The sequence below is a fragment of the Haematobia irritans genome, chromosome 4, assembly GCF_050003625.1.
Source record: "Haematobia irritans isolate KBUSLIRL chromosome 4, ASM5000362v1, whole genome shotgun sequence".
Classification (NCBI taxonomy): domain Eukaryota; kingdom Metazoa; phylum Arthropoda; class Insecta; order Diptera; family Muscidae; genus Haematobia; species Haematobia irritans.
The window spans coordinates 33322204-33394292 of record NC_134400.1 but is presented as its reverse complement, the minus strand read 5'-3'; the positions used below and the strand labels follow the sequence as shown (position 1 = coordinate 33394292).

Genomic DNA, 72089 nt, shown 5'->3' with positions numbered 1-72089 from the left:
ATTACTGAAGTAAAACTATATATTAAAAAAAAATTATATTATTTTTGGATTTGCATAGCATAGCATTGCATAAAAATGTTTTTTTTTTTTTTTAATTTTTATAGGAGACTGAATTCATTATGATTTTGTTGTTGAAATGCATAGTTGTGTTAATTTTCTGTTCTTAATGTGAAATAAATATTTTTGTTTTTAACCAAAAATTTAGTTTGGTTTAATATTATTAACATTGCAGAGTTTTTGACGATTTTTAAAATGGAAGTGACGATTATGACGATTTTTTCGGCAAAAAAAAGTGACGATTATTATTGAAATTGTGTTGGCAACCCTGCCCATGTTCACTCATTCATTGCTCTCTTCCTCTTTGTAGATATTTATTTAAACAAATTACTTTCTCGTCATTGTGCCAACGTTTACACACAGCAATGATTCACATTATTCCCTGTGGGAGCTTTTCATCATCACTTGTAGCGATGGCAGCCTTCTTGTGGGGAGATGGTGGGAAATTGAAATCCCATCGTTAGTAGGATATGTTTTGTAATTCAATTAAAGACTATATCCTTCAAGGGATTATTTGAAGTAATCTTGCGGTGGTGGTGGCAGAGGGTCGTTTCATCAACCACACACTCATACGCGTACTTCCTGCTACTTGGGCAAAAGTTTTTCGAACATCTTTTACGTTTTTTTGACGTTGCTTTGCTACAGAAAAACTGTCCACACGGTAACCGCCACCTAGGCCGATGACTGTTGTAACTGTCAAAATGACATGTCACGAAGTTTTTTCATTTGTTTATGTTAATTTTCTGTGGTCTTATGACATATTCTTCATTTAGTTTGTAAAAAAAAAACAAGCAAAACAAGGAGAAAAAAAGGACAAATAAGAAAAGCTAAAGTCGGGGGAGGTCGACAACATTAGAAATAACATTTTGAGAAAATTTTCTGTAGAAATAAAATTTTGACTAGTTCTACTATAGAAATAAAATTTTAACAAAATTTTCTATAGAAATAAAATTTTGACTAAATTTCCGATAAACAAATTTTTGACAAAATTTCCTATAGAAGTAAAATTTTAAAAAATTTTTCTATAGAAATAAAATTTTAAAAATAATTTGTATAAAAATTAAATTTTAATAAAATTTTCTATAGAAATAAAATTTTGACCAAATTTCAGATAGAAATAAATTTTTGACAAAACTTTCTATAGAAATAAAATTTTAACAAAATTTTCAATAGAAATAAAATTATAACAAAATTTTCAATAGAAATAAAATTATAACAAAATTTTCAATAGAAATAAAATTTTAACAAAATTTTCAATAGAAATAAAATTTTAACAAAATTTGCTAAAGAAATAAAATTTTTACTAAATTTTCTATAGAAATAAAATTTTGAAATTTTCTAAAATACCATACATCAAAATTTATTATGGTGGGCTCATTTTTTTTGGGTTTAATAGTTTCCTCTGAAAATACCTCGTCGTTATTTTAAAATATCTCGAATTTCAAGTGGATTTTAAAAAACATGTTACCTTCAGAAGATCGAAGATATATGGAGCTCAATTCCCGTAGATTTGACTAAAACTCTAACCCATTCCATTCCAAATAGACTCCAGGCAGTAGAAAACACTAAGGGCTACCATACAAACTATTAAAAAAAATTAATATTTAGTGTTTAAACCAATCATTTTTATTTATTTTTAGTGTACAAGTTTTTATACCCTCCATCATAGGATGGGGGTATATTAACTTTGTCATTCCGTTTATAACACATGGAAATATTGCTCTAAGACCCCATAAAGTATATATATTCTGGGTCGTGGTGAAATTCTGAGTCGATCTAAGCATGTCCGTCCGTCCGTCTGTTGAAATCACGCTAACTTTCGAACGAAACAAGCTATCGACTTGAAACTTGGCACAAGTAGTTGTTATCGATGTAGGTCGGATGGTATTGAAACTGGGCCATATCGGTCCACTTTTACGTATAGCCCCCATATAAAGGGACCCTCAGATTTGGCTTGTGGAGCCTCTAACAGAAGTATATTTCATCCGATCCGGCTGAAATTTGGTATATGATGTTGGTATATGGTCTCTAACAACCATGCAAAAATTGGTCCACATCGGTCCATAATTATATATAGCCCCCATATAAAACGATTCCCATATTTGGCTTGCGAAGCCTAAAAGAGAAGCAAATTTCATCCGATCCGGCTGAAATTTGGTACATGGTGTTGGTATATGGTCTCTAACAACCATGCAAAAATTGGTCCATATCGGTCCATAATTATATATAGCCCCCATATAAACCGATCTCCAGATTTGGCTTGTGGAGCCTCTAAGAGAAACATATTTCATCCGATCCGGCTGAAATTCGGTACATGATGTTGGTATATGGTCTCTAACAACCATGCAAAAATTGGTCCACATCGGTTCATAATTATATATAGCCCCATATAAACCGATCCCCAGATTTGGCTTGCGAAGTCTCCAAGAGAAGCAAATTTCATCCAATCCGCCTGAAATTTGGTACATGATATTGGTATATGGTCTCTAATAACCATGCAAAAATTGGTCCATATCGGTCCATAATTATATATAGCCCCCATATAAAACGTTCTCCAGATTTGGCCTCCGGATACTCTTGGAGGAGCAAAATTCATCCGATCCGGTTCAAATTAGGAACGTGGTGTTAGTATATGGTCGCTAACAACCATACCAATTACACAAAAATTGGTCCATATCGGTTCATAATCATGGTTGCCACTAGAGCCAAAAATAATCTACCAAAGTTTTATTTGTATAAAAAATTTTGTCAATATTTTATTTCTATAGAAAGTTTTGTCAAAATGTTATTTCTAGAGAAAATTTTGTTCAAATGTTATTCGGTTCATAATCATGGTTGCCACTCGAGCCACAAATAATCTACCAAGATTTTATTGCTATAGAAAATTAAGTCAAAAGTTTATTTCTATAGAAAATTTTGTTAAAATTTTATTACTGTAGAAATTTTTGTCAAAATTGTCTTTCTATAGAATATTTGTCAAAATTTTTATTTCTATAGAAAATTTTGTGAAAATTTTATTTCTATAGAAAATTTTGTTAAAATTTTATTTCTGTAGAAAATGTTGTCAAAATTTTATGTCTACTTTGCCAAACTGAATTATATACGTATTGGATCGATCTTTTTTGATTTAATATATACCACGTATGGACTTACATACAATTTAGAATATGGTATTAGGAGGTTTTAAGATACCTTGCCATCGGCAAGCGTTACCGCAACTTAAGTAATTCGATTGTGGATGGCAGATGAAGTTTTTACGCAATCCATGATGGAGGGTATATAAGCTTCGGCCTGGCCGAACTTACGGCCGTATATACTTGTTTTTATTTATTTTTAGTGTACAAGTTTTTTTTTTGGCCAAGTAAAATTAACTATTTTTATACCCTCCATCATAGGATGGGGGTATATTAACTTTGTCATTCCGTTTGTAACACATGGAAATATTGCTCTAAGACCCCATAAAGTATATATATTCTGGGTCGTGGTGAAATTCTGAGTCGATCTAAGCATGTCCGTCCGTCTGTTGAAATCACGCTAACTTCCGAACGAAACAAGCTATCGACTTGAAACTTGGCACAAGTAGTTGTTATCGATGTAGGTCGGATGGTATTGAAACTGGGCCATATTGGTCCACTTTTACGTATAGCCCCCATATAAAGGGACCCTCAGATTTGGCTTGCGGAGCCTCTAACAGAAGTATATTTCATCCGATCCGGCTGAAATTCGGTACATGGTGTTGGTATATGGTCTCTAACAACCATGCAAAAATTGGTTCACATCGGTCCATAATTATATATAGCCCCATATAAACCGATCCCCAGATTTGGCTTGCGAAGTCTCCAAGAGAAGCAAATTTCATCCAATCCGGTTGTAATTTGGAACATGGTGTTAGTATATGATCTTTAACAACCGTGCCAGAATTGGTCCATATCGGTCCATAATTATATATAGCCCCCATATAAAACGTTCTCCAGATTTGACCTCCGGATACTCTTGGAGGAGCAAAATTCATCCGATCCGGTTCAAATTAGGAACGTGGTGTTAGTATACGGTTGCTAACAACCATACCAAAATTGGTCCAATTACACAAAAATTGGTCCATATCGGTTCATAATCATGGTTGCCACTAGAGCCAAAAATAATCTACCAAAGTTTTATTTGTATAAAAAATTTTGTCAATATTTTATTTCTATAGAAAGTTTTGTCAAAATGTTATTTCTAGAGAAAATTTTGTTCAAATTTTATTCGGTTCATAATCATGGTTGCCACTCGAGCCACAAATAATCTACCAAGATTTTATTGCTATAGAAAATTAAGTCAAAAGTTTATTTCTATAGAAAATTTTGTTAAAATTTTATTACTGTAGAAATTTTTGTCAAAATTGTCTTTCTATAGAATATTTGTCAAAATTTTTATTTCTATAGAAAATTTTGTGAAAATTTTATTTCTATAGAAAATTTTGTTAAAATTTTATTTCTGTAGAAAATGTTGTCAAAATTTTATGTCTACTTTGCCAAACTGAATTATATACGTATTGGATCGATCTTTTTTGATTTAATATATACCACGTATGGACTTACATACAATTTAGAAGATGGTGTTAGGAGGTTTTAAGATACCTTGCCATCGGCAAGCGTTACCGCAACTTAAGTAATTCGATTGTGGATGGCAGTGTTTAGATGAAGTTTCTACGCAATCCATGATGGAGGGTACATAAGCTTCGGCCTGGCCGAACTTACGGCCGTATATACTTGTTTGTTTTTGTTTTTTATTTCCCTAGACAGAACAACTAAGGAAAGTCTAAAGTCGGGCGGGGCCGACTATATTATACCCTGCACCACTTTGTAGATCTAAATTTTGATACCATATCACATCCGTCAAATGTGTTGGGTGCTATATATAAAGGTTTGTCGCAAACATTTAAATATCACTCGATCTGGACAGAATTCGATAGACTTCTACAAAATCTATAGACTCAAAATTTAAGTTGGCTAATGCACTAGGGTGGAACACAATGTTAGTAAAAAAATATGGGAAACATTTAAATCTGAAGCAATTTTTAGGAAATTTCGCAAAAGTTTATTTATGATTTATCGCTCGATATATATGTATTAGAAGTTTAGGAAAATTAGAGTAAATTTTACAACTTTTCGACTAAGCAGTGGCGATTTTACAAGGAAAATGTTGGTATTTTGACCATTTTTGTCCAAATCAGAAAAACATATATATGGGAGCTATATCTAAATCTGAACCGATTTCAACAAAATTTGGCACGCATAGCAACAATGCTAATTCTACTCCCTGTGCAAAATTTCAACTAAATCGGAGCAAAAAATTGGCCTCTGTGGTCATATGAGTGTAAATCGGGCGAAAGCTATATATGGGAGCTATATCTAAATCTGAACCGATTTAAACTAAATTTGGCACACATGACTATACTACCAATTGTACTCCTTGTGCAAAATTTCAAGCTAATCGGGATAAAACTCTGGCTTCTGGGTCCATATAAGTGCATATCGGGCGAAAAATATATATGGGAGCTATATCTAAATCTGAATCGATTTCAACCAAATTTGGCACGCATAGCTACAATGCTAAATCTACTCCCTGTGCAAAATTTCAACGAAATTGGGCACAAACTCTGGCTTTGAGGACCATATTAGTCCATATCGGACGAAAGATATATATGGGAGCTATATCTAAATATGAACCGATTTCAATCAAATTTTGCACACTTGACTATACTACTAATTGTACTCCTAGTGCAAAATTTCAACCAAATTTGGCCAAAAATGTGGCTTCTGGGGCCATATAAGTCCATATCGGGCGAAATATATATATGGGAGCTATATCTAAATCTGAACCGATTTCTTCCAAAATCAATAGGGATCAATTCTGAGCCAAAACACAAACTTGTGCCAAATTTGAAGTCGATTGGACTAAAACTGCGACCTAGACTTTGATTACAAAAATGTGTTCACGGACAAATGGACAGACGGACAGACGGACATCGCTATATCGACTCAGGAGCCCACCCTGAGCATTTTTGCCAAAGACACCATGTGTCTATCTCGTCTCCTTCTGGGTGTTGCAAACATATGCACTAACTTATAATACCCTGTTCCACAGTGTGGAGCAGGGTATAATTAAATTCGAAATAATTTTTTATGCCCACAACCATAGAATGGTGACGGGGGTATAATAAGTTTGTCATTCCGTTTGTAACACATCGAAATATCGATTTCCGACTATATAAAGTATATATATTCTTGAACAGGGAGAAATTCTAAGACGATATAACGATGTCCGTCTGTCCGTCTGTCTGTCTGTCTGTTGTAATCACGCTACAGTCTTCAATAATGAAGCAATCGTGCTAAAATTTTGCACAAACTCGTCTTTTGTCTGCAGGCAGGTCAAGTTCGAAGATGGGCTATATCGGTCCAGGTTTTTATATAGTCCCCATATAAACCGACCTCCCGATTTGGGGTCTTGTGCTTATAGAAATCGTAGTTTTTATCCAATTTGCCTGAAATTTGAAATCTAGAGGTATTTAATGACCATAAAGAGGTGTGCTAACAATGGTGAGTATCGGTCCATGTTTTGGTATAGCCCCCATATAGACCGATCTCCCGATTTTATTTCTTGGGCTTATAGAAACCGCAGTTTTTATTCAATTTACCTGAAATTGGAAATCTAGAGGTATTGTAGGACCACAAATACGTGTGCCAAAAATTGTGAGTATCGGTCCATGTTTTGGTATGGTCCCCATATAAAACGACCTCCCGATTTGGGGTCTTGGGCTTATAGAAATCGTAGTTTTTATCCCATTTGCCTGAAATTTGAAATCTAGAGGTATTTTATGACCATAAAGAGGTGTGCCAAAAATGGTGAGTATCGGCCCATGTTTTGGTATAGCCCCCATATAGACCGATCTCCCGATTTTACTTCTTGGGCTTATAGAAACCGCAGTTTTTATTCAATTTACCTGAAATTGGAAATCTAGAGGTATTGTAGGACCACAAATACGTGTGCCAAAAATAGTGAGTATCGGTCCATGTTTTGGTATGGTCCCCATATAAAACGACCTCCCGATTTGGGGTCTTGGGCTTATAGAAACCGTAGTTTTTATCCAATTTGTCTGAAATTGGAAATCTAGAGGTATTTTCGGGTCATAAAGAGGTGTGCCGAAAATGGTGAGTATCGGTTCCTATTTTAGTATAGCCCCCATAAGAACGATCTCCCGATTTAACTCCTTAGGTTTCTAGAAACCGTAGTTGTTATCTGATTTGCCTGAAATTGTAAATATTCTGGTATTTTAGGCTCACAAAAACGTGTATCGGATTAAGTTTTTATCGGTCCATTTGGTAATGCCTCCATATAGACCGACTTCACTTCTTGAGGATGTAGAAGGCGCACTGGTCATGAAAATTGCTTGAAACTCAATGTAAAATTTCCAGATTTTACTTCTACAGATTTAAGATTTCAAATCAAGACGTTATTTTTTAATTTTCTTGCACACTTACAAGAGATGTTAATGATCCCACTAAAACTCAAACAAAAATGGTTCTTACAAATCCAGAATCTGATATAGTCCTCATAGGTGAAATCTTTAAATTTATCTTCGGGAAGTGTCCTCAAGTCCTCAAGCCCTCCTGGCCGAACTTAGTGCTGTATATACTTGTTTTTCTATATTGTAGCCCGGATCTTAAGCTTTAATTTAAGGTATAATACATATATATTTAGTTGTAGGGTCTAAGACCAATTTTTAGATGTGTTACAATCGGAATGGCAAAGTTTGTATATTTACCCCCCACATCTTTTGATGGTGGTTATACAAATACGAGTTACATTTATTTCTATGTATGTGACAAACCAACTTTATTTCCACTATTTCATTGTTCGATATTAGCCATGACAATGTTTCCAAAAATGCTTTCAGAAGTTTGTATTTTACTTGTGACCAAAATTACCCCAAAATACTGAAAGGATATCTACCAGGACAGACAATGAATGCTAAATTCTCTTACATAAATTAATGTTAAGAAATTTTGCGGATACTTTGGCTAAAAGGCTTATAATTCTTAAGTGTTTTGACATATGTGTTAAACTTTTCTGTGGTCTTTGTGGATAGCACAGTGACGATGAGCTAAACAGCGAGAGAGAGATCATGAGAGAGAGAGAGAGAGTATTAGAGTAATGGGTAAAATTAATTGTTTTGTTTGTCTTACAGGGCCAAAATTAAAATAGCAGACACTTTGACGTTAGTGTCTCCATTCAAATGTCATTAGAGTTGATGTCCAAAATTCTAATCACAAGTGAGTAATTACCAAAGTGGATATTTTGCTGTTTTTCCAAACTATGCTTTTTGCTTATTTACTTGATATAGTTAATTTATGAAATCAATCTACTTTAGTGAATCATAATGAAAAGGTTATTCATATAAATGCTTACACTGCAAAAAAAATATAGGCGAAATAATAAAAATATGACAACATAAAATTTTGTCAAAATTTTATTTCTATAGGAAATGTTGTAAAATTTTTATATATATAAAATTTTATATATATGACAAACATTCTTTTTCTCTGTTGGTTAAGCTACACTTGTAGTTTAATCAATGCATGGTTTTAAGCTAAAATCAAAAACAACAACAATGATTTTATTTCTATAAAAAGAAAATTTTTTATAGAAATAAGATTTTATTTCTATAGGAAATTTTATTAAAATTTTGTTTCTTTGGAAAATGTTGTCAAAATTTTATTTCTATAGAAAATTTTGTCAAAATTTTATTTCTATAGAAAATTTCGTAAAAATGTTATTGCTATAGGAAATTTTGTCGAAATTTTATTTCTATAGAAAATTTTCTTAAAATTTTATTTCTATATAAAGTTTTGTCCAAAATGTATTTCTATCTGAAATTTGGTCAAAATTTTATTTCAATAGAAAATGTTGTTAAAATTTAATTTCTATAAAAAATTTTGTTAAAATTTTATTTTTATAGATTTCTTTTTAAAATTTTATTTCTACAGAAAACTTTGTGAACATTTTATTTCTATAGAAAATTTTGTCAAAATTTTTTTTATCGGAAATTTTGTTAAAATTTTATTTTTATAGAAAATTTTGTCAAAATTTTATTTCTATAGAAAATTTTGTTAAAATTTTATTTCTATATAAAGTTTTGTCAAAAATTTATTTCTATCTGAAATTTGGTCAAAATTTTATTTCTATAGAAAATTTTGTTAAAATTTAATTTCTAGAAAATATTTTGTTGAAACTTTATTTCTATAGATTTTTTTCAAAATTTTATTTCTACAGAAAACTTTGTGAACATTTTATTTCTATAAAAAAATTTTGTCAAAAATTTTTTATCGGAAATTTAGTCAAAATTTTATTTCTTTAGAAAATTTTGTAAAGTTTTATTTCTCTAGAAAATGCTAAAATTTTATTTCTATAGAAAGTTTTGTCAAAAGTTTATTTCTATCGGAAATTTGGTAAACAATTTGTTTCTATAGAAAATTTTGTAAAAATTTTATTTCTATAGAAAACTTTGCAAATTTTTATTTCTATGGAAAACTGTGCCAAAATTTTATTTCTATATAAAATTTTGTCAAATTTTTTTTATCGGAAATTTAGTCAAAATTTTATTTCTTTAGAAAATTTTGTTAAAATTTTATTTCTATAGAAAGTTTTGTCAAAAGGAAATTTGGTAAACAATTTGTTTCTATAGAAAATTTTGTCACAATTTTATTTCTATAAAAAAATTTAATAAATGTTATTTCCTTAGAAAATTTTGTAAAAATTTTATTTCTATAGAAAACTTTGCCAAAATTTTTTTTTCTTTATAACATTTTGTCAAAATTTTATTTCTTTATAAAATTTTGTCAAAATTTGATTTCTTTATAAAATTTTGTCAAAATTTGATTTCTAGAGAAAATTTTTTGAAAATTTTATTTCTATAGAAAATATTGTGAAAATTTTATTTTTGTAGAAAACTTTGTCAGAATTTTATTTCTATAGAAAATGTTTTCAAAATTTTATTTCTATAGAAAAATTGTCAAACTTTTATTTCTATAGAAAATTTTGTCAAACTTTTATTTCTATAGAAAATTTTGTCAAAAATTTATTTCTATAGAAAATTTTGTTAAATTTGATTTCTATAAAAAATTTTGTTAAAATTTTATTTCTATAGAAAAACTTTGTTAAATTTTTGTTTCTATAGAAAAGTTAGTCAAACTTGTATTTCTATACAAAATTTTGCCAAAACATAGAATAATTTTGTCAAAATTTTATTTCTTTTGAAAATTTTGTTAAAATTTTATTTCTATAGAAAATTTTGTCAAAATTTTATGCCTATAGATTTTTTTTAATTTTATTCCTACAGCAAACTTTGTGAAAATTTTATTTCTATAGAAAAATTTTATGTGTATAGAAAATTTTGTCAAAATTTTATTTCAATTGAAAATTTTGTCAAACTTTTATTTCAATTGAAAATTTTGTCAAACTTTTATTTCTATAGAAAATTTTGTTAAAAATTTATTTATACATAACATTTTGTTAAATTTGATTTCTATAAAAAATTTTGTTAAAATTTTATTTCTATAGAAAAATTTTGTTAAATTTTTATTTCTATAGAAAATTTAGTCAAACTTGTATTTCTTTAGAAAATTTTGCTGAAATATAGAAAAATTTTGTCAAACTTTTATTTCTATTGAAAATTTTGTTAAAATTTTATTTCTATAGAAAATTTTGTCAAAATTTTATTCCTATAACCTTTTTTTAAATTTTATTCCTACAGAAAACTTTGTGAAAATTTTATTTCTATAGAAAATTTTGTCAAAATGTTACTTTTATAGAAAATTTTGTCAAAATTTTATTTTTATAGACAATTTTGTCAAAATTTTATTTCTATAGAAAATTTTGTAAAATTGTATTTCTCTAGAAAATGTTAAAATTTTATTTCCATAGAAAATTTTGTGAAAGTTTTATTTCTATAAAAAATGTTGTTTAAATTTAATTTCCATAGAAAATGTTGTCAAAATGTTGTCAAAATTTTATTTCTATAGAAAATTTTGTGAAAATGTCATTTCTACAGAAAACTTTGTCAGAATTTTATTTCTATAAAAAATTTTGTCAAAATATTATTTCTATAGAAAAATTTGAATAAAATTGTATGTGTATAGAAAATTTTGTCAAATTTTATGTGTATAGAAAATTTTGTCAAAATTTTATGTGTATGGAAGATTTTGTCAAACTTGTATGTCTATAGAAAATATTGTCAAAAATTTATATCTATTGGAAATTTTGTCAAAATTTTATGTCTATAGAAAATTTTGTTTAAATTTGATTTCTATAAAAAATTTTGGTAAAATTTTATTTCTATAGAAAAATGTTGTTAAATTTTTATTTCTATAGAAAATTTTCTCAAACTTGTATTTCTATAGAAAATTTTGCCAAAATATAGAAAAATTTTGTCAAGATTTTATTTCTATTGAACATTTTGTTAAAATTTTATATCTATAGAAAATTTTGTCAAAATTTTATTTCTATAGAATGTTTTTAAAAATTTTATTTCTACAGAAAACTTTGTGAAAATTTTATTTCTATAGAAAATTTTGTCAAAATTTTATTTTTATAGAAAATTTTGTCAACATTTTATTTTTATAGAAAATTTTGTCAACATTTTATTTTTATAGAAAATGTCAACATTTTATTTCTAAAGCAAATTTGTCAATTTGTTTTCTATTGAAAATTTTGTTAAAATATTATTTCTACTGAAAATTTGGGCAAAATGTTTATTTTTATAGAAATTTTTTCAAAATTTTATTTATTTAGAAAATTTTGTTAACATTTTACTTCTGTAGAAAATTTTGTCAACATTTTATTTCTATAAAAAATTTTGTCAAAATTTTTATTTCTATAGGAAATTTTGCCCAAATTTTATTTTTATAGAGAATTTTATTAAAATTTTATTCCCATAGAAAATTTTGTAAACATTTTATTGCTATAGAAAAGTGTGTCAAAATTGTATTTCCATAGAAAATTTTGTCAAAATTTTAGTTCTATAGAATTGTGTCAAAAATTAATTTCCATAAAAAATTTTGTCAAAATTTTATTTGTATAGAAAATTTTGTCAAAAATTTATTTCTTTATAAATTTTTGTCAAAATTTTATTTCTATCAAAAATTTTGCCAAAATTTCATTTCTATAGGAAAATTTTGCCAAAATTTTATTTCTATAGGAAAATTGGCCAAAATTTTATTTCTATAGGAAAATTAGCCAAAATTTTATTTCTATAGAAAATTTTCTCAAATGTTCGTTTTTCTATATTAAATTTTGACGAAATTTTATTTCTATAGAAAATTTTGTAAAAATTTTATTTCTATAGAAAACTCCCTTTCGAGGTAAGATATTAGTATATATCTTCTTTTACTTTATTAGTAATATAGCAATGTACTTTTCAATCGACTACGCTTTTTCTTCGTTCTCTGTTTTTTTTTTTTTAAATTTAGTGCATTTACTGCCAAAAACCATAATTTATTGTCTTTGGTTTCTTCATCTTCAACTTTGCATCATTTTGTGGTTTTAAGTGATGTTTGGCAACCAAATGTTTTAATGAAATATTTGCATTTTTGCCAAATTTCTACCACATAGCACAATACATATGGACATAGGAAGACATTTGAAAATTATTATCAAATTAGTAACAATTTTGGGATGGCAAAGCAAAGCAAAAAAGTTCTATTCCTACAGAAATTGTACACTGATGACCAAAAAAGCTTTGAAATATTAACTTTAACAAACTACACTCAGAGAAAGTCATTAATAGGAAGAATACACTTGTCAAAGACCATAATATTTTAGTTATTTCAATTTGAGAAAAATATTAAGAAATTGTATTTTTATTCCATCAATTATTTTTATATTTTAAGCATATATAAAACATAAAAACAATTGATGGAATAAAAATGCAATTTCGTAACAGACACAATTTCTAAATTAATTTTCATTTTTTCCTAAATAGCAACGTCTTGTTTCGTCGACCCAAAACCAATTGTTTTATAAGGATCGTAAAAATTATTTTCTTAACAAAATAGAAATATGTAACTAATTGACAAATTATAAACACAAATTAGAAAATCATTTTCTTAAAAAAAAATTTTTCTAAATTTAGTTTTTATATTTTTACTAAATAAAAAAACCAAACAAAATTTTGTTCCATAATTCTTTTTACAAAAATTTACATAGAAATAAAATTTTGACAAAATTTTTTATAGAAATAAAATTTTGTGTAGACACAAAATTTTATTTCTATAAATAAAATTTTTAAACATTATCAATAGAAATAAAATTTTGACAAAATTTTCTGTAGAAATAAAATTTTCTATAAAAATACAATTTTGAGAAAATTTTCTCTAGAAATGAAATGTTGATAAAAAATATATAAAATAAAATATAAAATTTCGATAAAATATTTCTATAGAAATAAAATTTAGGCAAAAAAAATTTTATAGAAATAAAATTCAAGTAACAATTTTCTATATCAATAAAATTTTGGTAAAAATTTTCTGCTGAAAAAAAGTTTCATTTAAACTTTTCTATACAAATAAAATGTGGATAAAAATTTTCTATATAAATAATATGTTGGTAAAAATTTCTATAGAAATAAAAATTTGACAAAATTTTTTTAAAAATAAAAATTTTCTGTAGAAAAAAAAATTAGCAAAAATTTTCCATATAACTAAAATCTTGCAAATAATTTGCTACAGAAATAAGATTTTGCAAAGAATTTTCTAAAGAAATAAAATTTTGACAAAATTTTCTATAGAAATAAAATTTTGCTAAAATTTTTTTATAGAAATAAAATTTAGACAAAATTTTCTATAGAAATACAATTTTTCTAAAAATTTTCTATAAAAATAAAGTTTTGGTAAAAAATTTTATAGAAATTAAATTTTGTTAACAATTTTCTATAGAAACAAAAATTCTATAGATTAAATTTCTATTGACAAATTGACAAAATTTTCTATAACACTTTTTTTATAAAAATAAAATTTTGGTAAAAATTTTCTATAGAAATAAAATTTTGAGAAAATTTTCTATAGAAATAAAATTATGACAACATTTTCTATAAAAATAAAATTTTTACAAAATTTTCTATAGCAATGCCATTTTAATAAAATTTTCTATAGAAATAAAATTTTGACAAAATTTTCTGCTGATATAGAATTTTGACAAAATTTTCTTTAATAATAAAATTTGGCCTAATTTCTCTATAAAAATAACGTTTTGAAAGAAATTTCTATAGAAATAAAATTTTGACAACATTTTCTATAAAAATAAAATTATGACAAAATTTTCTATAGAAATAAAATTTTGACAAAATTTTCTATAGAAATAAAATTTTGACAAATTTTCTGCAGAAAAAGAATTTTGACAAAATCTTCTTTAATAATAAAATTTGGCCCAATTTCTCTATAGAAATAAAGTTTTGAAAAAAATTTCCATAGAAATAAAATTTTGACAATATTTTCTATAAAAATAAAATTTTGACAAAATGTTCGATAGAGATACAATTTTGACAAAATTTTCTATAGAAATCAAATTTTTACAAAATTTCCTTTAGAAATAAAATTTTGGTAAAAAATTTACTATAGGAATAAAATTTCTATAAAAAGAAAATATGACAACATTTTCTATAAAAAAATATAATTTTGACCAAATTTTCTATAGAAATAAAATTTTTACAAATTTTTTTTTTAAATGAATTTTAGACAAAATTTTTTTTAGACTAAAATTTTGCAAAAATTTTCTATAGAATTAAAATAAAAACAAAATTTTCATTAATAATACAATTTGGCCCAATTTCTCTATAGAAATAAAGTTTTGAAAAAAATGTCTATAGAAATAAAATTTTGACAACATTTTCGATAAAATAAAATTTTGACAAAATTTTCTATAGAAATGCCATTTTAATAAAATTTTCTATAGAAATAAAATTGTTACAAAAATTTCTGCAGAAATAGAATTTTGACAAAATTTTCTTTAATAATAAAATTTGGCCCAATTTCTCTAAAGAAATAAAGTTTTGAAAAAAATAGAAATAAAATTTTGACAACATTTTCTATAAAAATAAAATGTTGAGAAAAAGGTGTTACTTCCCTTTGTGGTAGAGGGTTGGTTGTTCATGTATATAAAAACATTGGCCCCAAATGGCGAATGTGTGTCGAAGCATTGGTCCAGCATTTGCTTGATTTGCTTTCTGCAGCAGAAACTTCAAAGTTTTACACTAAAATTCTTCACAATAGTCATTATCCTTAATGAAAAATCTCTTATCATGGTTTGTAATTGCATGGTTATTAAGTCGACTTAGAGGGTGAAATTAAAGATTTTTCCGTAAATGTATATTACCCCCTCCCCATAACTAAGTGAACATAATCGTCCCAGTAGCATTGGAATATTTTACATTTTTAGGAAAAAATTGAATTTTGATATAAATGTAGAAAATCACTGTACAACACGTGACAACGACCAATTAGATACACAAATGTCGATTAAAAAAAAAAAAAAATACCATAACGCATGGAGATTTTATAAATTAGAAATCTTTTAGGGCAATTAATTTTAAAATTAATTAATAATACAGGATAGCAGATATGTATTGCGACCAACTTCCGATGACCATCATTTCCAAAACCGCTCGACTGATATTACTTAAAATTTCTTTGTTTTAGACAAATTAGTCCTTATTATTGTGAGATTTTTACAATCCAAAGTTTGAGGACACATACCTAACATTCACATACCTAACGTGTCCTCAAACTTGGGGTTGAAAAAACCTGTCCTATAGCAAAATCATATAAATTTCTTCGGAGTATTATAAATCAACTCAGTCGTTGAGAGATTTCTTCATGAGTGACAACAATGCTATATATTCCGTCTCCGTACTCTCCCCGCTATCCACAGACTGTCCAAAAAGGTTTAATAGCAAACTGAAAACCCATATGGAAATATGGACAATATTTTTGATTGCTTTTCATGATTGAAAATTTTGTTGATGTCAGGAGCGCCATTCACTTTTTGCTTGTCACGTAAAATTGAAATAAACAACAATAATTTATAGGGATGTCAAAAATCGATTGATGGGCAAAAAATTAGAATTCGAACACGTTACGTGAGTGTTGTGAAGATTTTTTGTTTATTTTTTGTTTGATCAAACTCGCATTCGATATGCAAACCATTTTGGGAACGGTATACACATACTCGTATATCATTCAGGTGTTGAAACGACAAACAACAAATGGCCCCAAATATGATTTTAATGAAGCTTTCCTAAAAAGAGTGTAACCATATTTTTTTTTTTGAGTGAATGAGAAAAATTTTATTTCTATAGAAAATTTATTTCTATAGAAAATTTAGACAAATTTTAATTTCTTAAGAAAATTTTCTCAAAATTTTATTTCTCTAGAAAATTTTGTCAAAATTTTATATCTATAGCAAAATTTCTCAAAATTTATTTCTACAGAAATTTTTGTTAAAATTTTATTTCTATAGAAAATTTTGTGGAAATTTTATTTCTATAGAAATTTTTCTCAAAATTTTATTTCTATAGAAAATGTTGTCGAAATTTTATTCCTATAGCAAAATTTCTCAAAATTTTATTTCTATAGAAATTTTTGTCAAAATTCTATTTCTATAGAAAATTTTGTGGAAATTTTATTTCTATAGAAAATTTTGTCAAAATTTTATTTCTATAGAAATTTTTGTCAAAACTTTATTTCTCTAGAAAATTTTCTCAAAATTTTATTTGTATAGAAAACTTTGTCAAAATTTTATTTCTATAGAAAATTTTGCAAAAATTTTATTTCTATAGAAATTTTTGTCAAAATTTTATTTCTATAGAAAATTTTGTGGAAATTTTATTTCTATAGAAATTTTTGTCAAAATTTTATTTCTATAGAAAATTTTGTGGAAATTTTATTTCTATAGAAAATTTTGTGGAAATTTTATTTCTAAAGAAAATTTTGTCAAAATTTTATTTCTATAGAAAATTTTGTCGAAATTTTATTACTGTAGAAAATTTTATCAAAATTTTATTTCTCTAGAAATTTTTGTCAAAATTGTATTTCTATAAAAAATTTTGTGGAAATTTTATTTCTATAGAAAATTTTGTCAAACTATTTTCTATAAATTTTTGTCAAAATTTTATTTCTCTAGAAAATTTTCTCAGAATTTTATTTGTATAGAAAACTTTGTCAAAATTTTATTTCTATAGAAAATTTTGCAAAATTTTTATTTCTATAGAAATTTTTGTCAAAATTTTATTTCTATAGAAATTTTTGTGAAAATTTTATTTCTATAGAAATTTTTGTCAAAATTTTATTTCTCTAGAAAATTTTCTCAAAATTTTATTTGTATAGAAAACTTTGTCAAAATTTTATTTCTATAGAAAATTTTGCAAAATTTTTATTTCTATAGAAATTTTTGTCAAAATTTTATTTCTATAGAAATTTTTGTCAAAATTTTATTTCTACAGAAATTTTCGTCAAAATTTTATTTCTATAGAAAATTTTGTGGAAATTTTATTTCTATAGAAAATTTTGTGGAAATTTTATTTCTATAGAAAATTTTGTGGAAATTTTATTTCTATAGAAAATTTTGTCAACATTTTATTTCTATAGAAAATTTTGTCAACATTTTATTTTTATAGAAAATGTTGTCGAAATTTTATTACTATAGAAAATTTTATCAAAATTTTATTTCTGTAGAAATTTTTGTTAAAATTTTATTTCTATAGAAAATTTTGTGGACATTTTATTTCTATAGAAAATTTTGTGGAAATTTTATTTCTATAGATAATTTTGTTGAAATGTTATTTCTATAGAAAATTTTGTCAAAATTCTATTTCTACAGAAAATTGTGTCAAAATTCTATTTCTAACGAAAATTGTGTCAAAATTTTATTTCTATAGAAAATTTTGTCAAAATTTTATTTCTATAGAAAATTTTGTCAAAATTTTATTTCTATAGAAAAATTTTAATAAAATTTTATGTGTATAGAAAATTTTGTCAAAATTTTATTTCTATAGAAAAATTTTAATACAATTTTATGTGTATAGAAAATTTTGTCAAAATTTTATGTGTATAGAAAATTTTATCAACATTTTATTTCTCTAGAAACATTTCTTTTATTTCTATAGAATATATAGAAAATTTTATTTCTATAGCAAATTTTGCAAAATTTTTATTTTTATAGAATTTTTTGTCACAATTTTATTTCTATAGAAATTTTTGTGAAAATTTTATTTCTATAGAAATTTTTGTCAAAATTTTATTTCTCTAGAAAATTTTCTCAAAATTTTATTTGTATAGAAAACTTTGTCAAAATTTTATTTCTATAGAAAATTTTGCAAAATTTTTATTTCTATAGAAATTTTTGTCAAAATTTTATTTCTATAGAAAATTTTGCAAAATTTTCATTTCTATAGAAATTTTTGTCAACATTTTATTTCTATAGAAATTTTTGTGAAAATTTTATTTCTATAGAAATTTTCGTCAAAATTTTATTTCTATAGAAAATTTTGTGGAAATTTCATTTCTATAGAAAATTTTGTGGAAATTTTATTTCTATAGAAAATTTTGTCAAAATTTTATTTCTATAGAAAATTTTGTCAAAATTTTATTTCTATAGAAAATTTTGTCAACATTTTATTTTTATAGAAAATGTTGTCGAAATTTTATTACTATAGAAAATTTTATCAAAATTTTATTTCTGTAGAAATTTTTGTTAAAATTTTATTTCTATAGAAAATTTTGTGGACATTTTATTTCTATAGAAAATTTTGTGGAAATTTTATTTCTATAGATAATTTTGTTGAAATATTATTTCTATAGAAAATTTTGTCAAAATTTTATTTCTATAAAAAAATTTTAATAAAATTTTATGTGTATAGAAAATTTTGTCAAAATTTTATATCTATAGAAAAATTTTAATACAATTTTATGTGTATAGAAAATTTTGTCAAAATTTTATGTGTATAGAAAATTTTATCAACATTTTATTTCTCTAGAAACATTTCTCAAAATTTTATTTCTATAGAAAATTTTCTCAAAATTTAATTTCTACAGAAAAATTTCTCAAAATTTAGTTTTTCTAGAAAATTTTCTCAAAATTTTATTTCTATAGAAAATTTTCTTAAAATTTTATTTCTCTAGGAAATTTTGTCAAAAATTTATTTCTATTGAAAATTTTGTTCAAATTTTATTTATATAGAAAACTTTGTCAAAATTTTATTTTTATAGAAAATGTTGTCAAAAATTTATTCCTATAGAAAAATTTTAATAAAATTCTATGTGTATAGAAAATTTTGTCAAAATTTTATGTGTATACAAAATTTCCTCAAAATTTTATTTCTCTAGAAAATTTTCTCAAAATTTTATTTCTATAAAAAATGTTTTCAAAATTCTATATCCAGAGCAAAATTTCTCAAAATTTTATTTCTATAGAAATTTTTGTTAAAATTTTATTTCTGTAGAAATTTTTGTCAAAATTTTATTTCTATAGAAAATTTTGTCAAAATTTTTAATAAAATTTTATGTGTATAGAAAATTTTGTCAAAATTTTATGTGTATAGAAAATTTTCTCAAAATTTTATTTCGCTAGAAATATTTCTCAAAATTTTATTTCTATAGCAAAATTTTAATAAAATTTTATGTGTATAGAAAATTTTCTCAAAATTTTATTTCTCTAGAAATATTTCTCAAAATTTTATTTCTATAGAAATTTTTTTCAAAATTTTATTTCTATAGCAAAATTTTAATAAAATTTTATGTGTATAGAAAATTTTCTCAAAATTTTATTTCTCTAGAAATATTTCTCAAAATTTTATTTCTATAGAAAATTTTCTCAAAATTTTATTTCTACAGAAAAATTTCTCAAAATTTAATTTTTCTAGAAAATTTTCTCAAAATTTTATTTCTATAGGAAATTTTCTCAAAATTTTATTTCTATAGAAAATTTTTTGAAAAATTTATTTAATATTTTGCTTACTTGTTGTTTAATGACTTAGATTAACAATAATCATTAAATTCCGTACCTTATTGTAGGCAATATTTTTTTTTTGTATGTGGCTGTTTTATCGGCATTGTAACACGTAGGTAATTAAGGTGTCGTTAAGTGGCAAAAAGAATGTCTTGGCGCTAGTCTTTTCGCAGTCACATCAGGTGTTCTAATTAAATAGCAGATATTTTCCCACCCCCCCTCGGGTACTAATGATTGTAAAACATATGCGCGTGTAGGTTTTACAAGGTATGAAATGTAATGAAAAGAAAATTATCGCATCTGACATGTATTACCATGTGCGTTCTCAAGATGGAATTATTATTATTAATTCCTTACCATCGTAGTGGCGGAGATGTTATCCACTCCGCAAAGGCGTTTGGCATGTACACTTGCAGGATATATCCGTTTCCGCTACCGTTTTCATGTATGGAGGAAAATAATCTGTCGACATTTTGCACGTTTTAGAGTAATTGAATCATTTGAGAACAATTTATATGTGTCACTTACAATATGTGCCCCTGAATTCGAGTTTCGGTTCGAGGGTAAGAGGGTAGGTAAATGGCTGATTTCCCCTTAGATTCATTACCATTTGCCTATATGGGTGAAATGAAGTGGGGAAAAAAGTAGCACAGCTAATGCTATTACTCAGGGTCGCCAACGTTGTTTGGCATTTTACAGTTCTGTAGATAAAATGCGCCGTTCTCTAAGGACTGGCAGTTGAGGAGAATTTGTCATCAAATGTTCATGAATGTGTATTTCACCCATACGACTGTGAAATATTCAGATTTGTTTACACTTTGACAAATGTTAGCTACTCAATCATCGCATTTATTAGCAATGTAGCAACAATGTTTAATGGGGCTATACCGATAATTATGTTATTCCCTTCAAATTCCTCGAAAATAAAGAGACTATATTCCATTTGGTATGAACTAATAAAAATGAAACCCCTAAAGACTATTGAGAGATCTCATGTATTTATGATGCGAAGGATAGAGTATGTCCATCCGTATGGAGATTTTAATGAAATTTTATACAAATTTTAACCTCCATGAAGCAAGTTCAAAAATTATCCAAACTGTAGACCAAACAATATAAACTTTGTTGTTGTTTCATCATTTTTTTTCTTTTTTGATAGTTTTGGAATATTTGGATGGTTTGTCCTCTTAAGGGATGAACATACTCCCTGATTCCCCTTTTTGACATTTTTGAAAAAACCAGACATAATTTTGTATTTGTGAATATGATTCATTTGGGTTCAAATTTGTTAAAATTTTATTTCTATAGAACAATTGGGCAAAATTATTATAGAAAATTTCGTCAAAATTTTATTTATATAAAAAATTTTGTCAAAAATGTATTTCTATAGAAAATTTTGTCACAATCTTATTTTTATGGAATATTTTGTCAAAATTTTATTTCTATAAAAAATTTTGTCAAAATTTTATTTCCATAGAAAATTTTGTCAAAATTTTATTTCCATAGAAAATTTTGTCAAAATTTTATTTCTGTAGAAAATTTTGTCAAAATTTTATTTCTATAGAAAATTTTGTCAAAATTTTATCTCTATAGAAAATTTTGTCAAAATTTTATTTCTATAGAAAAATTTGTCACAATTTGTTACTACAGAAAATTGTGTCAAAATTGTATTTCTATAGAAAATTTGACAAAATTATATTTTTATAGAATATCTTGTCAAAATTTTATTTCTATAGAAAATATTGTTAAAATTTTATTATTATAGAAATTTTTTTCAAAATTGTATTTATATAGAAATTTTTGTCAAAATTGTATTTATATAGAAAATGTTGTCAAAATTTAATTTTTGTAGAAAATTTTGTCAGAATTTAATTTCTATAGAAAATTTTGTCAAAATTGTATCTCTATAGAAAATTTTATCAAAATTTTATTTTTATAGAAAAAGTTGTCAAAATTTTATTTCTATAAAAATTTTTTCAAAACTTTATTTCTATAAAGAAATTGGGCCAAATTTTAGTATTATAGAAAATTTTGTCAAAATTCTATTTCTACAGAAAATTTTGTCAAAATTTTATTTCTCTAGAAAATTTTGACAAAATTATATTTTTTTAGAATATTTTGTCAAAATTTTATTTCTATAGAAAATTTTTGTTAAAATTTTATTGTTATAGAAAATTTTGTCAAAATTGTATTTATATAGAAAATTTTGGCAAAATTTTATTTTTATAGAAAATGTTGTCAAAATTGTATTTCTATAACAAATTTTGTCAAAAATGTATTTATATAGCAAAATTTGTCACAATGTTATTTTTATAGAAAATTTGGTCACAATTGTATTTCTATAGAAAATTTTGTCAAAATTGTATTTTTATAGAAAATTTTGTCAAAATTTTATTTCTATAGAAAATGTTTTAAAAATTTTATTTTTATGGAATATTTTGTCAAAATTTTATTTCTATAGAAAATTTTGTCAAAATTGTATCTTTATAGAAAATTTTGTCAAAATTGTATCTCTATAGAAAAATTTTTCAAAATTTTATTTTTATAGAAAATTTTGTCAAAATTTTATTTCTATAGAAAATGTTTTCAAAATTTTATTTTTATGGAACATTTTGTCAAAATTTTAATAGAGTATTTTGTGAAAATTTTATTTCTATAGAAAATTTTGTCCAAATTTTATTTCTATAGAAAATTTTGTCAAAATTGTATCTCTATCGAAAATTTTGTCAAAATTGTATCTCTATAGAAAAATTTTTCAAAATTTTATTTCTATAGAAAATTTTGTCAAAATTTCATTTTTGTAGAAAATTTTGTCAGAATTTAATTTCTATAGAAAATTTTGTCAAAATTGTATCTCTGCAGAAAATTTTGTCAAAATTTTATTTTTATAGAAAAAGTTGTCAACATTTTATTTCTATAGAAAATTTTGTCAAAATTTCATTTTTGTAGAAAATTTTGTCAGAATTTAATTTCTATAGAAAATTTTGTCAAAATTGTATCTCTGCAGAAAATTTTGTCAAAATTTTATTTTTATAGAAAAAGTTGTCAACATTTTATTTCTATAGAAAATTTTGTCAAAATTTCATTTTGGTAGAAAATTTTGTCAAAATTTTATTTCTATAGAAAATTTTGACAAAATTATATTTTTATAGAATATTTTGTCAAAATTTTATTTCTATAGAAAATGTTGTCAAAATTGTATTTCTAAAGAAAATTTTGTCAAAAATGTATTTCTATAGAAAATTTTGTCAAAATTTTATTTTTATAGAAAATTTTGTGAAAAGCTTATTTCTGTAGAAAATTTTGTCAAAATTTTATTTCTATAGAAAATTTTGTCAAAATTTTATTTCTATAAAAAAATTTGTCAAAATTTTATTTCTATAGAAAATTTTGTCAAAATTTTATTTCTATAGAAAATGTTTTCAAAATTTTATTTTTATGGAATATTTTGTCAAAATTTTGTTTCTATAGAAAATTTTGTCAAAATTTTATTTCTATAGAAAATTTTCTCAAAATTTTATTTCTATAGAAAATTTTCTCAAAATTTTAATAGAATATTTTGTGAAAATTTTATTTCTATAGAAAATTTTGTCAAGAAAAATTGGGCAAAATTTTATTATTATAGAAAATTTTGTCAACATTTTATTTCTATAAACAATTTTGTCAAAATGTTATTTCTATAGAAAATTTTGTCAACATTTTATTTCTATAGAAAATTTTGTCAACATTTCATTTCTATAGAAAATTTTGTCAAAATTGTATCTCTGTAGAAAATTTTGTCAAAATTTTATTTCTATAGAAAATTTTGTCAAAATTTTATTTCTATAGAATTTTTTTTCAAAACTTTATTTCTATAGAGAAATTGGGCCAAATTTAATAATATAGAAAAATTTTTTTCAAAATTCTATTTCTATAGAAAATTTTGTCAAAATTTTATTTCTATAGAAAATTTTGACAAAGTTATATTTTCATAGAATATTTTGTCAAAATTTTATTTCTATAGAAAATGTTTTCAAAATTTTATTTTTATGGAATATTTTGTCAAAATTTTATTTCTATAGAATTTTTTTTCAAAATTTTATTTTTATAGAAAATGTTGTCAAAATTTTAGTTTTATGGAATACTTTGTCAAATTTTATTCCTATAGAAAATTTTATTAAATGGTATTTCTATAGAAAATTTTGTCAAAATTTTATTTTTATAGAAAATGTTGTCAAAATTTTATTTCTATAGAAAATTTTGTCAAAATTTTATTTCTATAGAAAATTTTGTCAAAATTGTATTTCTATAGAAAATTTTGTCAAAATTTTATTTTTATAGAAAATGTTTTCAAAATTTTATTTTTGTAGAATATTTTGTCAAAATGTTATTTCTATAGAAAATGTTGTCAAAATTTTATTTCTATAGAAAATTTTGTCAAAATTTTATTTCTATAGAAAATTTTGTCAAAATTGTATTTCTATAGAAAATTTTGTCAAAATTTTATTTTTATAGAAAATGTTTTCAAAATTTTATTTTTGTAGAATATTTTGTCAAAATGTTATTTCTATAGAAAATGTTGTCAAAATTTTATATCCATAGAAAAATTGGGCAAAATTTTATTATTATAGAAAATTTTGTCAAAATTTTATTTTTATAGACAATTTTTTCAAAATTTTATTTCTATAGAAAATTTTTTCAAAATTTCATTTTTGTTGAAAATTTTGTCAGAATTTAATTTCTATAGAAAATTTTGTCAAAATTGTATCTCTGTAGAAAATTTTGTCAAAATTTTATTTCTATAGAAAATTTTGACAAAATTATATTTTTATAGAATATTTTGTCAAAATATATAGAAAATTTTGTTAAAATTTTATTATTATAGAAAATTTTGCCAAATTGTATTTATATAGAAAATTTTGTCAAATTTTGCCTGAATTTATTCTGATAATTGGTTGATAGTTTTGCTGCAAGTAGAGGATGCTGATGAGGAATGTGGTAATTCCGAAACGTGCGTCCATCCAACCATCTTGCAGTCTATAGGGCTTTGCCCAAATAAATTTGACAAACATTCTTTTCCTCTGTTTGTTAAGCTGCACTTGTAGTTTAGTCAATGTATGGTTTTAAGCTGAAATCAAAGGACCAAAGTCTACAAAACTGTGAAAAGGGAAAGAAGATGGATATGCCAATTAGGCAACTTGACGAAATTTCATAAAAATTTTAACCCACATGAATAATTTTTGAAGAAATGGACAAAACTATAAATTTTTATATGGTTTTTCCAAAGCTGCCAAAAGTGGAAATCAGGGAGTATGTCCGTCCATTCATCTATCTATTTTCTATAGAAATAAAATTTTCAAAAAATTTTCTGTGGAAATAAAATTTTCACAAAATTTTCTATAGAAATAAAATTTGGACAAAATTTTCTATAGAAATATTTGTGTGGTAGATTTGTGATAAGATTTTCTTAAAATTTTGGTAGATTTTTTTTTCTGGCACGAGATCAAGCTTTACCGGCCTCTAATTTTCTCTACATTGTTCCCCTACGTCCTTACAAGACGCTAAATATTAGAAAAGGACTTACATGTAGAGAATTTCCCCTACTTCTGGCAACACTTTTGTGCATAAACAAGGTTTCCAACAATAACAAGTTATTTTGATTTTTTTTTTATTATCAATATGTTCGTTAGTAAATCCCATTTAGAAAATATTAAAAATTTAAAGTTGAAAAACTGAATTTTTGCCGCTGAAATCGAGATTTCAGCCATAGTGTTATGTCAAATTTCGTTGGCCAAATTTTAATGAAAAAATTTCTGTGTGTAAAAAGGTCTATAGTTTGTAGTTTAATCATTCCGGTCCATGTTTGATATGTACCCTTCATAACTTTTTTAGCTTCATAGGGACTAATCCAACCCGATCGCTTTCGCATATACCTATTTTAATTAAGACAAAAATAAATATATATAGAAAATATGAATTATTAATTGGAAAAGTAAAAAATTAAATATTCCTTTGTTTTTGTAGTAACCCCATTAAAAATGTCTGACATAATATTCATAATTATATGTAGTAGAGAACATTATTACCAAAAACCCAAGCACATAAAATCTGGCTACCATTTTTATGCATTAATAGAGCCAAAGGAAATTCTTTGAGCTTCCATTGGAGTAATTCTGCTGATTTTGCCAATGAATAAAAGTGTACAAAAAAAAAATAAAATCTTATTTATAGTTTGTTAATCGTTCGTCTAAATAATGTAATAAAAATATATGTATACGCTAAAATTGCTTTATTTTGCTTCAAATCCTGTTTACAAATCGTTTATCGACAAATATCAAAAATGTTCGAAATTAATTTTGGTTGATTAAAGGACATTGGATGGCATTGTTAGCATAACGTTGAAATGTTGATTGAGTGCGTACATACACAGGGTAGCAATAACAATAACCGTTACAGCTTACACTGACTGCCCCCAACACCACAGAACTCATAATGAGAGGCCAACAATTAATTAATTTTTACCATGAGAGAGAGGGAGAGAGAGAGAGAGATAAAGGCTATATTTGATCAATGATATGTGTAGTGTGTTTACCAGATTCGTAATTGTATGCGATAATTCCATGTGTACATACTCTATACAATCTATGCTCACCACGCAATTATTGTAGCATACTTTAGGGGTCCATAGTATGTGGCAATATGTACTTATGTTAAAAACTTACATACATACAGAACATTAGAGTAGGTATGGGATATAAGCACATATCATCATTAACTCCCAACATCCTGGCTTATTGGTGTGATTTTGAAGGAAAAATGTTTCATATGTGAAGAAAAACGTCTTGACAAGCACTTCTACATGCAACATTTTTTATACCCGCCACTATAGAATGGTGACGGGGGTATAATAAGTTTGTCATTCCGTTTGTAACACATCGAAATATCGATTTCCGACTATATAAATTATATATATTCTTGATCAGGGAGAAATTCTAAGACGATATAACGATGTCCGGCTGTCCGTCTGTCTGTCTGTTGTAATCACGCTACAGTCTTCAATAATGAAGCAATCGTGCTGAAATTTTGCACAAACTCGTCTTTTGTATGCAGGCAGGTCAAATTCGAAGATGGGCTATATCGGTCCATGTTTTGATATAGTCCCCATATAAACCGACCTTCCGATTTGGGGTCTTGGGCTTATAGAAATCGAAGTTTTTATCCAATTTGCCTGAAATTTGAAATCTAGAGGTATTTTATGACCATAAAGAGGTGTGCCAAAAATGGTGAGTATCGGTCCATGTTTTGGTATAGCCCCCATATAGACCGATCTCCCGATTTTACTTCTTGGGCTTATAGAAACCGTAGTTTTTATTCAATTTACCTGAAATTGGAAATCTAGAGGTATTGTAGGACCACAAATACGTGTGCCAAAAATTGTGAGTATCGGTCCATGTTTTGATATAGTCCCCATATAAACCGACCTTCCGATTTTACTTCTTGGGCTTATAGAATCCGCAGTTTTTATCCAATATGCCTAAAATTGGAAATCTAGAGGTATTGTAGGACCACAAATACGTGTGCCAAAAGTTGTGAGTATCGGTCCATGTTTTGATATAGTCCTCATATAAACCGACCTTCCGATTTTACTTCTTGGTCTTCTAGAATCCGCAGGTTTTATCCAATTTGCCTGAAATTGAAAATATAGAGGTATTTTCGGGCCATAAAGAGGTGTGCCTAAAACGGTGAGTATCGGTCCATATTTTAGTATAGCCCCCATAAGAACGATCTCCCGACTTAACTCCTTAGGTTTCTAGAAACCGTAGTTTGTATCCTATTTGCCTGAAATTGTAAATATTATGATATTTAAGGCTCACAAAAACGTGTATCGGATTAAGTTTTTATCGGTCCATTTGGTAATACCTCCATATAGACCGATTTCACTTCTTGAGGGTATGGAAGGCGCACTGATCATGAAAATTGCTTGAAACTCAATGTAAAAATTCCAGATTTTACTTCTCGGGTGAAAATCTACAGATTTAAGATTTCAAATCAAGACGTTATTTTATAATTTTCTTGCACACTTACAAGAGATGTTAATGATTCCTCTAAAACTCAAACAAAAATGGTTCTGGATTTATACAGAATCTGACATAGTCTTCATAGGTAAAATCTTTAAATTTATCTTCGTGAAATGTACTGGTTGAACTGCTCTGCTTGATCTGTCCTCAAACCCCCCTGAAATTTCAAAGGAAACCCTAATAATTGATCCAGGGTGGTGGGTATTTAAGATTCGATCCGACCGAACTTACTGCTGTACATATATACTTGTTTTTTGGTATATTATATATATTTTTTTTTTGAGGAATCGGCGACCTTGTGTATTAAATTAAAATTTAAGATAAGTTCACGCCATTAAAGTTAGCAGAAAATAACTAAAATATTAAAATTATTTCATATATGGCAAAATTTAACTAAAATTAACAAATTTTCATAAACTAAAACAAGTAAGGAAAGTCTAAAGTCGGGCGGGGACGACTATATTATACCCTACACCACTTTGTAGATCTAAATTTTCGATACCATATCACATCCGTCAAATGTGTTGGGTGCTATATATAAAGGTTTGTCCCAAATACATACATTTAAATATCACTCCATCTCGACAGAATTTGATAGACTTTTACAAAATCTATAGACTCAAAATTTAAGTCGGCTAATGCACTAGGGTGGAACACAATTTTAGTAAAACAATATGGGAAACATTTAAATCTGAAGCAATTTTAAGAAAACTTCGCAAAAGTTTATTTATGATTTATCGCTCGATATATATGTATTAGAAGTTTAGGAAAATTAGAGTCATTTTTACAAGTTTTCGACTAAGCAGTGGCGATTTGACAAGGAAGATGTTGGTATTTTGACCATTTTTGTCGAAACCAGAAAAACATATGTATGGGAGCTATATCTAAATCTGAACCGATTCCAACCAAATTTGGCACGCATAGCTACAATGCCAATTCTACTTCCTGTGCAAAATTTCAACTAAATCGGAGTTAAAAATTGGCCTCTGTGGTCATATGAGTGTAAATCGGGCGAAAGCTATATATGGGAGATATATCTAAATCTGAACCGATTTGAAACAAATTTGGCACGCATAGCTACAATGCTAATTCTACTCCCTGTGCAAAATTTCAACTAATTCGGAGCAAAAAGTTGGCCTCTGTGGTCATTTGAGTGTAAATCGGGCGAAAGCTATATATGGAAGCTATATCTAAATCTGAACCGATTCCAACCAAATTTGGCACGCGTAGCTACAATGCCAATTCTACTCCCTGTGCAAAATTTCAACTAAATCGGAGTTAAAAATTGGCCTCTGTGGGCAAATGAGTGTAAAAGCTATATATGGGAGCTATATATGGGAGCTATATCTAAATCTAAACCGATTTGGCTGATATTTTGCAAGTTTTTCGAGACTGTTAAAATATTCGAATGTACGGAATTTGAGGAAGATCGGTTGATATACACGCCAATTATGACCAGATCGGTGAAAAATATATATGACAGCTATATGTAAATCTGAACCGATTTTTTCCAAAATCAATAGGGATCGTCTCTGAGCCGAAACAGGACCCTGTACCAAATTTTAGGACAATCGGACTAAAACTGCGAGCTGTACTTTGCACACAAAAATACATCAACAGACAGACAGACGGACAGACAGACAGACAGACAGACAGACGGACATCGCTAAATCGACTCAGAATTTAATTCTAAGACGATCGGTATACTAAACGATGGGTCTCAGACTTTTCCTTCTTGGCGTTACATACAAATGCACAAACTTATTATACCCTGTACTACAGTAGTGGTGAAGGGTATAAAAATCTGAAATCTAGGGATCGGTTTATATGGGGGCTATTTATAATTATGGATCGATGTGGACCAATTTTCGCATAGTTGTTAGAGACCATGTACCATGTACCAAATTTCAGCCGGATCGGACGAAATTTCCTTCTCTTAGAGGCTCCGGAGGTTAAATCTGGGGATCGGTTTATATGGGGGCTATATATAATTATGGACCGATGTGGACCAATTTTTGCATGGTTGTTAAAGACCATACACTAACACCATTTACCAAATTTCAGCCGGATCGGATGAAATTTCCTTTTCTTAGAGGCTCCGGAGGTCAAATCTGGGGATCGGTTTATATGGGGGCTATATATAATTATGGACCGATGTGGACCAATTTTCGCATAGTTGTTAGAGACCATGTACCATGTACCAAATTTCAGCCGGATCGGACGAAATTTCCTTCTCTTAGAGGCTCCGGAGGTCAAATCTGGGCATCGGTTTATATGGGGGCTATATATAATTATGGACCGATGTGGACCAATTTTCGCATAGTTGTTAGTGACCATATACTAACACCATGTACCAAATTTCAGCCAGATCGGATGAATTTTGTTGCTCTAAGAGGCTCCGCAAGCCAAATCTGAGCGCCGGTTTATATGGGGGGCTACACCCTCAAACAAAAATCGCTTCTCTAACATATGTTCCAAACATATTTTGCAGGTGGCACATATATTATTGGATATTGCCGAAACATTATTATGTTTGTTTTATGTGAACATATTATATGTTTGGAAGTATTTTGAGCCCAAAAATATTATATGCTTGGAAGAATTTTCTACCCAAGAAGATTGTGCTCATTCCCTCACATAATTTTCACTTCCACGAAATTTGTTAGTTCTTGGCACCTTTTTCTGTAATACAAATAATGTTGAAGAAATTATTCAATTTTATAATTTTTTTTTTTTTTAATTTTACCTTTCGCCTGGACGGAGAATCGAACCGGGAACCATGCAATTTGTAAGCCAACACACTACCACTGGGCTACGTAGCTGTTATAATCACCAATAGACAATTATCGTTATAAGTTACATTTATATAGCATAGTTTGCAGCGCCCACGAGCCCATGCAAACATAACATTATTTAACAGAAACATGCATTTGTTGGCCACGTGGAGCAGTGGTTAGCATACGTTCCGATTTCTTTTAACGAACCACGAAAAAACCATTGTGCCCATAATGCCAAAATGATAAACAAAACACATGTCCACACATACATAAAATGCTGCTCTCAAGACGAAAACACATGCTGTTTTTGTTTTTCAAATGTCTATTCTCTTCGTTCCGAATGTCTATTCTCTTTACTCCGAATACTCATTCTAATATTCAAATTAAATAATATTTAGACTTAAAGGGTGATACGGTCAAAATTTGGTCAATATAAACTTCACGTATTTCTTTCAATTTTGCATTCAAAAAACCTGAACATCCCTCATTTTGGAATTCACTCTTCAGTGATCAAAATGCCGTCCAAGCAAGAAGAGCAGCGTATCAAAATTTTGCTCGCGCATCGCGAAAATCCGAGCTACTCGCACGCAAATATGGCAAAATCGCTAAAAGTTGCCAAATCAACCGTTACAAATGTAATTAAAGTGTTTGGGGAACGTTTGTCGACAGCCAGGAAGTCTGGATCGGGGGGAAATCGAAAACCGGAAGCCGCTGAGACGACAAAGAGAGTTGCCGGTAGTTTCAAGCGAAACCCTAACCTCTCTCTCCGAGATGCCGCAAATAAGCTGGGTGTATCGTCTACAACCGTGCATCGAGCCAAAAAACGAGCCGGACTATCGACTTACAAAAAGGTAGTGACTCCAAATCGCGATGATAAACAAAATACGACGGCCAAAGCGCGATCCCGGAGGCTGTACACGACGATGCTGACGAAGTTTGACTGCGTGGTAATGGACGACGAAACCTACGTCAAAGCCGACTACAAGCAGCTTCCGGGACAGGAGTTTTATACGGCAAAAGGAAGGGGAAAGGTAGCAGATATTTTCAAGCACTTAAAACTGTCAAAGTTCGCAAAGAAATATCTGGTTTGGCAAGCCATCTGTACCTGTGGCTTGAAAAGCAGCATTTTCATAGCTTCCGGGACTGTCAACCAAGAAATTTACGTGAAAGAGTGTTTGAATAAACGTCTGCTGCCTTTCCTGAAGAAACACGGATGTTCCGTACTGTTTTGGCCGGATTTGGCATCTTGCCATTACGGTAAAAAGGCCATGGAGTGGTACGCCGTCAATAACGTGCAGGTGGTTCCCAAGGACAAGAACCCTCCCAACACGCCAGAGCTCCGCCCAATTGAGAAATACTGGGCTATTGTCAAGCGAAACCTAAAGAATACCAAAAAAAAACTGCTAAGGACGAGCAACAGTTCAAGGCAAACTGGCTTTCTGCGGCGAAGAAGGTGGACAAGGTGGCTGTACAAAATCTGATGGCAGGTGTCAAGCGTGAGGCCCGGCAATTCGGATTTGGAAAAGCGAAAGCCTAACTGAATATTTTTCCTGAATTTTATACTAATTGAACTTGAACAAGTATATACGGCCGTAAGTTCGGCCAGGCCGAATCTTATGTACCCTCCACCATGGATTGCGTAGAAACTTCTACGAAAGACTGTCATCCACAAAGTTCAACTCACATGGTTGTTAAATATCATATACTACCACCACGTACCAAATTTCAACCAGATCGGATGAATTTTACTTCTCCAAAAGGCACCGGAGGTCAAATCTGTGGATCGGTTTATGTGGGAGCTATATATTATTATGGACTGATTGGAACCAATTCCTGCATGGTTGTTGGATACCCTATACTAACATCACGTACCAAATGTCAACCGAATCGGATGAATTTTGCTCTTCCAAGGAGGTCTAATCTGGGCATCGGTTTATATGGGGGCTATATATAATTATGCACCGATTTCAACCAATTTTTTCATCGGTGGTTGAGGCCATATATTAACACCACGTACCAAATATCAACTGAAGCAGATGAATTTTGGTCTTCCAAGAGGCTCCGGAGGTCAAATCTGGTGATCGGTTTATATGGGGGCTATATACAATTATGCACCGATGTGGACCAATTTTTGCATGGTCATTACACACAAAAAAATTTTTTTCTGATTCAATCACGAAATTAATTGATCCAATTAATTTTTTAATTGAAATGTCTTCAATCACAGAAATGATAGTATCAATTAATAAATTAATTGACGGTCAATTAAAAAATTAATTGATCCAATTAAAAAATAAATTGATACTATTAATTTTTGTGATTGATTTTTGTTTCAATTAAAAAATTTGGTGAATCAATTAAATTTTTAATTGAATATTTTTTAAAACTCAATTAAAATTTTAATTGGAAACATTTTCGTGAAATCTTTTTCTGTGTAGACCCCATATACTAACACCATGTACCAAATTTAAACCGGATCGGATGAAACTTGTTTCTCTTAGAGGCTCTGCAAGCCAAATCGGGGGATCGGTTTATATGGGTGATATATATAATTATGGACCGATGTGGACCAATTTTTGCATGGTTGTTAGAGACCATATACTAACACCATGCACCAAATTTCAGCCGGATCGGATGAAAATTGTTTCTCTTAGAGGCTCTGCAGACCAAATCGGGGGATCGGTTTATATGGGGCCTATATATAACTATGGACCGATGTGAACCAATTTTTGCATGGTTGTTAGAGACCACATACCAACACCATGTACCAAATTTCAGCCGGATCGGATGAAATTTGCTTTTCTTAGAGGCCTCGCAAGCCAAATTTGGGGGTCCGTTTATATGGGGGCTATACGTAAAAGTGGACCGATATGGCCTATTTGCAATACCATCTGACCTACATCGATAACAACTACTTGTGCCAAGTTTCAAGTCGATAGCTTGTTTCCTTCGCAAGTTAGCGTGATTTCAACAGACGGACGGACGGACGGACATGCTCAGATCGACTCAGAATTTCACCACGACCCAGAATATATATACTTTATGGGGTCTTAGAGCAATATTTCGATGTGTTACAAACGGAATGACAAATTTAATATACCCCCATCCTATGGTGGAGGGTATAAAAAGAAATTCAATTTGATTTTTTAAATAAACGATTTCACCGATTTACACGCGTTTTCCCTTGACCAAATTTTGACCGTATCACCCTTTATATATAGCACCCAACACATTTGACGGATGTGATATGGTATCGAAAATTTATATCTACAAAGTGGTGCAATGCCCCGCCCGACTTTAGACTTTTCTTACTTGTTTTGAAAAAACATTCATGCCCAAACGTAATATATTCTAACATATTAACACATATGTCCCAAACATTTAGTGTTAGTTTAGGAACATTGCATGTTTGCACTTAAATATATTGTGTTTAAAAGTTGTGTCCGAAACACATTTTGTTTATATCGGAACATATGAAAAAAATATTTTTCTAACAGTGTATACGTAAAAGTGGACCGATATGGCCCATTTGCAATACCATCCGACCTATAGCAATAACAAACTACTTGTGCCCAGTTTCAAGTCGATAGCTTGTTTCGTTCGAAGGTTAGCGTGAATTCAACAGACGGACGGACGGACGGACATGCTCAGATCGACTCAGAATTTCACCACGACCCAGAATATATATATATATATATATATATATATATATATATATATATATATACTACATGGGGTCTTAGAGCAATATTGCGATGTGTTACAACCGGAATGACAAAGTTAATCTACCCCCCATCCTATGGTGGAGGGTATAAAAACAAAAATTTCATATCTTTTAACCATTTCTTTTATTTACCCTACTTATTTACTATAACAAGTAAGGAAAGTCTAAAGTGGGGCGGGGCCGACTATATTATACCCTGCACCACTTTGTAGATCTAAATTTTCGATACAATATCACATCCGTCAAATTTGGTGGCGGCTATATATAAAGGTTTGTCATACATTTAAATATCACTCGATTTGGACAGAATTTGATAGACTTTTACAAAATCTATAGACTCAAAATTTAAGTTGGCTAATGCACTAGGGTGGAACACAATTTTAGTAAAAACAAAATGGGAAACATTTAAATCTGAAGCAATTTTAAGGAAACTTTGCAAAAGTTTATTTATGATTTATCGCTCGATATATATATATATATTAGTGTCGACTAAGCAGTGCCGATTTAACAAGGAAAATGTTGGTATTTTGACCATTTTTATCGAAATCAGAAAAACATATATATGGGAGCTATATCTAAATCTGAACCGATGTCATCCAAATTTGGCACGCATAGCTACAATGCTAATTCTACTCCCTGTGCAAAATTTTCAATTAAATCGTAGCAAAAAATTGGCCTCTGTGGTCATATGAGTGTAAATCGGGCGAAAGCTATATGGGGGATATATCTAAATCTGAACCAAATTTGGCACACATAGCTACAATGCTAATTCTACTTCCTGTGCAAAATTTCAACTAGTTCGGAGCAAAAAGTTGGCCTCTGTAGTCATTTGAGTGTAAATCGGGCGAAAGCTATATATGGAAGCTATATCTAAATCTGAACCGATTCCAACCAAATTTGGCACGCATAGCTATAATGCTAATTCTACTCCCTGTGCAAAATTTCAACTAAATCGGAGTTAAAAATTGGCCTCTGTGGGCAAATGAGTGTAAATCGGGCGAAAGCTATATATGGGAGCTATATCTAAATCTAAACCGATTTGGCTGATATTTTGCAAGTTTTTCGAGACTGTTAAAATATTCGAATGTACGGAATTTGAGGAAGATCGGTTGATATACACGCCAATTATGACCAGATCGGTGAAAAATATATATGACAGCTATATGTAAATTTGAACCGATTTTTTCCAAAATCAATAGGGATCGTCTCTGAGCCGAAACAGGACCCTATACCAAATTTTAGGGCAATCGGACTAAAACTGCGAGCTGTACTTTGCACACAAAAATACACCAACAGACAGACAGACGGACAGACAGACAGACGGACATCGCTAAATCGACTCAGAATTTAATTCTAAGACGATCGGTATACTAAACGATGGGTCTCAGACTTTTCCTTCTTGGCGTTACATACAAATGCACAAACTTATTATACCCTGTACCACAGTAGTGGTGAAGGGTATAAATATGGGTAAGATTTAAATCTGAAGCAGTTTTGAGGAAACTTCGCAAAAGTTTATTTATGATTTATCGCTCGATATATATGTATTAGAAGTTTAGGAAAATTAGAGTCATTTTTACAACTTTTCGACTAAGCAGAGGCGATTTTGACACGCATAGCAACAAAGCTAATTTAAAACCCTGTGCAAAACTTCAACTAAATCGGAGTAAAAAAATTGACCTCTGTGGTCATATGAGTGTAAATCGGGCGAAAGCTATATATGGGAGCTATATCTAAATCAGAACCGATTTCAATCAAATTTGGCACACTTGACTATACTACTAGTTGTACTCCTTGTGCAAAATTTCAATCAAAGTGGGCCAAAACTCTGCCTTCTAGGACCATATTAGTCCATATAGGGCGAAAGATATATATGGGAGCTATATCTAAATCTGAACCGATTTCAATCAAATTTTGTACACTTGGCTATACTACTAGTTGAACGCAAAGTGCAAAATTTAAAGCTAATCGGGATAAAACTCTGGCTTCTGGCTCCATATAAGTGCATATATAAATCTGAACCGATTTTTTCCAAAATCAAAAAGGAACATGTGCCAAATTTGAAGGCGATTGGACTTAAATTGCGACCTGGACTTTGATCACAAAAATGTGTTCACAGACAAACAGACGGACGGACGGATAGACGGACATGGTTATATCGACTCAGGGAACCACCCTGAGCATTATTGCCAAAGGCACCATGTGTTTATCTCGTCTCCTTCTGGGTATTACAAACATATGCACTAACTTATAATACCCTGTTCCACAGTGTGGCGCAGGGTATACATATGGAAACTGCACAAAAGTTTATGTATGATTTATCGCTGGATATATATATGTATTAGAAGTTTAGGAAAATTAGAGTCATTTTTACAACTTTTCGACTAAGCAGTGGCGATTTTACAAGGAAAATGTTGGTATCTGGACCATTTTTGTCGAAATCAGAAAAACATATATATGGGAGCTATATCTAAATCTGAATCGATTTCAATCAAATTTGGCACACATGACTACATTACTAATTGTACTCCTAGTGCAAAATTTCAACCAAATTGGGCCAAAACTCTGGCTTCTGGGGCCATATAAGTCCATATCGGGCGAAAAATATATATGGAAGCTATATCTAAATCTGGACCGATTTCAATCAAATTTGGTACACATGACTATACTACCAATTGTACTCATTGTGCAAAATTTCAAGCTAATCGGGATAAAACTCTGGCTTCTGGGTCCATATAAGTGCATATCGGGCGAAAGATATATATGGAAGCTATATCTAAATCTGAATCGATTTCAATCAAATTTGGCACGCATAGCTGCAATGCCAAATCTACTCCCTGTGCAAAATTTCAACCAAATTGGGCCAAAACTCTGGCCTTTAGGACCATATTAGTCAATATCGGGCGAAAGATATATATGGGAGCTATTATACCCTGTTCCACAGTGTGGCGCAGGGTATAATAAATGCTTGAAAACGACTCCTTTTATTTTCTACAATTTGAGGGTGGTTGATATCGAATATCAAAATAATCTCAATATTGTTATTTGCTTGTCTTTCTTTCTGTGTTTTTTCTGTTATAATTATGGGATTTTAATTCAATTTTAGGGTATTTTTTGTGGTTGACTTTTATATGCTTCAATTGATTTGGTAGCATTGGCAAACACCAAAAAATATTAGGAATTCTGTGATTTTTTTTTGTTTGCTTTGTCTATGATTGCATCCCTCATGAAATTTTTGTGTATTCCATTACAAAAATATCCTGTGAAATCACAAATGTCTCATACATTTTAACACAAATCTATGTATGTATGTGTAAGTGTGTATGAATATCCTTATCCCTATAATCATGTGTGTCTTGCATACTTGCATATCTGCCATTATAGTTCGGATTAATTGCAGATGTTATGATTTTCAATTTTTTTTTGTTTTTGTTGGGAAAAATGTTTGCCTTTTGATTTCAAAAATATTCTTACAATATGTGAATTGATTTTTGCCATTGTCGTTCCAGACAATTGGTTTTGCAATTGCACCATATTAATACGACAATATTTATGGATATAGATGGATATAAAAAAAAAAACAAGTAAGAAAAGTCTAAAGTCGGGCGAAGCCGACTATATTATACCCTTCACTGCTATATACACACAGAAAATAGAGTGGTTGGAATTCTGTTGTAGTTATGAACATTCTACATTTAGAAATAAATATAGGTTGTTTATACCAATTTTCTGTATTTACATGTATTTGTTCGTAACTGTAACCATTTGGTGGGATTTTCAACAGATTTTCAGTCGTGCCACAAGATAAATGGTTGTGGCAACCAAATCTACCTCTTTCGAATAATTTTCAGTCAAATTGGTTGATGCGACCAACCGTTGGGAATTTTTTTAACTATCATTTAGTAGCCACCATTATCACATAGAATTCACAGCCGAATGGCATTTGATTTTGTAAATGTCTTTGTGTCAATAAAATTAATTGAAGTAAAAAATTTATTTTTTTCGAACTTTTAAATCGAAGCAACAAAATGGGACAAAACCGTCGATTATTATCAACTATTCACAATGAATGGGACAGCAACACATTAAAATTGATCTAAGAAGAGGATGTTTCATGTGAATAATGGTTTGTATTCGAAATATTTCCGAATTTCTAGCATATAAACTTGAAGGTTGTGTTTCAGCTTGGATCCGAACGTTTGTAAGAATTAAAATAGCGGACAAGTTGAAATAAAAAGATAGGCAAGTCTGAAATCCGGAGGGCCCGTCTATTATGGCCAAGATATTTAATGAATTGTGGGTTTTTGAACAATATTTGGGTAAAATGTTTGTTTTCTTGACATTTGTCGTTTCCCCATCGAACCAACATACTCATAAATATACATATATTGGGGCTATATTTAAATTTGAATCAAATTTGGCACACATTTCGAAACTATGGCATCTGTGACGATTCGTTTTAAAAATTTACCTATAACGCTAAGTCTACTCTTTGTGCAAAATTTCACGTAAATCGGAGTAAAACTTTGGCGTCTGTGCTCATATGGGTGTAAACCTGTCGAAAGCTATATTTTGGAGCTATATCTAAGTCTGGACCGATTTCAGTGAGATCTTTTTACTAAGCTATGGGGTATAATTATCGTACGTGTCATGGTCACCTAATGGGAATGAATTTGTTATATGTTTCGTTTATTTACATTTGTATTCTATAATTATAAGTTTTATTACACGTATGACACCATTTCACAAAATGGCATAATAATAAAATATTTGATATAAAATCTGAACTTCTTTCATTAAAAGATTGGATGTGGGTAGCGTTATTTAGATAGCGGGACCATTTGTTTCATAATACGGTTATATGTACTCTGAAGGATGATCGACTCAACCGAATGATGAAGGTGACAGCAGAATTCATTGGTTGACAAAATCAACTCTTTATGTCATGTAAGTCATCTTTACCATCGTTCGATTGGCAGGACCGAATTATTTGGGAGACACAACTGCTAACTGATAGTAGCTGCAACTGCCATATGGAGGTTGGCAATAAATTCGATTGTCCCAAACAATCTGTATTCTCTGTGTGTGTAGACAAACATTTGTGTTACCATCTCAACTACTTCAAATTTGCTGGGAGCTACACACAGAGAACAAATTTGTTGTGCCAACCAATTTTTTTGCCAACCGAATTATTTGGTCCCATCTACTATCACAAAATTTGTTAGAGCAACCAATTGTTGTCTGACACAACTATACAGAAATTTGTTTGGATGACTAAATTTTGGGCACAATGACAGTCTCATTGGAAATCACAACCAATAAGGTTTCATTCGTTTGTTAAAGCAATTATCCGTTTTTTGGAAAACCAATTATTATAAAATTAAAGAAAACGTCCGTTGAATGATTTCAGATTTTATTTTATTTAATTGTATTACAAATTAATATTTCTCATATTGATCATTTATCTAATGAAAAATTGGAATGTCGCCCAAATTCGGCGTTTGTGGTTCTTGGTGCACGGTTCTCACAATATCTTCTTCAGGGGGACTCAGGCATAACCAGGCGAAATGTTCTCGTTTGCTGATTGATTTTGAGTCTGATTATGAGGCACAAAATCTATATATACACCTTTCACAACCCCGGAAGTCGTCATATTCTGATTGATATATTTTATGAAATTGTAAGAAAATTAGGGAAAAGGTTAAAATATGAGAGATATTAATGTCGTTTTATGTTTAACTTACTTACCACTTAAGAATGCAGCTACCGGTTTAAAAGATGGTTATATAACTCGCAGCAGTCCTTGTTGGGTAGATTGCATTTTTAAAATTGAACTCACGTAATCAAATATTTAAATTTTGGAGTTTCATATATTAACCGAAATAAACAACTTATTTTTTGTCATATATATGTAGTCCATAGCAACAAATTCTCTTTATAACTATAAAATTTGTTAACACAACCAACTTATTGACTAGGCGGACTTTCAGTTGGGTTTGGTGACACATTGGCAAAACAAATCAGTTATCACAACAGGGTGGAATAAATTGAAATGGTTAGATACTTAAATGTATAAATAACAACCAATATTTGGTCGTGTGTACCAACTTTTGGTCACACCGCCATTACTTTGATTATATAAACTATCAAACAAGAGATATAAATAATAATTATTCCACACAATTAAAAATTGTGGGTTTCCACTATCAAACTGTTGTCGTAATCGAATTCCAACCAATCATTTCTCTGGGTGTATATAAAAGTTTGCATTTCCAGATACAAATACTTTTAATGGAGACATTTTTTGTACTTCTACAAAGACTCTAGTAATATTTACAATTTTTGCTACTCATCAGTGGCGATTTTACAAGGATATTGATTAGATCTCGCCAAGATATGTGATCATGTGGGGGGTGTGATATATAATTTGGTCAAGTCGGGCGACTTGGAAACTTAAATTTAAAACTCAGCCGTTCTGTGGAAATTCTGGCATTACAGTGTGTAGGATATGACTAAGATATGGGGAAATCATCACAGAATTTTGTGTAAAGTGTGGGAATTTTGGCCATATTTGTATAAACCGGAAAAACGAATATATGGAGGCTTTATCTAATTCTGAACCAAATTAGATCAAACTTGACACACTTAAATATCATATATGTGGAAACTATCCAGTCAATTGGAGGAAAATCCCATTGAAAATGGGTCTAAAATATAACACAGTCTACCATATTTTCCCAACTCTGATGTACATATATATGGGAGCTATATATAATCTGAACCGATTTTGACTAAATTTGACATGCATAGTTAGAATAATAATTCTGCAATCTCTGCAAAATTTCACGTAAATGGGAGTATAACTTTGGCCCCCATGGTCATAAGAGTGTAAATCGGGCGAAAGATATATATGGGAGCTATATGTAAATCTGAACCGATTTCAACCAAATATGGCACACTTACCGATACTATTAAACGTGTACTGCTTGTGTAAAATTTGAAGCAAGTCAAAGCAAAACTCTGGCCTTTGAGGCCATATAAGTCCAAATCGGACGAAAGATATATATGGGAGCTATATCTAAATCTGAACCGATTTTAACCAAATTTGGCACACATAACGACACCGTTAAATGTACCTCTCGTGCCAAATTTGAAGCAAATCAGGGCAAAACTCTGGCCTTTGAGGCCATATAAGTGCAAATCGGACGAAAGATATATATGGAAGCTATATCGAAATCTGAACCGATTTTAACCAAATGTGGCACACTGCCCGATACTATTAAACATTTACTGCTTGTGCAAAATTTGAAGCAAGTCAAGGCAAAACTCTGGCCTTTGAGGCCATATAAGTACAAATCGGACGAAAGATATATATGGGAGCTATATTGAAATCTGAACCGATTTCAATCAAATTTACCAAGCATTGGTAGAATGGCAATTCTACTCTATGTGCAAAATGTGCACACATAACGACACCGTTAAATGTACCCCTGGTGCAAAATTTGAAACAAGTCAGGGCAAAACTCTGGCCTTTGAGGCCATATAAGTGCAAATCGGACGATAGATATATATGGAAGCTATATCGAAATTTGAACAGATTTCAATCAAATTTACCAAGCATTGATAGAATGTCAATTCTACTCTATGTGCAAAATTTCACGAAAATCGGTGGTAAGCTTTGACCTCTGTTGCCATATGAAGCTAAATCGGACGAAACATATACATGGGAGCTATATCTAAATCTGAACCGATTTGGCTGATATTTTGCAAATTTTTCGAGACTCACAAAATGTTTGGGTGCACGGAATTTTAAGAACATCGGTTGATAAACACGCCAATTATGACCAGATCGGGGATAAATATATAAAGGGCGATACGGTCAAAATTTGGTCAAGGGAAAACGCGTGTAAATCGGTGAAATCGTTTATTTAAAAAATCAAATTAAATTTCTTTTTCAAGTTCAATTAGTATAAAATTCAGGAAAATATTCAGTTAGGCTTTCGCTTTTCCAAATCCGAATTGCTGGGCCTCACGCTTGACACCTGCCATCAGATTTTGTACAGCCACCTTGTCCACCTTCTTCGCCGCAGAAAGCCAGTTTGCCTTCAACTGCTGCTCGTCCTTAGCAGTTTTTATACCCTCCACCATAGGATTGGGGTATATTAACTTTGTCATTCCGTTTGTAATACATCGAAATATTGCTTTAAAACCCCATAAAGTATATATATTCTGGGTCGTGGTGAAATTCCGAGTCGATCTGAGCTTGTCCGTCCGTCCGTCTGTTGAAATCACGCTAACTTCCGAACGAAACAAGCTATCGACTTGAAACTTGGCACAAGTAGTTGTTATCGATGTAGGTCGGATGGTATTGAAACTGGGCCATATCGGTCCAAATTTGGCTTGCGATTGCTCTAAGAGAAGCAAATTTCATCCGATCCGGCTGAAATTTGGTATATGGTGTTAGCATATGGTCTCTAACAACCATGCAAAAATTGGTCCTCATCGGTCCATAATTATATATAGCCCCCATATAAACCGATCCCCTGATTTGGCTTGCGATTGCTCTAAGAGAAACAAATTGCATCCGATCCGGCTGAAATTTGGTACATGATGTTAGTATATGGTCTCTAATGACCATGCAAAAATTGTTGCCTTTTGGAGAAGCAAAATTCATCCGATCTGGTTGAAATTTGGTACGTGGTGGTAGTATATGACATTTAACAACCATGCCAAAAGTGGTCCATTTCAGTCCATAATCATTTATAGCCCCCATATAAACCGATCCCGAGATTTGGTTTTGTAGCCTCTTGGAAACAAATTTCATCCGAGTGAGTTGAAATTTGTGGATTACAGTCTTCCGTAGAAGTTTCTACGCAATCCATGGTGGAGGGTACATAAGATTCGGCCTGGCCGAATCTTACGGCCGTATATACTTGTTTTGGTCTTCTTTAGGTTCCGCTTGACAATAGCCCAGTATTTCTAAATTGGGCGGAGCTCTGGCGTGTTGGGAGGGTTCTTGTCCTTGGAAACCACCTGCACGTTGTTGGCGGCGTACCACTCCATGGCCTGTTTACCGTAATGGCAATATGCCAAATCCGGGCAAAACAGTACGGAACAACCGTGTTTCTTCAGGAAAGGCAGCAGACGTTTATTCAAACACTCTTTCACGTAAATTTCTTGGTTGACAGTCCCGGAAGCTATGAAAATGCTGCTTTTCAAGCCACAGGTACAGATGGCTTGCCAAACCAGATATTTCTTTGCGAACTTTGACAGTTTTAAGTGCTTGAAAATATCTGCTACCTTTCCCCTTCCTTTTGCCATATAAAACTCCTGTCCCGGAAGCTGCTTGTAGTCGGCTTTGACGTAGGTTTCGTCGTCCATTACCACGCCGTCAAACTTCGTCAGCATCGTCGTGTACAGCCTCCGGGATCGCGCTTTGGCCGTCGTATTTTGTTTATCATCGCGATTTGGAGTCACTACCTTCTTGTAAGTCGATAGTCCGGCTCGTTTTTTGGCTGGAAGCACGGTTGTAGACGATACACCCAGCTTATTTGCGGCATCTCGGAGAGAGAGGTTAGGGTTACGCTTGAAACTAGCGGCAACTCTCTTTGTCGTCTCAGCGGCTTCCGGTTTTCGATTTCCACCCCATCCAGACTTCCTGGCTGTCGACAAACGTTCCCCAAACACTTTAATTACATTTGTAACGGTTGATTTGGCAACTTTTAGCGATTTTGCCAGCTTTGCGTGCGTGTAGCTCGGATTTTCGCGATGCGCGAGCAAAATTTTGATACGCTGCTCTGCTTGCTTGGACGGCATTTTGACAACTGAAGAGTGAATTCCAAAATCAAAATAGGAGCAACATTCTACACACACACACACCTTTAAAATGAGGGGTGTTCAGGTTTTTTAAATGCAAAATTGAAAGAAATACGTCAAGTTTATATTGACCAAATTTTGACCGTATCACCCTTTATGACAGCTATATCTAAATCTGAACTATATCTAAAACTCCAAAATCAATAGCGATTGTCTTTGTTCCAAAAAACGATCCTATGCCAAATTTGAGGATGATCGGATTTAAACTGCGACCAGTACTTGGCGCACAAAAATACATGAACAGACAGACAGACTGACGGACATCGCTGAATCGACTCAGAATTTAATTCTAAGATGATTTCGCTGATATTTTGCAAGTTTTTTGAGACTCACAAAATATTTGGATGCACGGAATTTTAAGAACATCGGTTGATAAACACGCCAATTATGACCAGATCGGGGATAAATATATATATGACAGCTATATCTAAATGTGAACCGATTTTCTCCAAAATCAATAGCGATTGTCTTTGTTCCAAAAAACGATCCTATGCCAAATTTGAGGTCGATCGGATTTAAACTGCGACCTGTACTTGGCGCACAAAAATACATGAACAGACAGAAGGACGGACAGACAGACGGACATCGCTAAATCAACTCAGAATTTAATTCTAAGACGATCGGTATACCAAACGATGAGTCTCTGACTTTTTCTTCTTGGCGTTACATACAAATGCACAAACTTATTATACCCTGTACTACAGTAGTGGTGAAGGGTATAAATAGTCTTTTGAGTATATTTCAATTCAATTGATAAAAATGAATAAGATTGTAAAATTTTTGCTAAATATTTGACTACCCTCCACCAAAGGATGAGGGTGTTTGACGAAATTTTCTATAGAAAAAAAAACAAATATATACGGCCGTAAGTTCAGCCAGGCCGAATCTATGTACTCTCCACCGTGGATTGCGTAGAAACTTCTACTAAAGACGGTCATCCACAATTAAATTACTTGGGTTGCGGCCGATGGCAAGGTGTCTTAAAACTTCTTAACATCATCTTCTAAATTGCACGTTAGTCCATGCGGGATATATGTAGGAGACAAAAGAAATGTCGATTAAATACGTATATATTCAGTTCTTGACCGGTATATATATGGGGAAGAAATAATTACGAACCGATATGAACATTTGTGTGGTAATTATAGAACCAGAATTGAAATATGGGGTCGCTTTATATGGGGGCAATTATGAACACGAGCCTACCAAAAGTGGCAGATTTTTTACTGTTTCGTAGATTGCTAGAATTCTTGATGTTTTCGAAAATTTTGCAAAATATTCCTCTCAAAGTATGAAATGTTTCATAAATTTTCTATAGAAATAAAATTTTGACAAAATTTTCTACAGAAATAAAATTCTGAAAAAATTTTCTATAGAAATTATATTTTGACAAAATTTCCTAAAGACATAAAATTTTGACAAAATTTTCTATAGAAATATAAAATTTTGACAAAATTTTCTATAGAAATATAAAATTTTGACAAAATTTTCTGTGGCAATAAAATTTTGGTATAATAATTGTGACTCGAGTGGCATTCGTGATTTTTCTTTAATTGGGGATCGGTTTATTTGGGCACTATATATAATATAGATCGATTTTGGTGTTGTTGTTATCGCCCATACACTAGCGAAATGTACCAAATTTCAACCGGATCGGATGAATTTTGCTCCTTCAAGAGGTTCCGGTGGTCAAATCTGGGGATCAGTTTATATAGGAGCTATATATAATTATGATTACGATTTTTGCATGATTGATATTATAACACCACGAACCATATTTCAACCGGATCGGATGAAATTTGCTTCTTTTTGAGGCTCCGCAAGCCAAATCTGAAAATCGGTTTATATAGAGGCTATATATAATTATGAACCAATGTTCACCAAATTTGGCATGGTTGTTAAAGACCATATACCGACACCATGTACAAAATTTCAGCCAGATCCGATGAAATATGATTCTCTTAGAGGCTCCGCTAGCCAAATCTGGGGGTCCGTTTATATGGGGGCTATACGTAAAAGTGATCCGATATGACCCATTTGCAATACCAACACCAATAACATTCAAGTCGATAGCTTGTTGCAAACCGAATAACAAAGTTAATATACCCCCCATCCTATCCTATAAAAATTAACAAAATTTTCTATGGAAATAAATTTTAGGCAAAATTTTCTATAGAAATAAAATTTTTACACATTTTTCTATAGAAATAAAATTTTGACACATTTTTCTATAGAAACAAAATTTTCACAAAATTTTCTATATAAATAAAATTTTGGCAAAAATTTCCATAGAAATACAATTTTGACAAAATTTTCTATAGAAATAAAATTTTGACAAAATTTTCTATAGAAATAAAATGTTGAGAAAATTTTCTATAGAAATAAAATTTTCGATGAATATAAAATTTTGGTAAAAATTTCCTTAAAATAAAATTGTGATAAAAATTTCCTATACAAATTAAATTTTTGTAAAAATTTAATATTAAAATAAAATTTTGACAAAATTTTCTATAACAAAATTTTTGACGAAATTTTCTATAAAAAAATTTTTTGACAAAATTTTCTAAAGAAATAAAATTTTGACAAAATTTTCTATAGAAATAAAATTTTTAGAAAATTTTCCATAGAAATAAAATTTTTAGAAAATTTTCTATATAAATAAAATTTTTAGAAAATTCTCTATAGGAATAAAATTTTGGTAAAAATTTCCTTAAAATAAAATTTTGATAAAAATTTTTGACAAAATTTTCTAAAGAAATAAAATTTTGACAAAATTTTCTATAGAAATAAAATTTTTAGAAAATTTTCCATAGAAATAAAATTTTTAGAAAATTTTCTATATAAATATTTTTCTATATAATATAAATAATTTTCGATGAATATAAAATTTTGGTAAAAATTTCCTTAAAATAAAATTGTGATAAAAATTTCCTATACAAATTAAATTTTTGTAAAAATTTAATATTAAAATAAAATTTTGACAAAATTTTCTATAAAAAAATTTTTGACGAAATTTTCTATAAAAAAAAAATTTTGACAAAATTTTCTAAAGAAATAAAATTTTGACAAAATTTTCTATAGAAATAAAATTTTTAGAAAATTTTCCATAGAAATAAAATTTTTAGAAAATTTTCTATATAAATAAAATTTTTAGAAAATTCTCTATAGGAATAAAATTTTGGTAAAAATTTCCTTAAAATAAAATTTTGATAAAAATTTTTGACAAAATTTTCTAAAGAAATAAAATTTTGACAAAATTTTCTATAAAAAGAATTTTGTCAAAATTTTATTTCTTTAGAAAATTTTGTCAAAAATTTTTATCAAAATTTTATTTTAAGGAAATTTTTACCAAAATTTTATTCCTATAGAGAATTTTCTAAAAATTTTATTTATATAGAAAATTTTCTAAAAATTTTATTTCTGTGGAAAATTTTCTAAAAATTTTATTTCTATAGAAAATTTTGTCAAAATTTTATTTCTTAAGAAAATTTTGTCAAAAATTTTTTTTATAGAAAATTTCGTCAAAAATTTTTTTATAGAAAATTTTGTCAAAATTTTATTTTAATATTAAATTTTTACAAAAATTTAATTTGTATAGGAAATTTTTATCACAATTTTATTTTAAGGAAATTTTTACCAAAATTTTATATTCATCGAAAATTTTATTTCTATAGAAAATTTTCTCAACATTTTATTTCTATAGAAAATTTTGTCAAAATTTTATTTCTATAGAAAATTTTGTCAAAATTTTATTTCTATAGCAAATTTTGTCAAAATTGTATTTCTATGGAAAATTTTGCTAAAATTTTATTTCCATAGAAAATTTTGTCACAATTTTATTTCCATAGAAAATTTTGTCATAATTTTATTTCTATAAAAAATGTTGACCACAATTATATTTCCAAAGAAAATGTTGTTAAAATTTTATTTCCATAGAAAATTTTGTCAAAATTTTTTTGTATAGAAAATTTTGTCAAAATTTTATTTTTAAAGGAAATCTTTACAAAAATTTAATTTGTATAGGAAATTTTTATCAAAATTTTATTTTAAGGAAATTTTTACCAAAACTTTATATTCATCGAAAATTTTATTTCTATGGATAATTTTCTAAAAATTTTATTCATATAGAAAATTCTCTCAAAATTTTATTTCTATAGATAATTTTCTAAAAATTTTATTTATATAGAAAATTTTCTCAAAATTTTATTTCTTTAGAAAATTGTTCCCAAAATTTAATTTTTATAGGAAATTTTTATCAAAATTTTATTTTAAGGAAATTTTTACCAAAATTTTATTTCTATAGAAAATTTTCTAAAAATTTTATTTATATAGGAAATTTTCTAAAAATTTTATTTCTATGGAAAATTGTCTAAAAATTTTATTTCTATAGAAAATTTTGTCAAAATTTTATTTCTTTAGAAAATTTTGTCAAATTTTTTTTTTATAGAAAATTTTGTCAAAATTTTATTTTTATAGTAAATCTTTACAAAAATTTAATTTGTATAGGAAATTTTTATCACAATTTTATTTTAAGTAAATTTTTACCAAAATTTTATATTCATCGAAAATTTTATTTCTATAGAAAATTTTCTCAACATTTTATTTCTATAGAAAATGTTGTCAAAATTTTATTTCTTTAGAAAATTTTTCCAAAAATTTAATTTGTATAGGAAATTTTTATCAAAATTTTATTTTAAGGAAATTTTTACCAAAATTTTATTCCTATAGAGAATTTTCTAAAAATTTTATTTATATAGAAAATTTTCTAAAAATTTTATTTCTATGGAAAATTTTCTAAAAATTTTATTTCTATAGAAAATTTTGTCAAAATTTTATTTCTTTAGAAAATTTTGTCAAAAATTTTTATCAAAATTTTATTTTAAGGAAATTTTTACCAAAATTTTATTCCTATAGAGAATTTTCTAAAAATTTTATTTATATAGAAAATTTTCTAAAAATTTTATTTCTATGGAAAATTTTCTAAAAATTTTATTTCTATAGAAAATTTTGTCAAAATTTTATTTCTTTAGAAAATTTTGTCAAAAATTTTTTTTATAGAAAAAAAAATTTTCCATAGAAATAATATTTTTAGAAAATTTTCTATATAAATAAAATTTTTAGAAAATTCTCTATAGGAATAAAATTTTGGTAAAAATTTCCTTAAAATAAAATTTTGATAAAAATTTCCTATACAAATTAAATTTTTGGAAAAATTTTCTAAAGAAATAAAATTTTGACAACATTTTCTATAGAAATAAAATGTTGAGAAAATTTTCTATAGAAATAAAATTTTCGATGAATATAAAATTTTGGTAAAAATTTACTTAAAATAAAATTGTGATAAAAATTTTCTATACAAATTAAATTTTTGTAAAGATTTACTATAAAAATAAAATTTTGACAAAATTTTCTATAAAAAAAATTTTGGACAAAATTTTCTAAAGAAATAAAATTTTGACAAAATTTTCTATAGAAATAAAATTTTTAGAAAATTTTCCATAGAAATAAAATTTTTAGAAAATTTTCTATATAAATAAAATTTTTAGAAAATTTTCTATAGGAATAAAATTTTGGTAAAAATTTCCTTAAAATAAAATTTTGATAAAAATTTCCTATACAAATTAAATTTTGGGAACAATTTTCTATATAAATAAAATTTTTAGAAAATTATCTATAGAAATAAAATTTTGAGAGAATTTTCTATATAAATAAAATTTTTAGAAAATTATCCATAGAAATAAAATTTTCGATGAATATAAAGTTTTGGTAAAAATTTCCTTATAATAAAATTTTGATAAAAATTTCCTATACAAATTAAATTTTTGTAAAGATTTCCTTTAAAAATAAAATTTTGACAAAATTTTCTATACAAAAAAATTTTGACAAAATTTTCTATGGAAATAAAATTTTAACAACATTTTCTTTGGAAATATAATTGTGGTCAACATTTTTTATAGAAATAAAATTATGACAAAATTTTCTATGGAAATAAAATTTTAACAAAATTTTCTATGGAAATAAAATTTTGACACAATTTTCTATAGAAACAAAATTTTCTATAGAAATAACATTTTGGTAAAAAATTTTTATGCAAACAAAGTTTTGACATAATTTTCTAGAAAAGTAAAATGTTGACATAATTTTCTATAGAAATAAAATGTTAGCAAAATTTCCTATAGCTAGAAAGTTTTGGCAAAATTTCTTATAGCAACAAAGCTTTGGCAAAATTTCCTATAGAAATAAAATTTTGACAAATTTTTCCATAGAAATAAAATTTTCTATGGAAATGAAATTTTCACAAAATTTTCCATGGGAATAAAATGTTGATAAAATTTTCTGTGGAAATAAAATTTTGACAAAAGTTGCTATAAAAATAAAGTTTTGAAAAAATTTTCTATAGAAATAAAATCTTGACAAAATTCTATATAGAAATAAAATTTTGACAAAATTTTCCATAGAAATAAAATTTTTAGAAAATTTTCTATATAAATAAAATTTTTAGAAAATTGTCTATATAAATAAAATTTTTAGAAAATTTTCGATAGGAATAAAATTTTCGATGAATATAAAATTTTGGTAAAATAAAATTTTGATAAAAATTTCCTATACAAAATATATTTTTGTAAAAATTTTCTATAGAAATAAAATTTTGAGAAAATTTTCTATATAAATAAATTTTTTAGAAATTTTTCTATAGAAATAAAATTTTCGATTAATATAATATGTTGGTAAAAATTTCCTTAAAACAAAATGTTGACAAAAATTTCCTATACAAATTAAATTTTTGTAAAAATTTTCTATAAAAATACAATTTTCACCAAATTTTCTATAAAAAAAATGTTGACAAAATTTTCTATGGAAAAAAAAATTAACAACATTTTCTTTGGAAATATAATTTTATTAAACATTTTTTATACAAATAAAATCTTGACAAAATTCTCTATAGAAATAAAATTTTGACAAAATTTTCTAAAGAAATAAAATTTTGACAAAATTTTCTATAGAAATAAAATTTTTAGAAAATTTTCCATAGCAATTAAATTTTCGATGGATATAAAATTTTTGTAAAAATGTCCTTAAAATAAAATTTTGAAAAAAGTTTCCTATACAAATTAAATTTTTCCAAAAATTTCCTATAAAAAAAAATTTTTGACAAAATTTTCTATAAAAAATTTTTGACAAAATTTTCTATGGCAATAAAATGTTAACAACATTTTCTTTGGAAATATAATTTTGGTAAAATTTTTTTCTATAGAAATAAAATTTTGACAAAATTTTCTATAGAAATAAAATTTTTACACATTTTTCTATAGAAATAAAATTTTGACACATTTTTCTATAAAAAAAATTTTCACAACATTTTCTATAGAAATATAATTTTGGTAAAATTTTTTTATGCAAACAAAGTTTTGAAATAATTTTCTAGAAAAAAATATTTTGACATATTTTTCTATGGAAATAAAATGTTGGCAAAATTTCCTATAGCTATAAAGTTTGGGCAAAATTTCTTATACCAACAAATCTTTGGCAATATTTCCTATAGAAATAAAATTTTGACAAAATTTTCCATAGAAATAAAATTTTGACAAATTTTTCTATGGAAATGAAATTTTGAGAAAGTTTTCTATAGAAATAAAATTTTTAGAAAATTTTCTATAGAAATAAAATTTTTAGAAAATTTTCTATAGAAATTAAACTTTTGATTAATATAAAATTTTGCTAAAAATTTCCTTAAAATAAAATTTTTATAAAAATTTCCTATACAAATTAAATTTTTGTAAAACTTTCCTATAAAAATAAAATTTTGACAAAATTTTCTATAAATTTTTTTTTGACAAAATTTTCTAAAGAAATAAAATTTTTACAAAATTTTCTATAGAAATAAAATTTTGAGAAAGTTTTCCTTAGACATAAAATTTTTAGAAAATTGTCTATATAAATAAAATTTTCGATGAATATAAAAATTTGGTAAAAATTTCCTTAAAATAAAATTTTGATAAAAATTTCCTATACAAATTAAATTTTTGTAAAAATAAAATTTTGAGAAAATTTTCTATATAAATAAAATTTTTAGAAAATTTTCTATAGAAATAAAATTTTTAGAAAATTTTCTATAGAAAAAAAACTTTCGATGAATATAAAATTTTGCTAAAAATTTCCTTAAAATAAAATTTTTTTAAAAATTTCCTATACAAATTAAATTTTTGTAAAAATTTCCTATAAAAATAAAATTTTGACAAAATTTTCTATAAAAATTGTTTTTGACAAAATTTTCTAAAGAAATAAAATTTTTACAAAATTTTCTATAGAAATAAAATTTTGAGAAAGTTTTCCTTAGACATAAAATTTTTAGAAAACTTTCTATATAAATAAAATTTTCGATGAATATAAAAATTTGGTAAAAATTTCCTTAAAATAAAATTTTGATAAAAATTTCCTATACAAATTAAATTTTTGTAAATTTTGTAAAAATAAAATTTTGAGAAAATTTTCTATATAAATAAAATTTTTAGAAAATTTTCTATAGAAATAAAATTTTTAGAAAATTTTCTATAGAAAAAAAACTTTCGATGAATATAAAATTTTGCTAAAAATTTCCTTAAAATAAAATTTTTATAAAAATTTCCTATACAAATTAAATTTTTGTAAAAATTTCCTATAAAAATAAAATTTTGACAAAATTTTCTATAAAATTTTTTTTTGACAAAATTTTCTAAAGAAATAAAATTTTGACAAAATTTTCTATAGAAATAAAATTTTGAGAAAGTTTTCCTTAGGCATAAAATTTTTAGAAAATTTTCTATATAAATAAAATTTTCGATGAATATAAAAATTTGGTAAAAATTTCCTTAAATTAAAATTTTGATAAAAATTTCCTATACAAATTAGATTTTTGTAAATTTTGTAAAAATAAAATTTTGATAGAATTTTCTATATAAATAAAATTTTTAGAAAATTTTCTATATAAATAAAATTTTTAGAAAATTTTCTATAGAAATAAAATTTTCGATGAATATAAAATCTTGGTAAAAATTTCCTTAAAATAAAATTTTGATAAAAATTTCCTATACAAATTAAAATTTTGTAAAAATTCCTATAAAACAAAAATTTTGACAAAATTTTCTATAAAAAAATGTTGACAAAATTTTCTATGGAAATAAAATTTTAACAACATTTCCTTTGGAAGAATAATTTTGGTAAATATTTTTATAGAAATAAAATTTTGACAAAATTTTCTATGGAAATAAAATTTTGACACAATTTTCTCTAGAAACAAAATTTTCACAAAATTTTGGTAAAAATTTTTTATGCAAACAAAGTTTTGACATAATTTTCTAGAAAAATAAAGTTTTGACATAATTTTCTATAGAAATAAAATGTTGGCAAAATTTCCTATAGCTATATAGTTTGGGCAAAATTTCTTATAGCAACAAATCTTTGGAAAAATTTCCTATAGAAATAAAATTTTGACAAAATTGTCCATAGAAATAAAATTTTGACAAATTTTTCTATGGAAATGAAATTTTCACAAAATTTTCCATGGGAATAAAATTTTGATAAAATTTTCTATAGGAATAAAATCTTCGATGAATATAAAATTTTGGTAAAAAATGTCCTTAAAATAAAATTTTGACAAAAGATTCTATAAAAATAAAATTTTCACAAAATTTTCTATAGAAATAAAATTTTGACAACATTTTCTATAGAAATATGATATATTTTCTATAGAACAATATGAAAGTGAATGAGTGAACAGTAGAACACAACAATATTTACAAAAAAATACCCTCGGCATATGGACTTAATTTGCCTACACATAATGATATCGTACTTATGGTTCAAAATTTGTCATACCGAACAACAAAAATTTGCAAATGGTGAACTTTGCGAATCTTCTGTTTTGACTCTATCTGATGTCAGTTTGGTGAGGCTATGATGAAGCCAAGGAAGTGAAGTAATATTCTATACAGTTTGCTAATTGAATATGCATGAAGAAAATCGACCAAACGTGATGCTTCCCCTCCCACCCACAATGGTGCGCAGAGGGAGAAAGGAGGTAGAATAAATATGGGGTACAGGAGTTTATTTCATCTAGATTGCGTATCTCATTTGTAATGATTTCACTCTAAGTATTTGCTACATACCCAAATGAATGAATGGACCTATGAACAGTGTTTGTGTTTGTGTGTGCACTTGTGCCATAAGGACATCCATTTTGTTGGTTGTCTGACATTACAAAGTTTTTTTTTCGAAACTTCTCTGTCTCCCTGATTTTTGGCCAGTATGTCAAAGCTGTGCCATCATAATTTGATGTTGCCTCATTCTATGGTAATTAATCATAACTGCGTGTGCATAAGGGAATGAAATGGACATAGCTACTCTATGTCCATATCCATAGCCATGTCCTTGTTGTCTATGTCTATGTCCATGATGATGATGATGATGATGATTCTCATCATAAACGTAAATTATATGCGTAACAAGACCATTATGCTTTGATTCTCTCAACTTGCTTCAAATGAGCTATGACTGACTGACTGACTGCCTGTTAGGCTTCGATGTTTGGATGGATGGATGCATGGTTGGTTTGATGAGACGGAAATATACACCAATGATGGATGGATAGACACTTGTCGCCTAAATAACAACATTTGTTAGTCGTGATTTTAATTGAATAACCACCCACCCCTCACCCTTTTCCGCACTAGAAGAGATAAATGGGCACTGTACTAAATGTGCGTGAATGCAAAAAAAAAAAAATATTTTTGAACTGAAATTTAAAATCAACGCAATGGGTTTTCATTTTGTGTTAAAAAATATTAGCTACACTCAAAAAGAAAACAAAGGTTTTTCGATTCAACGACATGGACTTTCACTTCACATTTTATCACAATTTTATTTCTATAGAAAATTTAGTCAAAATTTTATTTCTATAGAAATTATTGTCAAAATTTTATTCCTATAGAAAATTTTGTCAAAATTTTATTTCTATAGAAAATTTTGTCAACATTTAATTCTGTAGAAAATGTTGTCAACGTTTCATTTCTATACAAAATTTTGTCAAAAACTTATTTCTATAGAAAATTTTGTCAAAATTTTACGTCTATAAAAATTTTGTCAAAATCTTATTATTAAATTTTGACAAAATTTTCTATAGCAATAAAATTTTGACAAAATTTTCTATAGAAATAAAATTTTGACAATAATTTCTATAGAAATAAAATTTTGACAAAATTTTTTATAGACCTAAAATTTTGACAACATTTTCGATAGAAATAAATTTTTGAAAAAAAATCTAAAGAAATAAAATTTTGACCAAAGTTTCTATAGAAATAAAATGTTGGCAACATTTTCTATAGAAATAAAATGTTGGCAAAATTTTCTAAAGAAATAAAATTTTGACAAAAATTTCCATAGAAATAAAATTTTGACAAAATTTCTATAGAAATAAAATTTTGATAAAATTTTCTATAGAAATAAATTTGGACAAAGTTTTCAATGGAAAAAATGTTGATAAAAATTTCTATAAAAATAAAATTGCGGGAAAGTTTTGGTAAAATGTTCTATGGAAATAAAATTTTACAAAGAAATAAAAGTTTTACAAAATTTTCGAAAAAAATGAAATTTTTACAAAACTTTTACAAAATTTTCCAAAAAAATTAATTTGGCAAAATTTTCTAAAGAAGTAAATTGCGAAAAAATTTTCTGTGGGAATAAAATGTTGACAATATTTTCTACAGAAATACAATTTTGAAGAAACAAAATTATGGTACACATTTTCTATAGAAATAAAATATTGAAAATTTGTTTACTGAAATAAAATGACGACAAAATTTGCTATAGAAATATAATGATGACAAAATTTTCTATAGATATAAAAGTTTGACAAAATTTTCTATAGAAATAAAATTTTCCAAACATACTTTTCCTCTGTTGGTTAAGCTACTCTTGTAGTTTAGTCAACGCAATGATTTTAAAGCTGAGATCAAGACAACAAATATGAAAAAAAAATTTTATAAAATTTTCTATAGGAATAAAATTTTGACAAAATTTTCTATAGAAATAAAATTTTGAGAAACATTTGTATGACAACAAAATTTTGACAAAATTTTCTATAGAAATAAAATTTTGACAAAATTTTCTATAGAAATAAAATTTTGATATAATTTTCTATATAAATAAATTTGGACAAAGTTTTCAATGGAAAAAATGTTGATAAAAATTTCCATAAAATAATATTGCGGGAAAGTTTTGGTAAAATTTTCTATGGAAATAAAATTTTGATTCAAAATTGTATTCCTATAGAAAATTTTATTTCATATTTGTTGCGTTGGCTAAACTACAAGAGTAGCTTAACCAATAGAGGAAAAGAATGTTTGGAAAATTTTATTTCTATAGAAAATTTTGTCAAACTTTTATATCCATAAAAAATTTTGTCATAATTATATTTCTATAGCAAATTTTGTCGCCATTTTATTTCAGTAGAAAAATTGTCAAAATTTTATTTCTATAGAAAATTTGTACCATAATTGTGTTTCTTCAAAATTGTATTTCTGTAGAAAATATTGTCAACATTTGATTCCCACAGAAAATATTGTCACAATTTAGTTCTATAGAAAAGTTTGTCAAAATTTTATTTCTCTAGAAAATTTTGTCAAAATTTAATTTCTATAGAAAATTTTGTCAAAATTAATTTTTTTGGAAAATTTTTTAAAAGTTTTGTAAAAATTTTATTTTTTTGGAAAATTTTGTAAAACTTTTATTTCTTTGGAAAATTTTGTCAAAATTTTATTTCCATAGAAAATTTTACCAAAACTTTCCCGCAATATTATTTTATGGAAATTTTTATCAACATTTTTTCCATTGAAAACTTTGTCCAAATTTATTTATATAGAAAATTTTATCAAAATTTTATTTCTATAGAAATTTTGTCAAAATTTTATTTCTATGGAAAATTTTGTCAAAATTTTATTTCTTTAGAAAATTTTGCCAACATTTTATTTCTATAAAAACTTTTGTCAAAATTTTATTTCTTTAGATTTTTTTTTTCAAAAATTTATTTCTATCAAAAATGTTGTCAAAATTTTAGGTCTATAAACAATTTTGTCAAAATTTTATTGCTATAGAAAATTTTGTCAAAATTTTATTTCTATAGAAAATTTTGTCAAAATTTAATTTCTATAGAAAATTTTGTAAATTTTTTTTTGAAAATTTTGTAAAACTTTTATTTCTTTGGAAAATTTTGTCAAATGCTGAGATCAAGACAACAAATAAAATTTTATTTCCATAGAAAATTTTACCAAAACTTAGAGAAATTTTTCCCGCAATTTTATTTCTATAGAAAATTTTATCAAAATTTTATTTCTATAGAAATTTTGTCAAAATTTTATTTCTATGAAAAATTTTTGTCAAAATTTTATTTCTTTAAAAAATTTTGTCAAAATTGTATTTCTATAGAAAATTTTGTCAAAATTTTATTGCTATAGAAAATTTTGTCAAAATTTTATTGCTATAGAAAATTTTGTCAAAATTTAATTTTATAGAAAATTTTTTCAAAATGTTATTTCTTTAGAAAATTTTGTCAAAATTTTATTTCTATAGAAAATTTTGTCACAATTTTATTTCTATGGAAAATTTTGTCGATTTTTTTTTTTTCCCAGTTGAACTGTTAATTTAATAAGGGTGATTATAAAAAGGACATTAAATGCCCTATTAGTACAACTGAGCTACTTCCCTGCTTTGATAGTAAATAGCCGTTAATTGTTCGCCCATCGTAAAAGTATATATATTTTTTTTGCTTTAGCCCCTGATGTTGACAAGTACGATTGAAATACCAAACCACCCTCATATTTGTTAGCCTATGCTCTACTTGGACAAAGGTAAACATTAAAATGGGATGAATTCATGTCAAGTACCACATCCTAAGGGGGGCGTTTTGTTAGTCACAATGGTGTATTATTAGCCTAAATTGCCCTATACTTTAACCATACCCCTCTTGGTATGTATTCCACAAAACAAGTGAGTGGTGCAAAGACCAAAAGTCATAGGGAAAATTATATTAAATTATTGCCCAAAGGACTTAGCTGAGTATAGGATTGGCCATTCAATTTCACCCAAAAGGAGTCACTATCACTGTTGCCACTCAAGCCAAAAATAATCTACCAAAAATTGGAGAAAACTTTACAAAAAAACTACCAAACAAAAAATTTTTAATTCTATAGAAAATTTCATCAAAATTTTAATCTTATAGAAAATTTTGTCAAAAATTTTAACTTTATAGAAAATTTTGTCAAAATTTTAATTTTATAGAAAATTTTCTCAAAATTTTATTTCTATAGAAAATTTTGTCAAAATTTTATTTCTATAGAAAATTTTGTCAAAATTTTATTTCTATAGAAAATTTTGTCAAAATTTTATTTCTATAGAAAATTTTGTCAAAATTTTATTTCTATAGAAAATTTTGTCAAAATTTTATTTCTATAGAAAATTTTGTCAAAATTTTATTTCTATTGGTTTGGTTACGTTTAAGTTTCAGGTTCACTTAGACTATTCAGTCCACATTTAACTGAAAGAACTAAAAGTTATTTCTATAGAAAATTTTGTCAAAATTTTATTCTCTATTTCTGTTTTTCTCAAAATTTTATTTCTATAGAAAATTTTTTCAATATTTTATTTCTATAAAAAATTTTGTCAAAATTTTATTTCTATAAAATTTTGTCAAAACTTTATTTTCGATTTCTATTTTTTCAAATTTTATTTCCATAGAGAATTCTGTCAAATTTATATTCAGTCCACATTTAACGATTTCCGATTAAGTTTCAGGCTCACTTAGACTATTCACCCACATTTAACTGAAAGTATTAAAAGTTATTTCTATAGAAAATTTTGTCAAAATTTTATTTCTATAGACAATTTTTTTATTTTTATAGAAAATTTTTTTTCAAAATTTTATTTCTATAGAAAATTTTCTCAAAATTTTATTCTCTATTTCAATTTTTCTCAAAATTTTATTTCTATAGAAAATTTTGTCAATATTTTATTTCTATAAAAGGTTTTGTCAAAACTTTATTTTCGATTTATATTTTTTCAAATTTTATTTCCATAGAAAATTCTGTCAAATTTATATTCAGTCCACATTTAACTAAAAGTTCTAAAAGTTATTTCTATAGACAATTTTGTCAAAATTTTATTTCTATAGAAAATTTTCTCAAAATTGTATTCTTTATTTCTATTTTTCTCAAAATTTTATATCTATAGAAAATTTTGTCAAAATTTTATTTCTATGGAAAATTTGCTCAAAATTTTATAGAAATTGTGCCAATTTTATTTCTATAGAAAATTTGCTCAAAATTTTATTTGAAATTTGTATTTGTATAGAAAATTTTGTCAAAAATTTTATTTCTATTGAAAATTGTGTCAAAATTTTATTTCTATAGAAAATTTGCTTAAAATTTTATTCTCTATTTCTATTTTTCTCAAAATTTTATTTCTATAGAAAATTGTGCCAAAAATTTTATTTCTATAGAAAATTTTCTCAAAATTGTATTCTCTATTTCTATTTTTCTCAAAATTTTATATCTATAGAAAATTTTGTCAAAATTTTATTTCTATGGAAAATTTGCTCAAAATTTTATAGAAATGGTGCCAAATTTTATTTCTATAGAAAATTTGCTCAAAATTTTATTTGAAACTTGTATTTGTATACAAAATTTTGTCAAAAATTTATTTCTATAGAAAATTGTGTCAAAATTTTATTCTCTATTTTTATTTTTCGCAAAATTTTATTTCTATAGAAAATTGTGCCAAAATTTTATTTCTATAGAAAATTGTATCAAAATTTTATTTCTATAGAAAATTTGCCCAAATTTTTATTTCTATAGAGAATTTTATCAACATTTTATTTCTGTAGAAAATTGTGTCAAAATTTTATTTCTATAGAAAATTTTCTTAACATTTTTTTGATTGAAATTTTTGTCAAAATCTAATTTCTATAGAAAATTTTGTCAAAATGTGCTCAAAATTTTTTTTCTATAGAAAATTGTGTCAAAATTTTATTTCTATAGAAAATTTCTCAAAATTTTATTTCTATAGAAAATTTTCTTAACATTTTTTTCATTGAAATTTTTGTCAAAATCTAATTTCTATAGAAAATTGTGCCAAAAATTTTATTTCTATAGAAAATTTTCTCAAAATTGTATTCTCTATTTCTATTTTTCTCAAAATGTTATATCTATAGAAAATTTTGTCAAAATTTTATTTCTATAGAAAATTTGCTCAAAATTTTATAGAAATTGTGCCAAATTTTATTTCTATAGAAAATTTGTTCAAAATTTTATTTGAAATTTGTATTTGTATAGAAAATTTTGTCAAAATTTTATTTCTATAGAAAATTGTGCCAAAATTTTATTTCTATAGAAAATTGTATCAAAATTTTATTTCTATAGAAAATTTGCCCAAATTTTTATTTCTATAGAAAATTTTATCAACATTTTATTTCTGTAGAAAATTGTGTCAAAATTTTATTTCTATAGAAAATTTTCTCAAAATTTTATTTCTATAGAAAATTTTCTTAACATTTTTTTCATTGAAATTTTTGTCAAAATCTAATTTCTATAGAAAATTTTGTCAAAATGTGCTCAAAATTTTTTTTCTATAGAAAATTGTGTCAAAATTTTATTTCTATAGAAAATTGTGCCAAAATTTTATTTCTATAGAAAATTGTATCAAAATTTTATTTCTATAGAAAATTTACTCAAAATTTTATTTCTATAGAAAATTTTATCAACATTTTATTTCTGTAGAAAATTGTGCTCAAAATTTTATATCTATAGAAAATTTTGTCAAAATTTTTTTTCTATAGAAAATTGTGTCAAAATTTTATTTCTATAGAAAATTTGCTTAAAATTTTATTTCTATAGAAAATTTTCTTAACATTTTTTTCATTGAAAATTTTGTCAAAATCTAATTTCTATAGAAAATTTTGTCAAAATTTTATTTCTATAGAAAATTTTCTAAAAATTTTATTTCTATAGAAACTTTGGTTTATTTATTTAGTTTTGTTTATTTTATCAAAATTCTACCAATCTACCAAACTATCTACCTAAATCTACCATTTTTGTTAGAATTTTACAAACTGTGGCTACTCTGAGTTTTCTTATTGGCTCCGCATTTGCGCTTATAGTAATTTCCTATATGGAATTTTATGCTACTGGATAATATGGAACAACCTTATAGGCTATGCCCTTTTAAATATTCTGGTCCATACCTCCACGGCAAAAAAAAAAAACAAAAACAAAACACAAAAGCATTTCATTACAAGGTCCATTCCATTGAAATCACCATAATGGCCCTACAGCTTCCATAAATTAATTTGTGGTCAATTAGTCCTGCTTTAATTTGTCTTCATGGTATTAATTTGTGTTTTTGTCCTTAGGCGAAAAAAAATAAACAAAAACATTTACATTTGTAAGCCATTTCTTAAATATAAGAAATAAATATAAGGACATAATTTCGCCATTATTAGGATTCTTAACCTTGGAAAGTCTCATGAACTAAAAACATGAAAGACATAATGTAATTAAGAAGAATTACACAAGACAGTGAAGACAACAGCATCCTAATATTGAGAATTCAAATAATAAAATTCTTTATTTTCAATAAAGTTTTTGGTGTCGGTCCGTCCCAAGATAAATGTCACAATTTCAGTGGGGTGTTCATAAAGTCTATTTATTTTCGTACAAGGGCGATTTTTTTTTATCAGTGTTATATTTGAAATTCGCAAATATGAGCATACAAGTGTATTGTTATTTATCCCTCTAATACCCATTATACCCTAAACCACATAGTGGTCAGGGTATAATAAGTTTGATCGGCCAAAAAATGTGCCTACCAGAAATATTGATTTTAGACCCCATAAAATATATACCGATCGACTCAGAATCACCTCCTGAGTCGATCTAGCGCTTGGTGTCCGTCCGTCCGTCCGTCCTTCTGTCCATGTATTTGTTGTTCACAGGATTCCGGTCGCAATTATTAACCGATTTTGATGAAATTTGACACAGGGAGGTTTTTGGGCACAAGGACGAACGCTATTGAATTTGGATGAAATCGGATCAAATTTATATATAGCTCCCATATATATGTATCGCCCGATTTCGACAAATGGGGTCACGTTGCGCGTTTTTTCAAACGGATCGTCACCAAATTTGGCAAAAGGTAATCTTTTCCATCGCCCTTCAAGTTTGCAAAATTTCATCCAAATCGGTTCAGATTTAGATATAGCTCTCATATATATGTATCGCCCGATTTTCCCAAATTTGGCCACAAATTTATTTATTTATCAACCGATCTTACTCAAAGTTGGCTAAATATAATCTTCTATAGCACTAGCTATATGTGCAAAAAATCATCGAAATCGGTTCAGATTTAGCTATAGCTCCCATATATATGTACCGCCCGATTTTTCTAAATTTGGCCATAAAACCCTTATTTATCAAGCGATCTTATCCAAATTTGGCTAAATGTAGTCTTCTATAGCACTAACTATATGTGCAACAAATCATCGAAATCGGTTCAGTTTTATATATAGCTCCCATATATATATATATATATATATATATATATATATATATATATATATATATATATATATATATATATATATATATATATATATATATATATATATATATATATATATATATATATATATATATATATATATATATATATATATATATATATATATATATATATATATATATATATATATATATATATATATATATATATATATATATATATATATATATATATATATATATATATATATATATATATATATATATATATGTATATATATAGCCCGATTTTCCCAAATTTGGCCATAGAACCCATATTTATTAACCGATCTTACTAAAAGTTGGCTAGATCCAGTTCTCTATAGTACCAACTATATGTGCGAAATTTCATCGAAATCGGTTCAGATGTAGATATAGCTCCCATATATGTATCCCCCGATTTTCAAAAATTCGCCCCTAATAACCCACACTAATTGGGCGATTTTCTCTTTTTATACCCTCCATCATAGGATGGGGGTATATTAACTTTGTCATTCCGTTTGTAACACATCGAAATATTGCTCTAAGACCCCATAAAGTATATATATTCTGGGTCGTGGTGAAATTCTGAGTCGATCTAAGCATGTCCGTCCGTCCGTCCGTCCGTCTGTTGAAATCACGCTAACTTCCGAACGAAACAAGCTATCGACTTGAAACTTGGCACAAGTAGTTGTTATCGATGTAGGTCGGATGGTATTGAAAATGGGCCATATCGGTCCACTTTTACGTATAGCCCCCATATAAAGGGACCCTCAGATTTGGCTTGTGGAGCATCTAACAGAAGCATATTTCATCCGATCCGGCTGAAATTTGGTACATGGTATTGGTATATGGTCTCTAACAACCGTGCAAAAATTGGTCCACATCGGTCCATAATTATATATAGCGCCCATATAAACCGATCCCCAGATTTGGGTTGCGGAGCCTCAAAGAGAAGCAAATTTCATCCGATCCTCCTGAAATTTGGTACATGATATTGGTATATGGTCTCTAACAACCATGCAAAAATTGGTCCACATCGGTTCATAATTATATATAGCTCCCATATAAACCGATCCCCAGATTTGGCTTGCGAAGTCTCCAAGAGAAGCAAATTTCATCCAATCCGGTTGTAATTTGGAACATGGTGTTAGTATATGATCTTGAACAACCGTGCCAGATTTGACCTCCGGAGCCTCTTGGAGGAGCAAAATTCATCCGATCCGGTTCAAATTAGGAACGTGGTGTTAGTATATGGTCGCTAACAACCATACCAAAATTGGTCCAATCACACAAAAATTGGTCCATATCGGTTCATAATCATGGTTGCCACTCGAGCCAAAAATAATGTACCAAGATTTCATTTCTATAGAAAATTTTGTCAAAATTTTATTTCTAGAGAAAATTTTGTTAAAATTGTATTTCTGTAAAAATTTTTGTCAAAATTTTCTTTCTTTTGTGAAAATTTTATTTCTATAGAAAATTTTGTTAAAATTTTAGTTCTGTAGAAAATGTTGTCAAAATTTTATATCTACTTTGTCAAACTGAATTATATACGTATTGGATCGATCTTTTTTGATTTAATATATACCACGAATGGACTTACATACAATTTAGAAGATGGTGTTAGGAGGTTTTAAGATACCTTGCCATCGGCAAGCGTTACCGCAACTTAAGTAATTCGATTGTGGATGGCAGTGTTTAGAAGAAGTTTCTACGCAATCCATGATGGAGGGTACATAAGCTTCGGCCTGGCCGAACTTACGGCCGTATATACTTGTTTAATAATGGGCTCAATATTAGTGGCATACTAAATCCTTAGTTGCAATATCAACACAGCCAATGTTGCTAGAAGTAGGCGAAATTCCCTATATGTAGGGTTTTTCTAATATTTAGCGTCTTGTAGGGACGTAGGGCCACAATGTAGGACATTTTCACTCAACACAATTTGTAATAATTTTTACATTTTGGTGGCTCTAATGGAGGATATTAGAAGCCGACAAGGCTTGAACTTTAACAATGTGTGGTAAACTTTATTCCTGTAGAAAATTTTGTCAACATTTTATTTCTATAGAACATTTTGTCAAAATTGTATTTCTATAGAATTATTTTCAAAATATTATTTCTATAAAAAATTTTCTCAAAATTTTATTTCTGTGGAATTTTTTCTCAAAATTTTATTTCTATAGAATTTATTGTCAAAATTTTATTTCTATAGAAAAATTAATTACAAAAATTTGTTTATAGAAACTTTTTCCAAAATTTTATTTTTATAGAGATTTAACAAAAAAGATTACTAATTTGGGTAGAATTCTACCAACTGTGGCAACCGTGGTGGTAATACAAATTTATATTCTAAGTTATATACGTTGCATATTGATGTTTTAAGATAATAAAGTTTTTAGAACCATTTTTTAAATTTAACGAAAAATATAGTAGGGAAAATTGTTTGGGAATGTATAGGAAAGTAGGGAACTTTTTTTGTCCTTGTAGGGTAAGACGAACATTTTCCCTGGCAACATTGACAATGAGCTATAGTCAGATTGACACAAAGCACCCATAGACATGTACCCCTTAATTTTCTTAAATATGCAACTGCGGTTTATCTCCCAGACCTATATGTTACCCCACAAATGCTTATGATTACTAATTCTGTAATTACTAATAAAGTAATTTCTACTTTACTTACTTGTTTTTTTTTTTTTTTTTTTTTACTGATGCTCACTGATACTCACTGCTATAAAAAATGTATTCAAAATTTTATTACTATAGAAATATTTTTTTCTATATAAAATTTAGTCAAAATTTTGTTTCTATAGAATATTTAGTCAAAATTTTGTTTCTATAGAATATTTTGCAAAATTTTATTTCAATAAAAAATTTTGCAAAATTTTGTTTTCTACACAATTTTGTTTTTTAATTGTATTTCTATTGATAATTTTTTCAAACTTTTATTTCCATAAAAAATTTTGCAAAATTTTATTTCTATAAAAATTTTATTCAAAATTTTATTTCTATATATTTGGCCAAAATTTGATTTCTATAGAAAATTTTGTCAAAATTTTATTTCTATAGAAAATTTAGTCAAAATTTTGTTTCTGTAGAAAATTTTGCAAAATTTTATTTCTATATAAAATTTTGCAAAAATTTTTTTTACTAGACAAAAATTTTGCCAAAATTGTATGCTCACTGATACTCACTGCTAAGTCGAAAAGTTGTAGAAATTACTTAAATTTTTAAACTTTTCAATGAATGAATCATAAATGCATTTTTGCGAAATTGTCTAAACAATTATAAATATTGCCCAAATATTGCCCGAGATTTTGTAGAAGTCTTGTTTGAGATTTTATCAAAATGTATATCAAAATACAAAGTTGTGCAGAGTATATTATAATCGGCCCACCCGACTTTAGATTTTCCTTGCATTTTTATTTTTTTTTTGTTAAAATTGTGTTACGTCTCATAACGTTAGATTTAAATTTTAAGTATATAGATTTTGTAGAAGTATATACAATTTTGTCTAAATCGATTCAGATTCAAATTCATGCATATGCGAATATAAATATTTATATAGCTCGCAACAAATTTAAAGGATTTGAGATAGTATCAATAATTTTGGTCCACAAATACATATACTCCGGAGTCGGAGTCGAGCTGATGAAAAATGCTGGAGTCGGAGTCGAGCAAAATTGGCTCGACTCCACAGCCCTGCCCCCTTCACCATTCTATGGTGGTGGGTATAAAAATTATGAGAAAATTTTCTATAGAAATAACATTTTGACAACTTTTTCAATAGTATTAAAATTTTGACAAAATTTTCTATAGAAATAAAATTTTGACAAAATTTTCTATAGAAATAAAATTGTAAGAAAATTTTTATAGAAATAAAAATTTAAGAAAATTTTCTATAGAAATAAAATTTTAACAAAATTAAATTTTGTTAAGAATTTTCTATAGAAATAAAATTTTGACAAAATTTTTTATAGAAATAAAATTGTAAGAAAATTTTTATAGAAATAAAAATTTGAGAAAATTTTCTATAGAAATAAAATTTTAACAAAATTAAATTTTGTTAAAAATTTTCTATAGAAATAAAATTTTGACAAAATTTTTTATAGAAAGGAAAATTTGACAAAATTTTGTGCAGAAAAAAAGTTGGAAAATTTTCTAAAGAAATAAAATTTTTAAAAGAAATGAAATTTTGCCCAATTTTTCTTTTCTTTTGTCTTTCCTTAATTGTTAGTTTATCTAAGTACAAATCCTTATTATTTAATAATAATTACAGATCAAATTAAATTTAATTTAATTTATATAATTTAAATTATGCAATAAATTTAATTTATTTGAATAATTTTTATTTTGATTTTTTTTTTTCAAAGATTTGAATTAAGATAAATTTATGGTGTTATTACTGTTTTTATTGGGACCATAAAATTTACACATTTAGTACACAAGTAATTTATTTCTGCCACAATGTTTTTCTTATTGCCAATTTAATTAGCATTAATTCAATGACAATTGCCACCACTATTCCAGCCGACGCATTTCACACAACCACAACCAGTCATTGGACCATTAAAAAAAAAAGAAAGGCAATTTCATTTTAAGCCATAACCGCAAAAATTATTTTCGAAATTGTATTATGATTTTGCATGCAGCAAACAATTGTTTTTAATTATTTTAATTGGGTAAAAGAAGTGTTACAAATTCAACTTCAATTAATCATAGTTGGGGCAAGGGTGTGGGGGAGCCCATTACCATTTACCCAATTCACCTGCTGCCCCGTGCGTTTTTTATAAGTCAACCTCAACATTCAACCTTACCAAACGCGATATCCCACCCCTTTCACGTCTGCGATGCGAGAATAAAAACCGAAGTCAAACATTTATGGGTCTTATATTGCAAAGATAAAAAAAAAAAAAAAAAACAAACAAACAAACAATTCTACTTTGGTTAAAAGTCTCTAGAGGCAGACCATTTCAAAGCTTGCAGAGGGGGTTAAGAGGAAAGGATAGAAGGAAGGAAAAGGGGTGAATCCATTAAATACTTGAAATTAATTATTATTATGAATATAAAATTGTAAATTGTTTTAATACACCAACAATAAAAAGAGCAAAATGGTTTTACAACAGATTTCATTTGTACCCCCCCAGTTCCACCAATTCAATGTTGGTATTCCATACGCAAGGATCTAATGGCGCCAAAAGAATTCCTATTGCAGACTAACAAATTGTGAGCGGAGTGAGGGGGAGGGGGGCTGTTTCAATTGTAAATGTAAATGTAAAAAATATAATACCGAAGAAATCGCTCATTTGTATAAGCTCAACCATTATGAGTTGATAAAAAAGGGGTAACTGATACCATGTAGTTCAACCTTTCGAACTGAGATATCTGAGTTAGGTTAGGTTAGGTTATAGAGGATGAAACGAGCCCGTAGCAAAAGGGCTGGTTCTAGGACTTCCATCCCTCTAAGCTCTCAATGAGATTCAAATTTTTATTTCTATAAAATTTTTTGTTTATATCTTATTTCTATAGACAATTTTGTTAAAATTTTATTTCTATAGAAAAGTTTGTCAAAATGTTTTTTTCAATAATTAAATTAAATTAAATTAAATTTAATTAAAATTTTATTTCCATAGAAAAATTTGTCAAAATGTTATTCTTTAGACAATTTTGTAAAATTTTTTTTTCCATAGAAAATTTTGTCAAAATTTTATTTCTATAGAAAATTTTTTCAAAATTTTATTTCAATAGAAAATTTTTACCAAAATTTTATTTCGATTGAAAATTTTTACCAAAATTTTATTTCTATAAAAAAAATATTATGTCTATAGAAAATTTTGTAAAAATTTTATTTCGAAAGAAAATTTGGTAAAAATTTTATTTCGAAAGAAAATTTGGTCAAAATGTTATTTTATAGAACATTTTGTATAATATAATTCTTTAGACAATTTTGTAAAATATTTATTTCCATAGAAAGTTTTGTCAACATTTTATTTTTAGAGAAAAGTTTGTAAAAAGTTGATTTTTTAGACAATTTTGTCCAAATTTTATTTCTATAGAAAATTTTGTCCAAACTTTATTTCTATAGAAAATTTTGTCAAAATTTTATTTCTATAGAAAATTCTTCCGAAATTTTATTTCTATAGAAAGTTTTGTTAAAATTTTATTTCTATAGAAAATTATGTAAAAATATTATTTCTATAGAAATTTTTGTCAAAGTTTTATTTCTGTAAGAAAATTTGCCAAAATTTAATTTCTATAGAAATTTTTGTCAAAATTTTATTTTTATAGAAAAATTTGTCAAAATTTTATTTCTATAGAAATTTTTGTCAAAATTTTATTTCTATAGAAAAATTTGTCAAAATTTTATTTCTATAGAAATTTTTGTCAAAATTTTTGTTTTATAGAAAAACTTGTCAAAATTTTATTTCTATAGAAATTTTTGTCAAAATTTTATTTTTATAGAAAAATTTGTCAAAATTTTATTTCTATAGAAAATTTTGTTAAAATGTTATTTTTATAGAAAATTTTGTCCAAATTTTATTTCTATAGAAAATTTTGTCAAAATTTTATTTCTATAGAAAATTTTGTCAAAATTTTATTTCTATAGAAAATTTTGTCAAAATTTTATTTCTGTAGAAAATTCTTCCAAAATTTTATTTCTATAGAAAGTTTTGTTAAAATTTTATTTCTATAGAAAATTATGTAAAAATATTATTTCTATAGAAAGTTTTGTTAAAATTTTATTTCTATAGAAAATTATGTAAAAATGTTATTTCTATAGAAAGTTTTGTTAAAATTTTATTTCTATAGAAAATTATGTAAAAATGTTATTTCTATAGAAAGTTTTGTTAAAATTTTATTTCTATAGAAAATTATGTAAAAATGTTATTTCTATAGAAATTTTTGTCAAAGTTTTATTTCTGTAAGAAAATTTGCCAAAATTTAATTTCTATAGAAAATTTGGTTAAAATTTTATATCTATAGAAATTTTTGTCAAAATTTTATTTCTATAGAAAATTTTGTCAAAATTTTATTTTTATAGAAAATTTTGTCAAAATTTTATTTTTATAGAAAATTTTGTCAAATTTTATTTCTATAGAAATTTTTGTCAAAATTTTATTTTTATAGAAAAATTTGTCAAAATTTTATTTCTATAGAAAATTTTGTAAAAATGTTATTTTTATAGAAAATTTTGTCCAAATTTTATTTCTATAGAAAATTCTTCCAAAATTTTATTTCTATAGAAAATTTTGTCAAAATTTTATTTCTATAGAAAATTCTTCCAAAATTTTATTTCTATAGAAAGTTTTGTTAAAATTTTATTTCTATAGAAAATTATGTAAAAATGTTATTTCTATAGAAAGTTTTGTTAAAATTTTATTTCTATAGAAAATTATGTAAAAATGTTATTTCTATAGAAAGTTTTGTTAAAATTTTATTTCTATAGAAAATTATGTAAAAATGTTATTTCTATAGAAATTTTTGTCAAAGTTTTATTTCTGTAAGAAAATTTGCCAAAATTTAATTTCTATAGAAAATTTGGTTAAAATTTTATATCTATAGAAATTTTTGTCAAAATTTTATTTCTATAGAAAATTTTGTCAAAATTTTATTTTTATAGAAAATTTTGTCAAAATTTTATTTTTATAGAAAATTTTGTCAAATTTTATTTCTATAGAAATTTTTGTCAAAATTTTATTTTTATAGAAAAATTTGTCAAAATTTTATTTCTATAGAAAATTTTGTAAAAATGTTATTTTTATAGAAAATTTTGTCCAAATTTTATTTCTATAGAAAATTCTTCCAAAATTTTATTTCTATAGAAAATTTTGTCAAAATTTTATTTCTATAGAAAATTCTTCCAAAATTTTATTTCTATAGAAAGTTTTGTTAAAATTTTATTTCTATAGAAAATTATGTAAAAATGTTATTTCTATAGAAAGTTTTGTTAAAATTTTATTTCTATAGAAAATTATGTAAAAATGTTATTTCTATAGAAAGTTTTGTTAAAATTTTATTTCTATAGAAAATTATGTAAAAATGTTATTTCTATAGAAATTTTTGTCAAAGTTTTATTTCTGTAAGAAAATTTGCCAAAATTTAATTTCTATAGAAAATTTGGTTAAAATTTTATATCTATAGAAATTTTTGTCAAAATTTAATTTCTATAGAAATTTTTGTCAAAATTTTATTTCTATAGAAAATTTTGTCAAAATTTTATTTTTATAAAAAATTTTGTCAAAATTTTATATTTATAGAAAATTTTGTCAAAATTTTATTTCTATAGAAAATTCTTCCGAAATTTTATTTCTATAGAAAGCTTTAATAAAATTTTATTTTTAGAGAAAATTGTGTGTAAATTCTATTTTCATAGAAAATTTTGTCAAAAATGTTGTCAAAATTTTATTTCAATAGAAAATTTTTAGCAAAATTTAATTTGTTGTTTTTGATCTCAGCTTAAAGCCATGCATTGACTAAACTACAAGTGTAGCTTAACCAACAGAGGAAAAGTATGCTTGTCAAATTTATTTGGGCAAAGCCCTATAGACTGCAAGATGTTTGGATGTACAGCTGTTTCGGAATTACCACATTCCTCATCAGCATCCTCTACTTGCAGCAAAACTATCAACCAATTATCAGAATAAATTCGGGTAATTCACTCAACCCAAAGTGAACTTCACCTCTGTTGGTTAAGCTACACTTGTAGTTTAGTCAATGCATGGCTTTAAGCTGAGATCAAAAACAACAATAACGATTGAAGAGAAGAATATTTATTTCTATAGAAAATGTTGTTAACATTTTATTTTTAGAGAAAAATTTGATTCTTTAGACAATTTTGCCAAAATTTTATTTCTATAGAAAATTTTGTCCAAATTTTAATTTTATATAAAATTTGGTCAAAATTTTATTTCTATAGAAAATTTTGTCCAGAGTTTATTATTATAGAAAATTTTGT

General features: G+C 26.8%; 1 long non-coding RNA gene across 1 annotated transcript; it reads left to right on the top strand.

Annotated features, from left to right (window-relative positions):
* Positions 1-38649: 38649 nt before the first annotated feature.
* LOC142232761 (uncharacterized) lies at positions 38650-39220 on the top strand. Its single transcript, XR_012721201.1, has 2 exons — positions 38650-38778; positions 38837-39220. It is a non-coding gene; the product is annotated as an uncharacterized LOC142232761 (long non-coding RNA).
* Positions 39221-72089: the final 32869 nt, after the last annotated feature.